Genomic DNA, 72,089 nt, shown 5'->3' on the forward strand with positions numbered 1-72,089 from the left:
AGCTTAGCACACTCAATAGATCCAAACCATACCTTACACACTTCACCCAACACTCCATAGCCAGGACACATTCACTCTCCACCCTTCTATATGCCTTCCCCATTTTCACAAATCTCAGAAAAACTGACATAAACAAATTAGAGAACTGCTACAATAAAATAGCTAGATTTATTATAAACCATCCTCACAGATCACACCACTGTTCTTCCCTACATGAATGTCAAAGGAAAAATAACTTCAAAATGATCAACACACAGCAGGTTCAGGTTAAGGCACTTTAATCTTGCAGCAAGGAGACAAAAACGTGCTAATACAGAGTTTGTCTAACTAGAATCAGGAAGTGAGACTGTCTTTATACATTTCTTACAAGGTATTGCCTACTAAGCTGACGTAATAAATCACAAGTTCTTTCGATATTGTTTCTCAGCAGCTGTTTGTCCATGATTTTCTACTGGCATATCAAGTTTACCAAAAAACGTCCTGAGAAAAACAAGGTGGCCTTGACGACCACCGGTCAGATACAACTTTTGCTATGCAATGTTACCATTCAAGGTACTATGGCTAATTCGAGCACAAAGCAAGTACAGATCACAGTTCATTTCTTCAAGCAGTCTTTTGTCTGCTGTATCTTTTCTTTTCCGCAGCTGTGCATGTTCTCATAATACGAACAGGGCTGATTGTTCATATTCAATCACATTATAGAAAACAGTATTGTTCTATTCATTCACTATTCATTCATTTTCCTGACCTAGCAGATAATCACCTGCTTCCCAGTACATTTCCAAAAGGCATAAACATGAATTTTGCTGTGCTAGCAAATACTAGGTCAGAGAGCATCTTGCAATTTCAGAAAGCATATTGCAGTTTGAAAAGCATCTTATAATCTCATACAAAATTAAGCTGTACATAAAATAGAATGAAATGTGTTAACCCTTTTAGCTTCTATTAAGCACTAAACATATACATTAATAAATATTTTTCTAACATTTCCCCCCCTGTTAATACTTTTCATTCTATTTTCAAAAGCATAAACAATTGCTTCTTCTCCTAACCTCTTTCTGTTCAGAATTTGCAGTTAAGAGAGTCATTTAGTTTAAACTTATGAAAGCGTTTCATTTTTCAGCAGTTCTTCAATTTCAGTACTTTGATATAAAGTCTCAGAAACTGACATGTCTATAAAATCTTTGATCAATCTTTTCATGCAGGGAATACCACAACAAACACACACTCCTAATAGGAGTAATCCCACACAAATGGCAATCAGGACGTTCATTAGGATGCTACCCCACCCCCCCAAACAAATTCTGGAAAAAGTCCGTCAGTGGGTTTGGGCCTGGTTTGGTCATGGTCGACACTTGCTGAATCACCTCAAGATGATCGTTTATCTCATGCTGGTTGTCAGGAATATACAAACAGCACTCCTCTTTTATTAAAGCACATGTACCACCTTTCGCCGCTAGGGTGAAGTCAAGAGCCATGCGGTTTTGAAGCACCACAGTTCTCATAGCATTCAGTTAATCAGTCATTAACCCGAGAGCAGAAAAAGTTGCATTGCTCATTACTTCAAGAAGTTTGGACAGTTTTCTCAGCTCCCAAATTGATTTCACTGCGCCATATGCAGGGGCTATACCTGCCCATGATATGATAGTGTCACTCAAGTCCATGTGTGTCAGTTTATCTTTGTTTTTTATGGAATTATGGTTTCTCCAGCCTGCTTCGATTCGTCCCACTGGATTTTCAGGCCTTCTGATTGGATTTCCGGTTTTCTTGGTGACCTCTCTGACATTTCAAATTCTTCCCTGAGGCAAAACTGCAGTGTGTCGTATGGCCGGAACCAGGTAACCCAAAAAACAACTGCCAGACCAGTTCTCAGGTAACCATTTGTATGCCTTTTTCCCACAAACAAAATAACAGTTCTCTACTTTAGTATTATTATACACTTGCCCTGCATGAAACATTTTCTTATCAATAATAGATAGTTGTTTTAAAAGAACAGGATTACGTTGTATGTCATCAATAGTCTTATGAATCGACTCAAGATATGAGTCATAGTTTGTATCACAAATATAACCTGCATTATTAGCTTTGGTATAACATTTGTAAGGAACAGTCACATTACAATTACTCCAACCTACCTGAACAGTATCATTTTTGTAAAAACATACAATTCCCTTTTGTTTAACAGGTAGGTACAATGCTATTTTGTCTTGTGATTTTACAGTTGTAGTATCAAAAAGCAAATTCTCCCAGGTCTCATTGACCCCATATGGGGGCAGCAGTCATCAATAATCCCCCGTATGCTGTCGGTATAGCTGTGCAGATCCAGCAATTCGAAACATTAAAAGTTTCAGCATACACATATTTAATTGCTTGGTAAGTGTTAAAGTTCGGATGCCAGTCTATGAATGATTCACGTTTATTCAGTTCAGCTCGTGTGGCTGGAAAAAGGAAAGGCCACAATAAAAAGATTAATGTTATCAGTATGGCCAACAGAATGATCATGCAATACTTCTGAGGTTGTTCAGCATTTCTACTTGCTCCGTATCTGGTCATTTTGTTCTTGTGTAACAGTAACAAGTTTTTTGTCCATTTCAAAGTTCTTAACTAGTTTACAGTGTGTCAGATGAATCCAGGATGCTCGCTCTGTGATCTTGACTGCAGTGGGTGTTGACAGTAACACTTGGTACGGCCCTTCCCACTTCGGTGTGGTCCAGTTTCTTTTCTTGATAACTTTCACCCAGACCCACGTGTCTGGGACTACTGCTGCTTCTGATGGTTTGGTTTGTTCTTTGTCTGAAACAGAATTCAACTGCAGAAGTTGTTTATTACTTAGAAGGCGTCTCATGTATTCTGCAAGTGAACTGTCAGCCTCCTGGTCTGCAGACATGAGAGGTTTCCACTGAGGTATATAATATGCCCTCCCAAACAGTATTTCAAAAGGAGTTAACCCCTTTGCATTTGGAACAGTTCTCATGCTCAACAGTGCCAGAGGCAGGCAGTGCACCCAGTTCTTCTGAGTCTCACTAATCAATTTTCTAAGTTTGTTTTTCAAAACCCCATTATGCCTCCCTACTAATCCTGCAGATTGGGGGTGGTATGCACAATGGTTCTTTAAGGAAATTCCAAAATATCGGCTCAGCTGTTGTATGGTTTGATTTACAAAGTGTGTGCCATTGTCACTGTAGATCTTTTCCGGTATGCCAAATCTAGGAATAATTTCTTTAACAAGGACTTTTGCAACGGTAGCTGCATCTGGATTTTTGGTTGGAAAAGCTTCTACCCATTTGGAAAACATATCTATAATGACAAGACAATATTTCTTATTTTCACATTTGTTTAGTTCTATGAAATCCATACAGATAGTATGGAATGGAGTGCAGTGGTGTTGGGAAACTCCCTTGCTTAGGCTTTAATGCCCCTTGTGCATGATGCCTGTTACAAACATGGCATGCTGCACAAAAATTTTTTGTGTAGTTTGTAAATCCATATGCAGTGAACACATGGTTCACTAACTGTACCATCCCCCCTGTTGAGACATGGCACTGCCCATGGCTCATCAAAGCTGCATATCTAAACAAGTTAGACGGCAAAATTGGTTTTCTTTCTTTGGAGATGTACAGCCCTTTCTCAAGAATTGCTCCTTGTTTTATCCATTTCTGTTTTTCTACATTTGTAGTAAGTGTCTGCATTGTTTTTAACATTTCTAAATCTAAAATCTCAGAAGGTTGTAATTCCTCACTCAAAAGAAATACTTCTGAAGCTGAAGCTGCCTGTTTTGCAGCTATATCAGCTCTCGCATTACCTTTTGAAATCCTATCCTGTTGTTTGGTATGAGCTACGCATTTACAAATAGCTACTTTCTGAGGTAACTGAATAGATTCTAACAAATCGAAAATAAATTGCACATGATTAATCGGTTTACCAGTAGATGTTATCATTCCTCTATTTTTCCACTGCTGCGCAAAAACATGTACAGTAGAAAAAGCGTACTGGCTGTCAGTAAAAATGTTCACACATTTACCCTTTGCCAAGGTACATGCCCTTGTCAAAGCAATCAATTCTGCTGCTTGTGCAGATAAGTTGCGTGGAAAAGACTTCGCTTCTAAAATCTCAGTATCAGAAACTACTGCATACCCTACTAGATTCTGTCCTGTAGGACCCCTTCTGCATGAGCCATCCATATAATATGTCACCTCGGCATCATCCAAGGGAACATCTGTTAGATCTTTTCTAGGAAGTGTCTTTTGCTCAATTTCCTGCAGGCAGCTGTGTGGTGTGCCATCCGCAGGGGTTGGGAGCAAGGTAGACGGGTTTAAAGTTGTACATCGTTCAATCGTCATATGAGGTTGGCTCAGGAGTATAGTCATACAGGAAAGATGTCTAGCAGGAGAAAGATATGCTACTTTTTCTTGCAGTAAAATAATTGCGACTGCATGAGGCACTCTCAATGTGAGAGGGTGGAACAACACTACTGAGGCCGAAGCCTGTACTGCCATTGCAGCTGCAACTACTGCTTGTACACAGTGGGGCAGGGATCGCGCCACTGGGTCCAGCTGTGATGAATAATAAGCTATGGGGCGTAGTTTATCCCCATGCTGCTGTGTTAACACTGATGTCATGTAACCTTGTTTACAATCTACAGTTTGGAAAAAACGTTTATGATAGTTCGGTAATCCTAAAACTAATGAAGATGCTATTAGTTGTTTCAATTTGCAGAAAGCTGATTCTGCTTCTGGTGTCCATTGTAATAAATCTTGTGCTGCCATAGGCTTCTTGTATATCAAGTTGGTCAGTGGAGCAGACTCCAAGGCATAGTTTGGAATCCAACTCCGACAGAAATTAGTCGTGCCCAGGAAGGACATCATTTCCTTCTTGGTAGTCGGTTTGGGCGCTTGCAAAATTGCTATTTTTCTATCTTCATCTAATGTTCTACCTTCTTTGGATATTACATATCCCAGGTATTTAACCTGCTTTCTCCAAAGCTGCAATTTGTTTTTGTTTACTTTATGTCCTTGTGTGGCTAAAAATTGTAGTAATGCTATGATATCTTCTTTACATTCTTGCTGGGTGGGGGGCCTGGGGCTGCCAGCAGGATGTCGTCTACATAAAGTAAAATTTGGCTGCCTCTTGGTGGGCTAAATCCTGCCAAGTTACTTGCCATCTCTTGTGCAAATATTGTTGGGCTTTCACAATACCCCTGTGGTAGTCGCGTTTATGTATACCTTTTCCCCTGAAATGTGAATGCAAACCAATGTTGGCTGTAAGGGTGTATCGGTATCAAGAAAAACGCATTGCTAATATCTACCACAGAAAAATACTTCTGTTGAGGCTTCAAATCATTCAATAGGGTGTGTGGATCTGGCACCATAGGTGCTCTAGCTATTACTGCATCATTTACAGCTTGTAAGTCTTGGACCATACGCCATTCCCCATTTGCATTCCTAACAGGAAATAAGGGTGTATTACATTGCGAATCGGGAGATTCTATCAGTACTCCTGCCTTAAGTAAGGCTGCTATTATAGGTTTGATTCCTACTTCTGCATCCTTTCTTTAGGGATACTGTCTCTTTTGAGGTCTAAATGCTGATTTTGGCGTAATAGTAACTGGTCCTGCTGTACGGATTAATCCTACATCTGATTTCCCTGTTGACCAGAGGGTTTCTGGTATACCTTGTAAAGCTTTTTCTTTCTCTTCTAGTAAGAGTGATAATCAGCTGTCCTCGCTAGACTGCAAGTGTACAGCTGGGTGTGTCTGCATTATCCAATTTAACTTCTGTTTTTGTATTCCCTGTTCTGATAATTCTAACTCTGTTTGTTTTTCCCACTTTGTGACTTTTTCTCCAAGATCTGCCCATTTCACATTCTTGTATTTTGTTAAACTAACATGTGGTAATCGATTAGATTTATAGAGTGCAAAGAATTCCTGGGGCAATGAACAGCTGACTACACTGTTCCCTTCTGTCTCCCAGTACAGATTACATAATAGTAATCTGTTTGCATGGTTTTTAAACAGTTCTTGCTCATATTCCTTATCAGGTCCTGGTGTGCTACAATAATACAGAGTACAGTGCAACAAATGCTGTTTATCAGTGTCAAGGGATGGGGATTTACTGATGGCTACATTCATCAGTTCTTCGGTTATTGCCCCTGGACCAGTTGTAACTAGGTCCTGGCTGTACCAATAAAATGTTTCACCCTCCGGTCGCACCAAAAACGTATCCATTTGTCGCTGTGCTTCCATACCCTGCATAGTCGGTACTACTGCTATGCCAAATATCTGCATAAGATCTCTGCCCAAAAGGTTTACTGGGCATTTTGCAGAAACGACAATTTTGCTTTTCTGGGTCATCCCTGAAACAGGGTCAGTTATTGCTATGTTGTGGGAGAGTGGCTTCAGATACAGCTGTCCATTAGCTGCTTTCACTAATATGTAATCAAGTGATTCAGAATTTTATGGTAGTTTGGAAGGATGTATCAGGGCCCGTGAAGCCCCTGAGTCACACAGGAATTTAACTTCCCTCCCCTCTACCAGAAGTGTAACTTCCGGTTTTGTGTCTGCTAAATAGAGCTCTAGGCTCAATAATGCCAAGTCTAAAATTTCACTTTCTTCACCATCAGTGATTTCTTGTACTTCCTCTATTTCTTCTATCACATCCTCTACTCCCTCTATCACATTTGCATTTTCTTTTCTTGGTTACTCCCTTCTAGTGATTCTTGACTATCATATAGTCAGTCCTCACCCTCCTTATCTTCCATGGCTACCTTCTTGTTTTGCTTGCAATCCCTTGCTAAATGTCCCTTCTTTCCGCACTTAAAACATTCACCCCTTTTCTTTCTCTCTTCAAACTCTTCTGATCGTTTATCAGATTGTTTGTTTCCCTGAGCATTTTTCTTGCCCTTTTTTCTGGACTGTACTACATAAACTTCTGCTCCATCTTCTACAGCAAATACTTGGGCTTTCTTTTTCTTTTTACTGTTAAAATGCCTTTCGGCATGCCTAGCATATTCAAGTAGTGACTGTAATCTACTTGTGCGATGGTCTACCATGTGCTTTGTAATAAAGCTGCTTATAGGCAAAATACTGCCTTTCAAAAATGCATTCTTTAATTGCTGCTCATATGGGGAATCATGTGTTTGATCTTCAGGTACCTGCATTCCACAATGGTTATTAAAACACTCTAATAATCTAGCATAATATCTGTCAACAGTTTCACCTTCCTGTTGGATGCATTGATTAATGCAAGTCCAGTCTGCCCTAGGCTTCCATTTCTCAGAGATTCGGTCTGTTAGACCTTTCACTCTGTTATCCAATTCTGCGTTGCTATGTGGGAGTGGCTTATGTTCTGTGTCACGGGGATTCCAGTTGCCACGGATCATGTGCCAATCTGGACCTACGATCTGTCTGACTACTTTTTCTACTTCTTCTCCATTCAAATGATAACTTAACCTCATGCCCTGTAAGTCTTCTAAGAATTTTCTAAAATTAACTTTCGGATGGGGAATTCCCTCTGTGGCTTTCCGGATGTCTTCCGGTGTCCAAGGTCTATATACTAGAAGAGTTGGGTCCTGTCCTGCCTATCCTGCCTGCAGATTTGGTACTTTTATGAGTGGACATATGTCTTCTTCACTCATAGCTCGTGAATTTTTATTTATTTCATATAACTCAATATCTCTTCTTAAGTTACGTGTTTGAGACCTGTCTCGATGGGCTCTCTAACATATGGTCCTGGCTTCGCGGTGACAGCCGGGTATAGCGGAGGTGGACCAGTTTGTCCACTCGCTTCATATTCTGGTGCAGGAAGTGGAGGGGGTGGAGGGGCTGATGCCATTACTAAATTATTGTCTTCTTTATCTAGAAACATAGCTTTTGAATTATTACTTTTTGTTCCCTACGGTTTGCTTCCTCAATCCACCTGTGTGCCTGAGGAACTCCCAATTGGCGTTGCTTTTTTACCTGACCTTTTGTGTCAGCTTTAAGCTGTTTGACAAGTTTAATAAGTGAGGATTTTTCTAATTTGCCCTCAAATTCATATTTATTAACCCATTTTGTATAGTATCTAATATTGTCGGCACGCTGTGATTGCATATATTTTGCATCTTCGGTTAGCGGTGGGTTTCGGGAACTTTTTGTCCACTTATTACCCATATTGTTCTGATTGTTAAAAATGTTACGTAACCCTTCTTATTCTCACATGGGACCATGATTTTTTATTTCACAGTTTATCTAGAATAACTGTCTTACCTATTCTGTTTCCCTGATCTATGACAAGACTGCAATCTTTCTGTCCCTGACTTGTGCAATACAAATCTCCTGACAGATATTTTCAATCAAGTTCCTGATCTAAAACAGAAAAAGGTAAATTTCACCTTACCTGAGCCTCCGTGATTGATCCTCTCTGGCTCGTATACCGACTCGTCCTCCAGTCGCAGATCAGAAAAGTGTCTGGCCTCTTTTGAATGACAATTCAGTCGGAGGTCTTTCAAAGTAGAAGAACTGATGTGGTCTCTTCCCCGTACGGTTTCATGCCACCTGGCCCATCTAACCTGAGGCGAAGAGAGAGAATTCCGGCTCAAAGGACCAATCTGTCAAAGGAAAAATAACTTCAAAATGATCAACACATGGCAGGTTCAGGTTAAGGCACTTTAATCTTGCAGCAAGGAGACAAAAACGTGCTAATACAGAGTTTGTCTAACTAGAATCAGGAAGTGAGACTATCTTTATACATTTCTTGCAAGGTATTGCCTACTAAGCTGACGTAATAAATCACAAGTTCTTTCAATATTGTTTCTCAGCAGCTGTTTGTCCATGATTTTCTGCTGGCCTATCAAGTTTACAAAAAAACTTCCTGAGAAAAACAAGGTGGCCTTGACGACCACCGGTCAGATACAACTTTTGCTATGCAATATTACCATTCAAGGTACTATGGCTAATTCAAGCACAAAGCAAGTACAGATCACAGTTCATTTCTTCAAGCAGTCTTTTGTCTGATGTATCTCTTCTTTTCCGCAGCTGTGCATCTTCTCATAACACAAACAGGGCTGATTGTTCATATTCAATCACATTATAGAAAACAGCATTGTTCTATTCATTCACTATTCATTCATTTTCCTGACCTAGCAGATAATCACCTGCTTCCCAGTACATTTCCAAAAGGCATAAACATGAATTTTGCTGTGCTAGCAAATACTAGGTCAGAGAGCATCTTGCAATTTCAGAAAGCATACTGCAGTTTGAAAAGCATCTTATAATCTCATACAAAATTAAGCTGTACATAAAATAGAATGAAATGTGTTAACCCTTTTAGCTTCTAGTAAGCACTAAACATATACATTAATACATATTTTTCTAACAATGAACTAAAATGGATAGAATTACCTGATCAACTATCCTTGAACCAACAAACTACTGCCCACTCCATCATTTATCAACCCGACAACTGCCCTGCACTCAAAAACTTAATTCAACCATACACTACAAACTCCAGAACTCTGAGATTTTCTGACAAATTACTACTAAAAGTCTTTAAGTCCATCAACAGCTACAGGGATTCTCTCATCTCCAATCAGATATCCAAAAAATGGAATTCAATACCTCAACACATACGAACCACCTCCAACAGCTCCAGATTCAAAATCCTTCTCAGGGTTCACCTTTCCAACAACTGGCTTTGCTCCTGTAACACTCCAGGATGACCCCTCACTACTTTCTCTTAATTACCTACAAATTTCTCTTTTAAGTCGCATTACTTTCCTTTAGCATACTAAACCTTAGCACACCAAACCTGCACTCTTCTTTCTCTTTACACTAATTCTTTCTCTTCCTTCACCAAATAGCCAACATTATTCCTTTACACAATCCTGAAAGGGTTCCTATTACATGATTGAGGATGCATTCTGTCGAATGCATCTTGATCGACCGTAAAAGAACGAAAAGGAAAAATAACGAAGCGGCTGCTTGGCTGCTTCCACTACTTTGCCATTTTCAGCACTGTAGTGCAACCTCGGAGTTGGTATAGTTAAATGGGGGGGGGGTGTGGAGGCACTGTACTGTTTTAAAGTTTTGTTATTTTTGGGTTTTTTTTGTTTTCCCTTGGAAAAAAATCGCTGTTCTGGGGTTTCAACATTGTAAGCTTTCGCTTACATGGGTTTGATTAATCATCATTCGCTTATTTAAGAGTTCGATGATGTAATATAGACCCTCCTGAAATGCTACCAAACTAACTGATGATGTGATTAGTTTCTTAGAATTGTTACCATTGTCTGCCATGGTATAACTATTTTGCTTTATTTCTTTGTATATTGTTATATATATATATGTTATTGCATATTGAATAACATGCTTTTATATTTCTTCCTCTCCATTCCTATAGACATGTTGTACTGTCTTTGTTTCCCATGCATTACTGTTTTGCTTTGTTGTTTACCTTTCTAATTGAAACCTTATATATATTGCATCATGTTATTAATACTTTTCACTGGAAACTGTTTTAGTGTAATGGAGCTTTTCTCCCTGGGCCTCCTCTGATAATGGGCTCTTGTCCCAATTGGACATTCATCGTAAACAAATGTAAAATAAATAAATAAAATAATTATGGTAGGTTAACCTATCACATTTGGTTATAAACTGGCCTTAACCATTCCGTGACTGGCAATTATTTATTATCCCAATGAGAATAACTGGGATCATATCAATAATAATTTGAGGAGACCCATGCATGGGATAAAGGATTTAGGAGTCCATTAGTCCATTAGTTTTACACGGGGCAGTTTTGGGGTAAATTTCCTGTTTCCCATCCATAGATCTAAGATGTATGTGAATATGGGCAGGGATGAATTTTGTTTGTGTGGATGGGAAGTCTGTCCCAGAGCAGTGGTATCCTCTGCAAAATCTACCTTCAAACCCTTATATTCATTATTACAGTCTTAAGTAGCATTCTTGCTCCTTTCTAACGTCACTATAAAGTACTTCCTGTCTATTTATGGTGGCTGAGGAATGTCAGGTTTCTTTGCCAACAGCCAGTAAAAAATACAATTGCTTTTCTGCAACTCAAAAATGTGCTCTGCAGCACAGTCTCATGCAGCCAGTCCCAGTGGTCTAAGGACATCAAATCCATTTAGAAAATGAGACTTTCCATCAAACAGGAAGTGTTGCAATACTTTCAGCCAACCAAGGAGGTAACATAGAGCTTTTAACAACTGAGAAATTTCATAAGTTTGTGCTCTGCGTATTGCTTGATAGGCCAGTGATCTAACTTACCCATTCCCTAACAGTACTACGGTATAAACCTGCCATTATGGATGGTCACTTTCCTACCATTTCTCTGGCCAGCCTGATTGTCTTGAGCATCCTGAGGTAATGTAGTAATCGCCTCATGTATACTGAAAAACATTTAATCCTGAAACAAATACTGTATGTGAGAGATGTAAATACACTATAAATTTGGAAACAATCCTATCACGTAACAAAAAACAAGATATCAAACAGGTTGTCAGCACACGCACTCCACCTCTCACACAAGCTCAGGACACAACATATAAACCCACATACACAGAGGTACTCACTAAATGCCTGCCAAAAGATCAGAAACCTCCCAAGCACAGATTAGCTGGACACACCTCAACATGTATAGAAAACACTGCACACAACAATGCACATATCTCACCAAACAAACCCCTAAGGTAAAACACCTCAAAGCCTAATGTCTTGGTCATAGGAGACTCCATAATGAGATATACAGATGTCTCCCTCACTAGGCTGGACCAGAAAGTTATGTTCAGCTGCCTATCAGGTGCCAAGATCTGTCAGATCATGCATGCAGTCAGGTCACTCAACAAGTACCATTATGACTCTGTAATAGTTCATGTTGGGGTGAATGACTTGAGATGTACATCCCTGGACTATATGAAGAGAGACATGACTGAACTCTCAGATTATGTGTCCCAGGCAGGTAAGACCCTAGCCTAAGCAGCATTCTACCTTCACCCAGGATAATGTCACAGTAGAAACAAAAAATGATTGACTTCAACAATTGGCTTAGCTTCTGGTGTCATTCTAGGGGGGTCCAGTTTTTGTCAGCCTGGACATGGTTGACAGGCCATGATGCTTTGCCAGAGATGATCTGCACCTGTCTCCCACTAGGCATTTGGATACTGGCTAAGATGATTGCCTCCCCCATAGTGCCTTTTTTTAGGCAATATCAAAATGACAAAATTTCTGACATAGCAAAATCCACTTGAGACATATTCAAGGTTCTGCTGCTTAATGCTAGGTGTCTAAACACAAAATTGCACTCCCTGGAAGCATTCCTCACTTTGGAAGATGCTGATGTCTGTGCAGTTACTGAAACATGGTTCAAGGCTGCAGAGAGCACGCCAGCTGTGCAAGGTTACAATGCCTTCCACACATTCAGACCTCAGAACGAGCTTGAAAGAACCAAAGGTGGAGGTGTATCCATCTTCATTAAAGTCAAGTACACCTCCAGAGTGGTCAAACAGTATGACTCCCTCAGACTACTCCATGCCCAATTTACTATAGGCAAAACACCCTACCACATCAAGGTAGGCCCAGTCACATGAAGCCAGGCAATAGTGAGTTGAGTTTATGTAATGTTGTCAACTTATCTGATCGTGTTTTTACCGCAATAGAGTTGTCCATTTTAAACAGAGGGCTAACTTTTGTTCCCTCTACTCAAGGCAATATAAATGAGGCATTGACTGAATTAAGGCTTTTTGCCCATAATGTAGATCTTAAATTGTTATTCAAAAATGTTACAGACAATGAAAGTTCTGAAGTTAAAAGATCTAGCACATTTGTACCTTTACATACACCAACGGTTAAAGCATTTTTAGAAATGTGTGAGCAAGATTTGTATGACTTGTTTTTTCATGGTAATCTGCTACCAAAGTTTTTAATTTAACTACTGAGGAAAAGGAAGCCTTACGTAATTTATGTTCATATGATGATATTATAATCAAGTCTGCAGATAAAGGTGGTAAAGTTGTGGTGCTAGAGAAGACTTTGTATAACAACCTGATGTGTGGTTTGTTATCGGATATACAAACGTTTAAAATGATGAATGTTAGAGAGGTGAATAGTATTACTTATAAAGTAAAAGAATTTTTATATAGTTTACTAATGGATGGTGATATCAGTCCTGATGAATATAATTATTTGTATGTTGCACAGCCTGTTATACCATTTATATATATATATATATATATATATATATATATATATATATATATATATATATATATATGGGCTGCCAAAAATACATAAGCATTTGACTTTTCCACCTATAAGACCTATAGTGGCCGGGAGTAAGTGGATCACTGTAGCCTTGTTGAAATATTTAGAAGGACAGCTGAAGCCTTTTTTAAAATTCAGTCCTGCGTTTATTAAGGATACAAGCAATGATTGGTTTACTGTATCTTGATTTGCTGCTCTGATTCCCAGTTTCTCATTTATACAGGATTCACTTCATAATCTCAAAATATTGAAATCTCAAATTTCAGAATCTCGAGACCATGAAGCCGAAAATCCATAAATTCGAAACCCCAGAAGCGCGAAATTTAAAATCATGACTTCTATACTAAACATACCACACACACAAACACAAGCATACACCTCCCTACACATACACAAACACCTACCCTACATACAATGTGGGGGGCGCACCCCTCCACTTAAATATACTAACTCTGAGGTTGCACTACACAGACAAACACACAAAAACACCACCACACAAACTATAATCCCCTCAGACACATCACACTAACAAAGCACACAGACACACACTAAAGCCCCTACCCAAAACCCGTACAACACAAACACTTACCTACATCTCCAACCACCCACGCACATACCACACCACCAGAATCGCTAATTCAAAATCTCCGAACTTTGGGATTTTGAATTTCACGCTTCTGGGATTTCGGTATTCTGCACTTTTGCCTTTCTGGTCTCGGGCTACTGAAATTCAGGATTTCAGTAGTTCAAGATTCTGAAGGGAACACATATATATATCATGCATTAGACTGACATCCTTCCACTCCTTTTTTGTATTCATGATTGATGATGATTGATGATCATGATTGATCTTTCCAACTTACAGATTAGCCTCTTTAGATTTGTCTTGTGGCATTTTGCTAAGGCACTTTAGGGTCATGTATCATTAAGAGATATGTTAGGCTGCCAATACTCATTAAAGTACAAATGTTTTGAGCATTTTGCAATGATTGTTGTGATGGTGAGTGTTTACAATATAGTGAGATTTAAATATTTTGTTTGTAAAACTTTAAGTCTTCTGTTATGATGCTGTGTGTTCATAGGTTCATGGGTTGATAATAAGCTATCGGCCCTAGGGCCTGTACAAGCCTAGCCATAATCATTCCCTGGCTATTTCTTCCCACAATATTTACTTCCCTGGACCCCTGTCTAGCAGGGTGACTGACGTAATCCCCGGGGTAAATTTCCTTTCTCCTATCCAGTCGTCAAGGTTCCTTTTTTAATATTTTTGTTAAAACAAAGTTTAAATGGATTAAATTAGGCTTGATGTTTCATCACAGAGTCTTTTACGGGAATCCTACAATTTGTTCTGAACTATTTTAACAACATCTGAAGTGTCACGCATCTTTAACTGAAGTGGATATTGTTTTGTTACAGGTGCTGTTTACTACTATGTTTGTTTTCAGATGACTGATAAAAGTGAAAAGATGACACTTTATTTTATTTATTATATTTTACTTTCCTCTTTTCTCAAAGTTTGTGTGGTCTCAGGGTAATTATATTTAGAGAGCCCCACGTCCATTAAAACAGTGGCTTATGAATACTGATACATGTTTTAGCAATGTGTGTTTGAATTATGGTAAAGTTCATATATTTCATTTACAGCATCTTGAATAGTGAACAAGGGAGACACAACATTTCATAACAGTACCAACAAGGGAGTACTAAAAGTAAAAAGGAAAGAGCCTTCCATGATGCTCTGTTTTACCTTGTGCAGTGCTGAACATTATAATATTGCATATGAGATATCCTGAAATGCTGCAAAAAGTTATTACTAAATATTTTTACCATGTCTCTTTTATTCATAGGGAAAAGCTATTGCTGTACTACAGTAATCTAATAGATTATAAGTGAATTGTCTGAAATAACTTTGTTACATATCTCCCTTGTGAAAAGGAGCCCTGATACTGTCACTGCTACTAAATCTCTACTGGTACACTGGCTGTGAAATCTAAAAGGTTTGTGGTGCATAAAATGCACTGCTTATGCTCAGATATTTGGAAAAAGACAAACAAGTTAAGTACTAGAACTTAGTAATTTTTTCCTGTTTAATTAGTAGTACAGCAGATAAAGCTCCATGCGCTACAAATAATTATGTTCATCTCACCAATCCATAATCCCTTATTATGTGCTCTCGACATAGATGCCAAGATTCACCTGTTGAACTTCACTGTCAAGATGAATTTCTTGCACACCTCTCAAATGTCAAGATTTTTGCAGAATGTCCAAATTTTTCCTTCATATTTTTAGTCTGTTCCTCATAAATTTCCTGTTTTCTGACAAATCTTGAGGACTGAATTCACTAAAGAATGACATACATTTGAGTTTTGGTCTTTCTATACTCCAGAAAATGCATGTTAACACATCTATTTATTTATTTATTTATTTATTTATTGAGTTATTTATTTTTTTGTCATTTGTTAACTGGGTTAGTCCAACTGAGCTAGTTGCCCATTTTCAGTGAAGACCCGAGGAGAAAAGCTCCAGACAGTTATTACAAAGTTACATAAAGAAAAACATTGAAATTGTATGCAAGAATTATAATAACGTGCTTTATATGAGAAAATCAGAAATTTACAAAAGGCCTGAGAGTGAAGTTTATATAAACATTACAATAATGTGCGTAACATGCAGTACAAAAGTTAGAATTTTTTTTATCAACAAAAAGAAGGAGATGCCAATGAGATAGGATGCTTGCAATAGGTGGGTGTTAAAAGTGTGAGAGGTGGTAAGGTGGGATTTAAGTGGGATCATTGCAATGGCAGGTGTTAACATTTAGGAGAAAAGTTTTAAGTTTTATTTAAAGAGATTTATGTTAGAAATTATTTGAATGTTAATGGAGAGTTTGTTCCATGCATGGGAAATACTATACTTGTAAAGAAGTTTACAAATGTTTTTGCTTGGCTTATAGGTGTCCAGAAGGAGCTGGTCAGAGCTGCAGAGAGTTCTGGGAGGGGTATAATGTGATATTAGTGAAGATAGAGCAAGACAGGAAATGGGTTTAAAGAGTAGAGTATGAACCATTTGCAGCTGGGAGTGAAGCATGTGCCAGGGGAAGTCAAGCCACTGGAGTTATTTTAGTGCATGACAGTGATGTGATTTATAGGGTTGGTTACTAGCAAATCTTGCAGCACTATAGTATGATTGACAGAGTTTAGCCAAAAGGGTAGATTGTAGATGTGAAAAGATGGGGAGGCATAAAGTAGACATGGAAGAAAGAAGGCCTGAGTTAGTTTCTACGTAGAGTCAGGGGCTAGGTATTTTTTATGTCTGCAAAGTAGGCAGAGTTTTTGACTTGTCTTTTTAATACAGTGCTGAATATGGGTATTGAATTTTAATTGGTCATTGATAATAACACCAAGAAGTTTAGGATGTGTGTCAGGTTGTATGATGGTATTGTCGAGAGAAGAAATGGTGAAGATTGTTTGGGGATTAGAGAGGGGTTTTGGAAGAAAGAGTAGTAACTTTGATTTTTGGGATTTAGAATTAGTTGGTTGTCAGTTAGCCATGTTTCTACAGATCAGAAGCTATGTTGAGTAGTAGAGAGGAGGGTAGAGAAACTGTCAGAACAGGTAATAAGGATAGAGTCATCCAAATATCGTATCAAGGAGGATGCTGTACAGGAAGTATGCATTTGGTTTGTGAAAATATTAAAAAGTAAAGGTCCAAGAATCAAGCCTTGAGGCACCCCAGTTTGGATTGGTAAGTAAGGGGAACAGGTATCCTGCCATCTTATGATTGTTGTCTATTAGTGAGATAGCTAGTTTACCATTTAATAGTAAAGGGAGATAAGTTGAGTTGTGATAGTTTATCGAGAAGTTTGGACTGTGATATGGTATCGAATGCTTTAGAAAGGTGAAGGAAGAGGCAAGAAACCAGTACATTTTTGTCCATGGCTTTGGCAACAGTTTGAGTAAAGGACAGTAGGGCAGTAGATGCACTATGATGGCAACTGAAGACATGTTTCATAGGGTCTAAGAGGTTATTATCTAGAAGGTACTTAATAAGTTGTCTGTGAATGGAATTTTCAAGGAGTTTAGATAGCGGAGAGAGGATAGCAATAGATCTGTAGCTGGATGGTTCATTGATGTTGCCTCCTTTGTGTAATGGAGTGATAAAGAATGATTTCCATATATCTGTGATCTTGGATTCTTAAACAGATCTATTGATCAGGATAAAGATAGGGTAGGCTATTGAGTGAGCAGCTAGTTTAAGAAAGGGGAGTTGTCAGAAGAGGGGGAACATGGCTTCAGCTTAAGCAGGAGAAATTTGATGTAAGATGTCGGGATGGGGTCGAGTGAGAAGGAGGGAGTACTGGTGAAATGTGGAGTGGAGTGTGTGTGTTTATTGTTCTGACCATTGTGGATGAGTTTGCAAATAGATTCAATGAAATATGAATTTAGAAGAGTGGCAGTTTCAAGGGGGGGGGGTTGTTGGGGCAGAGGTTGAGGGTAGAAGGTTTGCCTGGGTGTAGGATCTTATTAATAGAGTGCCAGAATTTTGGGGGGTTAGACTTATGGGTGAGTTGGGCACTGGAGTAGATTTTTTTTATCTATATTGACACTTTTTATTCTATTAACTTTCTAAGTTTGTAAGAGCAATATTTAAAACGTGTTCCTATTTTTGACCCTTGTCCCCCCATTATTTTAGGCTTTGTCTAGATTTGTAGTTTTAAGAGATTGAGAGGTATGATTTCTTAGCATTCATGTTTTGAACACATAATAAGGAGGTTATGATCGGTGAGCTGCTCATAATCCTCTAAATTGAAATCTACATCCGTGGATAACTCACCAGGATCTCAGTGAAGGTAAAGCTACCTTAGTGCTTGACTGTGCAGCAGGCTAACGGTAAAAGCAGATGTTTTTAATCACATCCTGTGCTGGTAGCCAGGTTAGCAGCTACTTATGAATCATTAGCATCTTGCTAATGATAGCAACATACAATGTGACTTTCTGGAAAGAGGCGGAGACTGTGAGCTGATCATTCTGTTTGCTGAGTGTGGTTATAGTGCACCTTCTGCCATACCCTCACACCATGCCTGTCCGTTACTGCGGTGATCACCTACCTTGCCTGTCTTTACTATTGGGTTGTAATTAAGAGCTGTCCAGTTAATGCTGTAGAGAATGACTCTGCCTGGCACTGCAAAGACTCAACGTGAATGGTTGTTATTCTTGTTACGTACAGCATCATCAGTAATGAAACCAATGCTAATACTGAGCTGGGTATGCTGGAATGAAGCCTATTAATAAAACTGAGAAATCAACACAAACTCCAATGGAAAAAGAATTCTGAAAAATTGAACTGTGTTTTCATTTTGCAATAGATTTGCTAACTGGCTTTCAGGGCTTCAAGTTTTAATAGATGACAAAACAAAATTAGAGCAGGGAATGTACAAAGCTTGGAAACTATAATGTAGATACAGATTATTGTATTTAAACAGAAGAATTTTAAATAGGAATCAATAACAGTGGAGAAAAACTCAGTTTTTAATGAAGAAATAGCATTGGAATTGCACTCTATGTTGTGGGTTGATGTCAGACTGATGTACTCTTTGGCAGTATTGGTAAAGATAATGAAGAAAAAAAGAGAGTGTAAAAAATTTATGATAAGAAAGAAATGACTTATAATGATGTTAACGTGTACACTATATAAAGGCAGAAAGACAGGCAGGTGACATTTTTATTCTTTATTTATTTATTTATTGACATTTGATTATCAGGAAAGTCTGATTGGGTAGGGGCCCATTTTCAGCAGAGACCCGGGGAGAAAAACCTTCAAAGATTTGCAAAACATTTTAAGAACAATAATTTTGCAATCTTTTAAAAATAATATGAAAAACAAATACAGTTTAAATAATTACACCAAATTAGACATAATATGAAAACATTGGTTAAGAACAGATACAAGTTATATGACATTGATTTAATAGTTAGAAATATTTTAGCCAGTATATAGAGAAATTATAAGTAAGTTAGAATAATACAAACTGGAATTGCAATAGGAGGTGATAGAAAAGCAGGCTTATGGTATATTCAGAGAGAAAGCCAGGGAAGAGAAATTGACAGAAGTTAGGAAGTGAGCGAAGAAAGGAGAGTAAGGTGATAAAAGGTATGAATAGGTATTTGCTCACATGTAGGGATATAGTTTATCCTGGTGTTGAGCAAGAACATAGCCAGCTTATTGCTAGGAAGTCTTTCAGAATGGTTTTGAAAGTTGGGAGGGAGGGTAAAGTTAAAAGAAAATAGAAAAGACAAAAAAAAATGTGTGGGGGTATACACACACATGTGCATGTATATGTGCATGTGTATGTGTGTGAGCAACAGAAAGAGACTATGGGTATCTGTAGTTTGGTGGACTTTAATCTACCCGAAGAAAGGGCAGGGTCATGCCCCCTCATCCCCACATAAGGGGATCAATCAATCAATCAGTCAAGCAAGCAAGTACTCAGTCATCAATTGTTCTATTTATTATGGTATCTACTACAATGCAAGGTTAAAAATGAATCATAAAAGTACAAATACATAAAAAAATGAACTAACGAACTTTAGGTTGTCATCTTGAAAAAATAAAACCTCTTACTGGATACTCACAAAGGCACTTATAAGCTTCATTAAAATGATTATCCTTAAGTGACCTCAAAAAGCTTCCCAAAGAAAAGTATTCATTGCAATAAATTCCAATGATTCAGAAGGCAGAATGAAAAAGGCTGATGTAGAGGCTTTTGTAAATACAGCATGGTAACTATACAGCCCCAAAAAGGCTGCTGAGCAACTATATCTAAGTGAAGCTGGAAACATTCTGCATCTGTTATTATATTTTAGCAGAAAACCAGATGATGCACTGGATGGCTTTGTAGGGAAGGTACTGTGGGGCTGGCAAGCAACTATGTGGTTCTCAAAAATGGAGTTGGAATACATTGTGTGCAGCCAGTATTCTATAGTGTCAGATATGGGCAGTGGACAGCTTTGCAGGAAGAAGTACTGTGGGGCTGGGAACAGCTGTGCATTTACATAAAATGAAGTTGTGACCATTGTTTTATTTTATTAATTTATTTTTATTTTCTTTTATTACAGTTGGACATCTAAAAACTGCGCAGAAATCAAAGTAGCTATAATAGTTGAGTATGGCAGCTCTCTGAAGATGAAAATCACTGACTGCTATTGTCAGTCGTTATTCAGAACCATAGCTCTCTGCTGTCCTTGATTTTTCAGAATATACTTGATTTTGCCTCTTTTGCTTGGTCTTTTCCTCGTGAAAGTTATTCGCGGAAAATCATTAAGGACTGCCATCACTAAATAATGAAATACATTTAAATTGCAGACTCCATGTTCTACAGAAAATGTGTGCTAATGCAAAACCCATTATTTTAGCAACTTTAAATTGTGTGTACGAGTAAATTCTAAATCCTGTCCATGAGATAGGGATTTTGCCCCATTGTTTGTTGGCTTATTCCTGAGCTAGGTGGTTGAGATTTGGGACTTTTCTTCTGCTACTTTAGCTCTGAACCTATCTCTTGAGCTAAGAGGTTATCATTAAGCTCTTGATTTATTTGTTTATGTCAATGACAAGGCTTCTAACATTCTGGGAACCACTCTACTTACTTTTGATCAAAATTCTTTTCCTTTTATTATAAAGCTTGTTGATATTTTTGTTCCACCTTGTGGGTTTGTTTCTGTGATTTGCTCTAAACTTGTTCCTACAGGGTACAACAGCATTTATGCAGCTGTTTACATGTTGGTTTAGTGTAGTGGTGTACTTCTCTGTGTATATAGTGGAGTTAATTGTGTTGGTTTGGATTTGAAAATTGCCAATGTATCAATTAAGAGAAGACAGTTTAATCTTAAAGAAATTTCTAAAAGTACCTTGGGTGGAAGGAATCTCTGGTTTCATTTTTATTTTGAAGAAAACTGCTTTATGGTCATACCTAACAAGTAATGAATATACGCAAGGGATGGTGCAAGATGCTCACATATTAGTAAGGACAAGATCCAAGATGTTATGCCCCCAAGTGGATACTCTGACTAATTGTTCCAGGGCATGTGTATTGGTAGTCCGGGAATCTCTGTGCTTGATTAGCTGGGGTGTAGGTTTCCCAGTCTATAGTTGTTTAGATCAATTAGGAAAATGGTATTGGGTTTAATACTGAGCAATTCTAGTTCCTGTAGATAGGCCTAGATATCCTGCAGATATATATGTAGTCATACATGATTAGTCTAAATAGATAATCATATAATTAGGCTTTACTACTTTAGCAGTCTGCTTACTAAATATGATAGCTCTGATGAAATCTTAATCATTGTTCAAGAGATGAAAGTGTTCAATCAGTTATTCCTTAAATGTTTGTTTTGTAGTTCAATTGCTAAAGGGTGTATTTAGTTTTATAGCATTATGGCTTTGTCTACAAATGATAGGGATATGCCATTAACACTCTACATTTGCTGATGCTGATTTTTTGTTCTCCCCATGTTTGCATGGGTTTCCTGCAGAAGCTCATGTTTCTTGCCACATCAGGATTTTTTTGTTTATTTTGCATGGCTATGCTCATTTGAACCTAGCTTTATATGTGTGCGTGTGTGTGTGTGTGTGTGTGTGTGTGTGTGTGTGTGTGTGTGTGTGTGTGTGTGTGTGTGTGTCTGTCTGCCTATCTGTGCGTGTGTCTGTGTGCATGTGCGTGTGTGTGTGTGTGTGTGTGTGTGTGTGTGTGTGTGTGTGTGTGTGTGTGTGCGCGTGTGTGTGTTTGAATTAAACTGTGGGTGCTTTGCCATATGCCTCTTATAATGATATAGTATTCCATACAGGGTACAGGGTATCTCTTGCCTTATACCAATAATTCTAAAATAAGCTGCAATTTGTCACAGTGCTGAACTCATTCAAGTGGTTATTGATAATGTATGGATGGTGGAAGTCAGAGATGTAACTTGCCAGCAGAGTTATAATGTGCTGTCCTGAAGAATAAAGGAAAGATGGACATGTTGAAAAGTCTAAGTATTTCAGGGGAATCAATAGAGTCACATGCTCATTATCTTTCCAAAACAAGAGATTCAGAAGAACAAAAAGGCATTAAGATATATGATGAATAGTTCAAGTGAAAAATGAGGAAATGTTTAGTCAATGGAAATGCGATAAATGATCAAAACTGACTTCTAGTGGAAGCAATAGGTTTATAAATATGAAAAAAATGTATGAGTGAGATATGTTTGATAATTTTTTTTTTTTTTTGTTGTTGTTGTTAACGTTAGACAATTCTTATGACTGGTCGAACTAATTCTTATTAGTGAAAGGAAGATAAGCTATGGTTAGATAGCATCTTCAGCTGATGTAAAAGGTAAGGAAATGTGTAGAGCAGAAGACTAAAGTGCCTTGTACTTGTCATCATATCCTATGTCAACCGTCCTGTGAAAAGCATAGCCTTCTAATCTACTACTTATGCAGATAATCTAAAACTATTTTGCCTCACAGAGGTTCAAAGTCAAGAAATGATGGCAATCAAAAGACCTGCGGTTCAGCATTCCTGTCTTCTTACAGGCGCGAGTCAGTTTTCAGTTATAGCTGCTGTCCTGGCACAGACCATTTCAAGAGTGACATTTAAAGTGTCTTTTCTGGAAATTCAATACATTTTCGATTTTTATCTAGAGTACATTACTTGAAACTGAAATGTTTTGCAGTATGAATTAAACTTTCGAAGTGTGGATGTACCAAGCAACAATTATGTGTTACCCCACATCAGACTGTCTTTGTATATGGGAAGAGAAGGAAGTTCATTTACATGAAACTGAAAGTCCAATTTAATAAAGGAGCACATTTTAGTGCTTAAATTATTTGTTTCTATTTCTTAGCTGCTTGAGCCTTTTTTGTGCATTAGAACTATGGGATTGTTGACAGCACAAAGCTTTGTAAGAAAAAGCTTCTCATACTGAATCACAATTTCTTACAGAAGTGGTCTCATGCTGCAGGTAGCAATTATGTTTTGTCCTTCAGAAGAACAGTAATATGCAACTGCGTTTCTTTCTTTTCATCCTCTGGTACATTATTTTGAAATTAGAATAAAGTGCACAGAAAAAAGACATGTCAATGTGAAGCCAATATCACAATGAAGTGGTCCCTTGCCAGGTGCAGTATCAATATCATCTTAATGTAACACTTAACTAGTCGTGTAAAAACAAATGAGTGCACTTTCTGAGACACTTATTGTAGAGTTAAATGTGCAATAGCAATGTTAGAGGTAATATCATTAGCACAGCTCTTAGATCAATGGCAGCTTACAAAGTAGTCACTGTGAACAAGAAGGACAGAGAGGGGTGGAAGGTGCACATGCGGCAGAGTAAAATGACAAGCTACTTCCTGGATTTAGGAAAGTACTTCTTTATGGAAAAGATTCCGGCCACATGGAATAGACTGCCTGCATGGGCAGTATCGACAAAATCCATGGAGATATTAAAGAAGACATGAGAGTCAGGACAAATAGAGAAAGACTAAAGGGGAAAGTAGGAATATCCAGGTGGTAGAAAATTAAATGCACTTAAAAGGGATAACAATACATGTATTGTCTGTTTCTGGTATTCACTTAATAAATACATGTATAACAAAGATGCTTTGGCCCTGTGTAGATCCCAAATGATCCAAATTCATTTAGCAGGCTAGGCGCTGGAAGAGCAAACAATGAAATGCAGGAGTAAGATACTAATGTCATCACACTCACCCCACAAGAAAGATGTTGGCAGTCTTTCTGCAAGAGCTCCACCTAAGCAAGATGCAGCTATCACACTAGGGACATGGGGAGTGGACAAAAATCTTCCAGGGAGTGCACGTATTAGGACAAATGCTGATAAAGTCAACCAGTGCGTATTGCAGCAGAAAAGATAATGCACAGAATATTGACTAATCAACTGAGGGAGTTGTAAGAATGACAGAACTAGTGTCGAGCAGTCAACTGTAATGTCGAATGAGACGTTTTGTACTAGAATCTTACAACTGACTGATTTTACGTAGGTGAACGTGTGTGTTTGGGGAAGTACTGTTGTGAGAAGTGTGGATGCCTGATGGGAATTACTGTGGTGTGGTTTTTAAGTGTACACTCTGGCACTGATTTTTTTTGCTAGAAAGATTTCAACAACAAACAACAAATGCTTTGGCAAAACATGTAATGCCATACGGAGGACACAAATCAAGTTCAAGATAATAGACCAGATACAAAATGACCATAGAGGGGGTCCCACAACCCTCATTTTAGAAGAATGAGAATTAATTTGGCAGATGCGCCTTAACGCATTCTTTAATCCAGGGCTAAATTAATGTTGTAATATTGCCTGTCTGCTCAAACTTAAAAGTATGAGCAGATAAATAAAGTTTATTTTTTCAGTATGAGAATAAAATGGGTAACATATACTTGATTTTTAAAGTTTTATATATTTTAAAAAACATGTATAAAATTGTGAACAACATTTTATAGTATTTACAGCTTTAATATTCTAGTAGTCATAGTAATTAATAGATAATGTCAGTAACTAATTAGTAGCTGGCACTGATTGGAAGATCTGTATCTTGAGGGAACTTTTTAAAAATGTTATTTAAACCGAACTTAATGTTTTTAAGTTTGTCTGAAGAAGTCACTGTACCACAGTGAAGAAAAGCGCTTTACAAAATAAACTGTGAACTGGTTTGAAGTGTTGGTGCACTTGTTTTCGTGTATAACAAGATTTCTCCCTTCTTTTAGTTGTTGTGACTGTGGAGTTGGTATATACTGGCACGGATATGGAGTTTCCAAAAAAATACTTCTTTGTGTCGTAACAGTCTGTAGGATTTTATAAATATTGCTAGTATTTCTGTTGTTGGTGTTTCATTTCTTTCAGCACTGTCCACAATCAGGTTATTCTTGTTTGTGCTTTTTCCTTGTTCTATGTTTATATATATATATATATATATATATATATATATATATATATATATATATATATATATATATATGTGTGTGTGTGTGTGTGTGTGTGTGTGTGTGTGTGTGTGTGTTTGTATTATATGGATCATAGGATCAAAGAAGATTACTAGGCTAGCAACCCCAGAGGTCATTTTAAGTCTAGCCATTTCATCCCAATGTACTACCATGAAAATGCTACTTAATACCCAAGATTGCATTTAGTGATGACTGCACATGTCCAGAAAAGTTGTGGGCACTAACCCCAGTACGAATTTACAGTGCCCCATCGTCTCATCCAGGAACATTTTGAACAGTGTCATGGAGATGCTCTGTTTCATGTGAATTGCTAGCCTGTTCCAAAGATGCAGCAGTCACTGGGAGATAAATCTGTCCCTCTAGCATGTCCTTTTTAAGTCACAGGCCATATTTAGGCCCCTGGAATGGATGTCCCTAGTCCCATTTAATTTATTGATATGCAGCAAGTTCATTAGGTTTGAATCTTGGATTGCTTTGCAGGCCAGGCATAAATCTCCCCTGAGAAGTCTATACAACTCGGAGTATAGTGACAGGGATGTTAGTCAGTTTGTGGAAGGCACAAGCTGGAGCCCCGTGATCTTCTTTGTTAGAAACCTTTGAGGTCTCTCCAGTTCCTGTAGGTGCTTTGTATGGTACATGCCAAACGGAATGTTATACTCAATTATGGGCCATATTAGTGCCAAGTATAGAGGGGTTATAATCTCCTTGGGTAGCAAGGCAGTCCCTTTACTAATCAAGTGTGCTACATAGAAATCCTTCCTTACTACAGTAGACACATTGGTCGAAATTAAGGATGCAGTCAACTTGTAATCCCAGGTTCCTTACCACTTTGTGGGTACTTTGACAATTTCATATAGACGTGCTATGTGTGTGTGTGTGTGTGTGTGTGTGTGTGTGTGTGTGTGTGTGTGTGTGTGTGTGTGTGTGTGTGTGTGTGTGTGTATATATATATATATATATATATATATATATATATATATATATATATATATATATATATGGGAAACTGAATTTAATCACATCCCCCTTTGGTTAACATCCATTTGACAAAATTTAGTTGACTGCACAGGTGGTCAACAGTTGTGTGAGACTGTAAAATTCTCTCAGTAGGGAAATATGCCATTTCCCTGAGACTGTGCAATCTCAGATTTAGTATATATAATAAGCAGGGGTGTGGAAGGTACTAGAGGGGCTTATTCCCCCCTGCAAAAAAAAATGATGTTTAAGACTATTTTTTTTAAAGTTTGTTTTACATGCACGGAGATTTTTGCTCGGTGCATGCATAGTAGCATGTCAACATTACAATGTCAACCTTTTGTAGTTGACCTAGTGAATGTTGATATTTGTGCCATTAGTTCTTTCAGTGGACCTATATACATATCTAGATCTATCGATCTCTCTCTCTCTCTCTCTCTATATATATATATATATATATAGATGTATATATTTATATTTATACACATATTTATATATATGTATGTGCATGTACACACACACACACACACACACATATATGTATATATATATATATATATATATATATATATATATATATATATACACACACACACACACACACACACACACACACACACACACACACACACACACACACACACACCAGGGATGTGGTTCAATGGAAATGAAAATCTCCTTGCATATTTGGCACAGCTTGTGAAACAATCATATGAAATGTAAATATTTTTTTCTATGTATTTTTTACCTCACTACTGATGATCATCAAATCTTCTCTGGCCAGTCAGATACAGTGGTCTCAGGAAGACAATCATAGAGAAGAGGTTATCATTGTGGCATCCATGAGGGTGCAACCTGTCATGAGAACAGTTGTAATGGCCAAATCCCAACCTGAGGTAGGGTGACATGCAATCTACATCAGTGCAGGCACCTGCAATGCCTTTCTATATATAACAACTTGAAGAACAGCAGCAAGAAGAAATCCACAACCAGCCACAGTACAAACACAGGTTTAATAAAGAACTCAAAACTCTAGCACTTCGGCTTACAGCCTTCCAGGAGTAATACAAACGCACATTACAGAAACTTTTTATAGCAACATTCATTAGTTAATTAATCAATTACATAATAATTGTTTCCAATTAATCTCTAAGTTTAAACCTACAGGTACCATGGTATTGAACTTTAAAATACAGACAGATTATAAAGGAGTTTGTCCTTAATGTCACATACTTCACCAGCTTTCATAAAAACTTGTTCTAAAACAGAAGCTTTTAACAAAGAATATTCAACATTATGAATTGTTTTAAAGTGCATTGCAATGTTACTTTCTACTTTACCATGCTTTATATCTCTTATATGTTCCTGTATTCTTACTTTTAATTTTCTTTTACTTTCTCCTATGTAAAACAAATTACAGGGACATATAAGAACATATATTACCCCTTCACTGTTACATGAAAAACTACCACCAGGAGAAAACTTGATACCATTTATTTTCTTAAAATTTGTAACAATACAGTAACATATAGAGCAACCACCACAAGGGTAGGTACCCCTCATGGCAGGGGTTATATATAATGTCTCATTAGGAAGGCTGTAAGCTGAGGCACTAGAGTTCTGAGTCCTTTATTAAACCTGTGTTTATACTGTGGCTGGTTGTGGATTTCTTTTTACCTACAATGCCTTTCCCCCTTGAGTGCATGCTTCCACATATCCAGGTTGAAGGCTATCACAGACAATGGTTTAGTGAGTCTTAAATAACACCAAAAGATGGACACTTGCATATCTGTCTTCCTTCAAGTAATTGTGGCAGTGCATAGCTAACGTTATCTTGTCCTTCCTCTATTGAGTACCGAAGCTACTAATCAAACTCCAGGTCACCTGAACCATAGTTAGGTCTTTATTCCTCTATGCCACTACAGCTGGGACATGCAAATATATTTGATCCATAATGTAACATTTACATGTGTGTGTGTGTGTGTGTGTGTGTGTGTGTGTGTGTGTGTGTGTGTGTGTGTGTGTGTGTGTGTGTGTGTGTGTGTGTGTGTCTGTATATATATATATATATATATATATATATATATATATATATATATAAAATATTTGTGGTTACTGAAAAAACTGCAACCACATTACACAAATGCACAAAAAAGGTACACATACTATAATATATATTTATGTTTTCTTCTTTTGGAGGGATGCCATCATATTTAATAGACAGTATGCCAGTTATGATGCACCTTTCTCGATTGTGTAAAGCAGCTGTACATGTAGCATGCATTTCTTCAATACATAAAAAAATCTACATTATTTGCTTCTATGCACTTTTAGTTTATTATAAGCACCTCCACATCATTTGTGTAATTTATATATATATATATATATATATATATATATATATATATATATATATATATTATTTATGTTCATTCTGCGTTACTTGTGCTACTCATTGAATTACTGAAGCTGAGGTAATATTTTCTGACTCACATTTGGAGAATATGGCACTTTTCCAAAAACTGCTATCCAGGAAATTGTTCTTTTCAACCAAGATGTTGTGATTTCAGAGCTCTCCTTACCATTTGTGACCTGGAGACTTTACCCATCACAGAAAAACGTTTCTGATAAAGTGCAATTTTACCTACTAATGTGTAGTGAAACTGCTCTTGGCGTATATTGATCCTTCAATCACACCATGCATGTGTTCTGGTTACTGGTCTGCAAAATTCATCTACATATAACTGCATGTATGAGTATGGACATGAAGACCTGTCATGGTAGACTATAACACGGTTGGCTAATTAACCACAGAAGGATTTTTTTTACTAAATGAATCACCATGGAGGCCCACAATTAAAAAATATATGCTAATTTTATTTACTCATAAACATGCCCAAAACATCAATTTAAAATTCTCAATGACCTCACTAGCAGCATACCTATAGAACAGGTGGTTCATAATAATTTTGGGGCATAATAATTGACCTTAAATTAAAATTCAATTTCCTTGTAAACTATTTTGCCTTGAAAACTAAGAAAAAAATGGAATGCTGTATACATTTGTGACATATCTAACAGAGCAATCAAGGACAGCTACAGCTTACATACTACTGCTCCATAGATGTCTTCATGCCTCAATAACCATGACCAATACAAGAAAACACAACTGAAAAAAATAGAATATATATATATATATATATATATATATATATATATATATATATATATATAACAAAATTTCCTAATTCAAAGCAAATCTACCAAACAGAACACATGACTGTATGGCAGAGAAAATAAATAAATATCTATCTATATATATATATATATATATATATATATATATATATATATATATATATATATATATATATATATATATATATACACACACACACATGGGTCTACTATGTTTGGTCAAAGTTTCAGTACTTCAAACTTCACTTGCATGAACCCACTTGTTCAAAGTACTGAAACTTCAAAAACTGACTACGGAGATCACAATACAGAGCGGAATGGGAATATTCCCTTTTCCTCGCTCTAGTGCAGTCTCTGAGTTGGTATATTTAAGTAGGAGGGGGTGTGGTGGGCACAGCCCCCATATGGGAGTTGCAGGTGGGCTTGCCCCCCTGAAAAAGCATGTTTTTGTTATTTTTTTTATTGGTGAGGCGATTGGGTGCCTAGAGTTCAGTGAAAGTGCAGTTTCGTTGAAGTGCACTTTCACTGAAGTGGGGTTCTACTTTTCATTTTCAGTTACGTGAAAATTTGTTCTAAAGTAGTAGCTCCATATATATATATATATATATATATATATATATATATATATATATATATATATATACATATTGGAAAGAGCTGCAAAGCAATCTCATGCACCAACATCTCACTACAATTTATAACATACTAAACAAACCGCAGTAATGTTCTTCAATTTCCAGTCTTGTCCAAGCACAAACAAATACTAAGATCATATCAGCAAAATCAATTAATCACTGAAATATCTAATAATCATTATGATAACTCCTTTTACTCTGTACATGTATTCATACTGTTATATCAAAATACAACAGCTTATTATTTTGAATTAAACTTAAAGCACACCTGAGTCCTGAATATGTTCATGCACTCCAGGATGCATGATTACCCATTCAACCATGTCTTACACATTTTTATCCACCACAATATTTTATATGGTAATGACACCCTCCAAACCTTTATTGAGTCCTTGTACTTCTGTGTCTTCTATATATAACCTCCATCTTCACTTCTATCTGTTTCATAGCTTCATAGGTAGGCACTAGGCTATCTGCTCGAAGGCATTTATAAGCCTAACCAGAATGTATTGGCTTTTGCCACCCCATTTGTTTAGTTCCCTGTGCCTCTGTCCAGCAGAGCCACTGAAGTGATCCCCAGGGTAAACTTTCTGTTTCCCATCCACTCGCCAAGGTTTCTCTTGAAGAGTTTTAGCAAGGAGCTCTACTGTAGATTGGAATCTTGTTCTAAAGCAAGGGAAGTCTCTGGGACAGGAATCTATCCCTCCAGCATGTCCTGTTTATTATTGTGGTGAGCTTTAGATCCCTAGAGCATGTGGCTTGAGGGGATAAGGTTTTCTTTAGGTGGTGCATGTCCATCAATTCTGGGTTGGACATGTCCTTGTATGTCAGGCAGAGATCACCTGTGAGTAGATGGTATGCAACCAAGTACAGCTGGAGTTTCTTCAGTCAAGCTGCATAGGGCATCTGTTTGAGGTCAGTGATCCTCTTGGTGAGGTACATCTGTGGTCTTTCCAGCTGTTGCAGGTGTCTTGTAAGGTACATCCCAAATGGGGCGTTGTACTCTAAAATAGGTCTGATGAGTGATGAGTAGAGGGGCACAATGACCTCTTTTGATCTGGATGCAAACACTTTTGTGATTAGGTGAGCCACACTGAAGGATTTTCTAACCACTTTGGCAATGTGATTATCAAAGGAGAGATTATTATCTACTTGGGTCCCCAGATCCCTTATTATGTCTTCCGTATTTAGGGGACTACCACCTATGTGGTAGTTTGTGGGTACTTTGTTTTTTCCAAAGGGGATGACTATGCACTTTTTGGCATTTAGCTTGAGGCCATGATTTTGACACCAGGTATCCGGCTCAGTGAGACCCTTTTGGAGGCTGTCTGTGTCAGCCAGAGAGTCAGTTATAGCTCCTAGTTTGCAGTCACCTGCGATCTTGGTCAGCCATAGTCCTCCTGTGCTTGCCTGTACCTCAGAGAAGTATATGCCGAACAGGAGGGGTCCTAGGACTGAGCCCTGGGGAATGCCACTTGTAACCAGTTTAGAGTCGGACCTAGCTCCTGCAACCCTCACCATGTGGGTTCTGTCTGTGAGCCAGTTGGCAACTCATCTTGTGATGTAGGGGTTTATGTGCAGGCTGGTGAGCTTGTCTATAATGCCAGAATGGGGAATGGTGTTGAAGGCCTTTGCGAGGACTAGGTAGGCAAGGTGTACCACCTTTCCCTCATCCATAGCCTTGGTAACTGTCTCAAAGAAGTCCACCAGGTTTAGGAGGTATGATCTACCCTTAACAAAGCCGAACTGGGTAGGGTCCAGTGTTTGGAGGTTCCCAATGTCTCTGTTAATGAGTTTCATGATGATGTGCTCCATAGCCTTGCAGACCAAGCCAGTCAGGCTTATAGGGCAATAATTCCCAGGGTCTGTTGTGGCTCCACCTTTGTGGAGCAGAATAACCATTGCTGTGCACCACTCTATGGGTACATAGCCTGTGGGGAGGCTGAGTTTGAACAGTGTGTTTATGTGAGGGGTTAGTTCGTCTTTGAGCTTGTGTAGGACGCAGCCTGGGACACCATCCGGTCCCACTGATGCTGTGTTTTTGGCTTTGGAGTGGGCTTTTTTAACCTGAGTGTCTGTGATTTCAGGGGCTCTACATTCTTCTGGTATGGTTATGGTCCCTTTTGGGGGTGAAAGGGGGGTGAAGTTTGTGCTGAACCTGTCTGCCAGGATGTTGTTGATATCGGTCAGTTCAGTGTATTTTGTGCCATTCTGCACTTACTCTGAGCAGATCTGAGCATTGCCACTTAGATTCTTGACATAGCTAAAGAATGCCTTGTGGTTATCTTTGGAGTCCTTGGCAATTTTTCTTTCGAAGCTCGCCTTGGATGATTTTATGAGGGATCGCAATTTTTTGCTGATACTGATCAGGGATGTCTTCCCTTCTTGGGATTTTACTCTTTTCTGTACTAGTTTCTTCCTTCTGTTGTATAGCTTCTTTATGGCAGGATTCCACCAGACTGGTTTCCTTTTCTTGGAGGAGTAAGTCTTGGTTTTGCTTGGGATTGCATGATCCATGCATTCTTGTAGGTGCCCGTAGAATGCATTAGTAAAGGATTTTGCAGCTTGGACAGCATTATCCTTTAGCATGGGGGCTTTGAAACTTTCGTCCTTGGTCTTAAGTAACGTGAAGTTTGCTTTTGAAAAGTTTTTCATGGTGGTTTCTTTGTCCAGGGGTGGGGGCGGAATATGGATATCCAAAGTGATTTGTTTATGTTCAGATCTAACCAGCGAGGGGTTGACCTCCGGTGTGGAACACCAGTCGCCCATGTTGGTGATGACCAGGTCCAATATGCTGTCACCTCTGGTGGGAGTGTTGACCAGTTGATCCAGGGCATTTGAGTTTATAAATTCTAGGAAATATTGGGCAAGGGAGTTAGTACTTGAGTAGTTTTCCCAGTTAATGTTTGGGTAATTGAAATCACCCAATATTAGGGTGTTTGGTAGGACCTTTATGTTTCCCAGTTTTTCCAGAAATGCGGAATGGGGGTGCTGGGACATGGTGGGTGATCTGTAGCAAGCTACAATTTGAATTGCAGTTTTGCCCATTGTTAGTTGCACGTGGATGATCTCTGAAGCATCGTGCTGTGCCACTAACCTGGAGGTGTGAGTATCCTTGATGAATATGGATACGCCCCTGCCTTTTGTATTTCGGTCCAAGTTCTGTGGCCGAAATGTATGGTATGAGTTGTAGCCTGATAGTGCTGGGGTGCTCTCTGGAGCCTTAAACCAGGTTTCTGTTACTGCATTTATATCGATTTTCTCCATACTGAGGAGTGCCTTGAGTGCGTGCATTTTGAGGTTTAGACTTCTGGCACTGAGTAGCATTACCCTCAGTTTTTTGATACTTGTGCTATTTACAGCAGTGGGTTTGTCTTTTGAGCCTTGCCTAAAAAAGACACTATGTGGGTGGCAAGAGCCTTGGCCGGTATTCAAAAGCATATGGGTGACAGGTAAAAGCCATCTCTAATGAAGCAGCGTGGCTTGTCGAGCATGTCATCCCAGGTGTACAGACACTGAATCCCCTTTGAATGACACCAGAAACTTAGCCAATTGTTGAAATTGATAATTTTTTTTTTATAATATGGTATCATTCTTGGTGAGGGCAGGATGATACTCAGGGTCAGGGTCATACCGGCCTGGGCTACGTGATCAGAGAGCTCTTCCATGTCTCTTTTCATGTAGTCCAGTGAGGTATGGCTCAGGTCATTCACACCAACATGGACAATGACAGAGTTGTATTTGTACTTGTTCTGGAGTGACCTGAGTGCCTGTGTTATGTGGCAGATCCTGGCACCCGACAGGCAGCTAGCAGTAACCTTCTCCTTATCCAGCCTAGTGAGTGGGACGTCAGTGTGCCTGACTATAGTCACCTATTACTAGTATGTTGGGTATGTTATTTTGCCTTAAGGGCTGTGATTGCATGGCACACTGGTTTTGTGAAGTATGTGTTTCAATGTTTGTGTTGGGGGTGGAGGTTGATTGAATGTCTGCTTTGGAGGTCTCTGCTGCTTTTGCAGGTTTTTATTTAGAGCCTCCGAGTATGTTTTTGTGAATTTATGTGTGTTTTTTGCCGGTGCTTGTTTAATGGGTCTGTGTGAGACTGGTGGTGTGACGCAAGTATTTCACTTCTCCTCTTGACTGTCTGATTCTGTCTTGGGTTGAGAGAGCTTAGCCTCCAGTTTGGCTGTATAATTGCATCTCTCACATGTATTAGTGTTTGGTGGTAAGAGTAGAGGGTTGTCTGTGACATGAGGCAGTTGGAACATTGCCTCAAAATAACCAGATTCACCAGTTGGACTGGAGAGTACACCCGAAACTACCCTTTGGACATGCCTGGATAGGTACAGTGAACTGTTTTACTGAATGGCTGGAAAGGTCGAATAGAGAGTCTTGTCCTTCTGTAAAGTATAGGAGGGTCTAGTGCTAGGGTTTATAAGTGCTTGATATGAGTTTTGAGCAAGTGCCGGGCTGAGAAATGAATGGCTTGAGTGCTTAAGTTGAAAGTTTGTCTAGTTCCAAGGGAAAAATTGAAGAGGAGACTTTGTGGATCTGGGAATAGTTTTACCCTAGCTAACCGGCGCTGCCTGGCGTGCAAAACCGGGCAAATGCGTTTTTATAGCAGGGAAATGAAAGAGATAGAAATTAGCCCAAAATGGCCAATAAACTACTAATTTCTGGGCTGAAATCACTCTTCAAGGGACAGATAGGCTGCTCAAAGATCCCCTCTCTCACAGGTGAACAGAGAGACATCCTTCTATCCAAGTAAGGTATGGGCAAACACAGAGATTTGTAACACAACCCTGAATTCAGAACTAACCTGAAAACTGGACTATACTAGCTTAGAAAGGCGGGGAACAAGTATATATATATTTTTTGTTTTGTTTTTGTTACAGAAAATAAAGCAGATACAATCAAAAAAATCACATTAAATGCACAGACAAGGATACTTAGTGTTATATATCTCAGATCAGAGTTGTAGTCAATGCCCCTAGTACTAAAGTAGGAAGAAACACAAATACAGTAAAAGCAGATGAATAAAGTGCAATTTATATATATATATATATATATATATATATATATATATATATATATATATATATATAAAACAATAGAAAATGAACAAACCGATTTAAACAAGTTACCCAATTAACCAGAAAAAAGCTCAAAACTGAGCCCTGTTCCAGCAGTCTTCTACACATTATTATCCTTTTCTCTATGAATTATTTATATCTTTTTACTAGCTCCTTCTTTGCTTTCTTTCTTTCTTTATGTATGTATGCATGCTTGTTAACCAGGTAGGTGGGCTGGTACCCGAGGCCTTTTCAGTAATGACCTTGGTGCAACATTACAACTATACAGTATTCAGAACAATGCAGCATGCATAACACACTTTTTACTGAAGAATATATCTACAGTGGTACAAATAATGAGATTAGGTGATTGTTATAATAATGGTGAATAGTTCTTAATATTCAATATGTGAACACTAAGATATATTATAAGAAATGAACAATTAGTTCTATTAACATAATTCAAGTATTAGAAGCAGTGGGAGAGAAGAAAGGCTAGAAGAAAGAGAAATAAAAAGAATGACATCATATTGTTTACGTATTACAGTATTGGGATATTTATTTTCTTAAGTCTTGGAATAGTATTATGAGGTGAGGATTACAATTTGAGTTGGGGTACCTTTAAAAACTGAGATGAGATTAGCTTCTGCTCATAACTTTTCATCTTCCCCTTCACATAATTGCATACTATGCTTTATCAACTATAACTGTTGTTTTATCATGCCAATGTTATGAATATATAAAACATGTAGATAAATCTACAGAGCATGATCTATATGTAATGCCTAGTCTGCATAACCATCCGCAACCCCTTTTTCCTATTTGTTTTCACATGGGTCAGGGTGTCACTTCAACAGTGGCAATCATCTAGAGCCCATGTTTACACCACCATGTGTCTATCTCTGCTGTGGTAGTTCTTCCACACCACGCACTCGCATGCACACCTATGGCCAATTTACAGTGTCCAGTCCACCTAGTGCATGTCTTTGGAATATGGAAGGAAACCCATGCAAACACAGGAAGGATATACAGACTCTGCACAGAAGGCATCCCAGCCAAGAATAGAACCTGGGATCCTCTTGCTGTGAGGTGACAACACTATCTGCTACGCCACTGGGCTCTCTGGTTAGTCTCTGTATATTGATATGATATTCGCTGATGTATTTACCTGTCTTTTAAATAATTAGTATGGAATGTCCAATCAACATTTACTAGTAGTACACAGTACCAGCTTTCTCAAAACCTCCAGTAATAAGGGACCGCTACATCTCTAACTATGTTCTTAAAAAGATAATGCTTATAGATATTATGTAAAAAAATAGAATAGTTTTTTGTATACTTGTATGACCATTCATGTACATATTCCTATTACTCTGTATTTTTCTGCTTTATATTTGGTTATGGTATTTGTATTTTTTGCTTTTCAGTTACTGCTTCCAGATTATTCCTAAAATTGGGTTCACTGGAGCTCAATCAACCACTTTATGGGAACAAATGGAATGAAAATAGCAAGCATTGTTTCTCCTTTTGGAGATGCAGTTTGTTCCTCAATGGCTAAGGAAACAATCTTTTCAGATTTTACCTAAATGTAATCTGATGCTTCCAGACACCTAAAAATTGCCCTTAGGTAAGGTACAGTCCTTATATACTACAGTTCTCACAGTGGAAAAGTTGGATTTAACTGCAAACAGTGTATGTAATACTACTGTAAATTTTACTGTGAAAGGATAGAAACAAAGAAAAGTACTGTCTGTGTGTTAAAAAGAACAGCAAACATGAGTCCTAATCAATTAAAAACAGCATATAGTGCTGTGTTTTTATTCATTTAGTTACTCTAGTGCTGTTCAGTGAACCTTGACACAAAATATGCTCTTTAAAAACAGTCTCAATAATACTAACACCATAGCCTTCCTTGAACTATGTGACTTCTGAGTTAGTTATATTAAGTAAAAGGGTGCAAGAAAGCCCCTTGCATGGGAATGTGGGGATTTTCTCCCACCTGAAATATGTTAGTAGTTTCATATCAATTGGATGGAATGGGCTCACAGTATCCTGGTTAACTTTTAAGTGATTTAGTCAATTCTACAAAAAAATTGTTCTGTCGTATTGCTATTACCCCAAATTCCCATGTGGCCATGGAATGTACACAGCATATCTTTGCCTGGTCAAGACCTTCAACATCATTCCTCATGTTGCCATCTTACATAGGCTAAATGCTTTAAAAATCAATCCATATGTGGTAAGACACATAGCAAACTGGCTGAAAGAATGAACCTGGTGCAATTTGCAGGTGCCTCACAAGAAAGTATCAAGGTGAGCAATGGTGTCCCTTGGGGTTCAGTGCTGGGAATTCTCCTTTATGGCATTTACTTCTCAGATCTCCAAGCATAGAAGTAAAACCTCTGGTTAACAAGGTTTGCAAATGATTGCAAACTGGGTGTTGTTATTATATCACCCACTGACTCCAAAACTCTTCCAGAATAAACTCTCCCTGATAAACTCTTGATGTACTAAAAATGGGCTTGAAATAAATACTCAAACTGCAGTATAATCACTTTTTGTAGACAGTCCTCTGCTCATCACATAATATAGACAACATACAACTACAAAACAAAAATGTAGTCAGGTACCTAAAAACATGGGTTGATAACACCCTATCTTTTGACCATCATGTGACAGTGGTTGTCAGGAAATCCTTTTATTTAGCACTGAGAAGTGCCATTGGAATATCATCAAGGTCTGAAGAGTTAACAACCCCTATACTCAGCATTGTTCAGACTAGTTATTGAGTATAATTCTTCCTTTGGAATGTATCTCATTAAACATATCAAACAACTAGAAAGACCCCAAAGGTTCCTAACCAAAAAGATCACAGGCATAACCTCATTGAGTTACCAAGACACTTTTGAGGGTAGCTCTCTGACTCACTTGCGGTGCCATTAGAGAATAGGTCGTCTTCGACTTCCTGTATCTCCATAAGTCCAGTATCTCCACCAGTACAAAAACATGGTGGAAGGACAGGTTTATAACCCATTGCCTTCCACCCCCTTGAAATAAACTTCCCTGCATGTTAAGCAGTGTAATTAACTATCATCCTTTAAATCCAGTCTAGATGACTGGATGGATATTCACAAACTTACTCTGGGATTACTGGGCATGGTCCAAATCACAAAAGGAGGAATGGGAAGCCAGCAAGACGATAAACCTCAGCAAATGCACCAAATCCAGACACAGTAATACTTGTAAGCTAAAAGATTAAATTTATTTAAGCTCAACAACGTCCATAAGCTTTTCATCAGTGTCCCACACCAACTTCATCAGAAAAAACATAGAAACACATTTTAACGTACACCTTCATAAAAAAATCATAAACCACGTGACTACTGATGAGTTTATGAGTTTTTTATTAAGGTGTACGTTGAAATGTGTTTCTATGTTTTTTCTGATGAAGTTGGTGTGGGACACTGACGAAAAGCTTATAGACGTTGTTGAGCTTAAATAAATTTCAACTTTTAGCTTACAAGTATGACTGTGTCTGGATTTGATGCATTTGCTGAGGTTTATCGTCTCACTGGCTTCCCATTTCAGTTTGGTTTGTTTAGCGTTTTTTTAGTTTTCGTACAAAAGGAGGAGTGGCAGAGTAGCATGAGGTAAAACTTGGTGGCCTTGAAATATCTATAAATTTATGAATCTATATACGTGTAACATATGCTACTGTTTCTTTAAATATTTAGTAACTCTACAACTTCCAGAGTACTGGTTTGTATTGTAATGTGCCCCAATTTCAATATGTACTACTGCCCAGTATAAACATTAAAGCCGAACAGCTGACAGTAAACTCAGCTCATGTCCACACCCTTATTCCATATCTTTTTCAATCCAGATGATAAATAGTATGAGAAATGCAACTAGTGCTGACAGCTGCGATGTAAGATAAGTTTGTTTCAGACACAGAGCAGCTAGAGTCTCCTGGAAATTTTCCCCCTACAAGGTTACTTTTCTCTTAAACACAGAACATTAGGATGCAGAATTTCAGTTTGTAGAATGCAAAAAAATTCCTGAAGAGGTCTGTTGTGCCCTCTTTCTACATATCCCAGGAAAAAAATGATTAAAGTATGTAATACATTTTTATTTTGAGAAAGAGATATATAATTTAACAGTGGTGAAAGAGACATTTTACAATTACTGTGAGCTAATAAGAAACTATTTAACAAACATTTTTGTCTTCGTGAAAGCACAAGGCATCATGGAAAGTATTGATGCTTATGTCAATGAATTTCAATGCATTAAAGGGCGGATCCAAGTATAAATTTGGTGAGTTACATGGTTTATTACTGGAAAACAAATGTGTATGTGATATTCAAAATGAATAGACAATTGACATATTGCTATGAAAATAGACATTGTAAAGTCATAAATGTACAATGAATGACTGGTCTAGTTCAGCTAGAGTAAAATAACTAACAATATTGTTGGGAGTGTGCAAAACTGCATGTGAAAGCAAAGGAAAAAATCCAGTCAAAATGTTGATAAAAAGAGCAATGAAAAGTATGTTTTTGATATATTGTGTATTAAATATGGTAATAAAAATGCCATATGCTTATTATTTATTCAGAGCTTCTGTTCTGGATCACTGGGCGAGTCTCTTATTTCATTACTTTATCTGCTTCACATTTTTCAGATGAGACATTAAACTGATGTCATATCTGCTTGAGCTGGTGGTAGCTCAGGTTAATGTAAAAGATCCCATGGCACCTATGGAAAAGAGTAGAAGTTCCCCAATGTCGTGGCCAAATGTCACTCAGTAGTACAAATACCACCTCAGGTCTTCCCACTAAAGAAGCCACTAGCCTAGTGGAACTAACCCAGTCAACAATGGATAACTAAAAATAAATAAATTGTTGTGACAGAGTAAATCATTTTGCTAAAATGTACAAAGTGGAAGAAATGACGCTATAACCAAATGAATACATGTGGTGGAACATAGCCATGAAAATTATTTATTTGTGGGAAGCAAGCATTAAAAGAATGAAGAATGTGAAAGATAAAGTGTGGAAATCAGAGGCACACTCATTGTGGCATTGCCTTTATATGCACTTAAGCAGAGAAAAACTTGATCTCTCCTCAAATATTCTAAGAATAAAGATTGAAAGAAAATAAGAAGGGAGAGAGATCTCTCTATGTTGAGCAATCTGGTCATATTCTACAGCCACTCTGTAGATTATTATTCTTATTATTATTACTACTATTATTAATTATGCATGTAGTTAAAGTACATATTTATAGTGCGGCTTGATAAAAATAATAGTAATGTTTAAATCTTAGGGTCACATGGAATAGTCTGCAAATTAAGCATTTGCAATAGAAGAAAGTAAAGGGTGGGTCAGCCATATGGTTTTTGACATGATTGATCAATTGACTTTTGAGAAAAGGAGTGTGAGACCTGGTTTAGGGATGATGGAATAGCCTATGAAGTTATTCTGCATGTGTTGAGATTACCTAATAATAAGTCAACAATGTATACAAAGCAATTGGTAGGTGGTGAAGAGGAAAGCTGTGAATTATTATGAGAACAGCCTGAAGCTGTTTTACCTATGCAACAGTGCAATCTGCTCATATCCATATGTTTTGAGTCCAATTGTCACATAGTGTGAGAAATGTAATCACTATAATCAGCTGTGATACAGGCTGAATTTATCTGTTAGAGGCACAGTGCAGCTACAGCCTCAATGAAACCAGAGATCAATTGACTGAATTGTATAGGCATGTGGTATATACTGGTCAGCAGTTACTGAGTCTTGAGGATAAATCTGAATGATAAAATTGAAAAAAAAAAACATCAAAATTAATTGGCATTCTAGAAGTAAAAGAAAGTTTGGATTGCTTGAACTTTGCAAAGGATAAAATGGTAGATTGGACTGGTTTCTCTAAAATGTTTGATAGATATTAACAAGGTATATTGCCTACCTTTAAATGCTATAGACAGACTCAAGTAGAAGACTCAGGTGAGGTTGATGTAGCTTGTGGCTTGGTATGAGAAGGACCAATTATTCTTGCAGACTTAGTTGCCAGGAAAAAAATGTTTTGTGGAGAAGAGACCAGCCTAGATTGACCATGATTTTTCCAAGACTTCTGTTCATCATCATCTTCTTTCAGCTGTTCCCATTAGGGGTCGCCACAGCGGATCATCTGTTTCCATTTCTTCCTGTCCTCTGCAACTTGCTCTGTCACACCAACCACATGCATGTCCTCTCTCACCACATCCATAAACCTTATCTTAGGCCTTCCTCTTTTCCTGTTACCTGGTAGCTTCATCCTTAGCATCTTTTTCCCAATATACTCAGCATCCCTCCTCAGCACATGTCCAAACCAATGTGATCTTGCCTCCCTGGCTTTGTCTCCAAACCTTCCAACCTGGGCTGTCCCTCTAATACACTTATTCCTAATCCTGTCCACCCTCATCACACCCAGTGCAAATCTTAGCGTCTTTAACTCTGCCACATCAAGCTCAAACTCCTGCCTTTTTGTCAGTGCCACTGTCTCCAACCCATATAACATAGCTGGTCTCACTACCCTCTTGTAGACCTTCCCTTTCACTCTTACTGGTACTCGTCTGTCACAAATCACTCCTGACACACTTCTCCACCCACTCCATCCTGCCTGTACTCTCTTCTTCACCTCTCTTCCACACTCACCATTACTCTGAACTATTGATCCCAAGTATTTAAAATCATCCACCTTCACCACCTCTACTCCTTGCATCCTGACCATTACTCTATCCTCCCTCTCATTCACACACATATATTCTGTCTTAGTCCTGCTGACCTTCATTCCTCTTCTCTCTAGAGCATATCTCCATCTCTCCAGGGTATCCTCCACCTGTTCCCTACTTTTACTACAGAGCACAATGTCATCTGCAAACATCATAGTCCACAGGGACTCCTGTCTGATCTCGTCTGTCGACCTGTCCATCACCATTGCAAATAAGAAAGGACTCAGAGCTGATCCTTGATGTAACCCCACCTCCAACTTAAATGCATCCATCACTCCCACCGCAGACCTCACCACTGTCACACTACCCTCGTACATATCCTGTACCACTCTTACATACTTCTCTGACACTCCTGACTTCCTCATACAATACCACAACTCCTCTCTAGGCACCCTGTCATATGCTTTCTCTAAGTCTACAAAAACAAAATGCAACTCCTTCTGACCTTCTCTGTACTTCTCCATCAACACTCTCAGAGCAAACATCGCATCTGTAGTGCTCTTTCCCTCCGTGAAACCATACTGCTGAACACTAATCATCACGACCCTTCTTAACCTAGCTTCCACTACTTTTTGCCATAACTTCATGCTGTGACTAATCAATTTAATCCATCTGTAGTTACTGCAGCTTTAGACATCACCCTTATTCTTAAAAGTCGATACCAAAACACTTTTTCTCCATTCCTCCAAGACTTCTGTTAGGAAAACTTATTTGTTGATATTATAAGAGAGTACCACCATAAAAATATAAAGTCTAAATTGGCTTTTCTGGCTGTAGTTAAGGTGTTTTTTTCTTGGGTAGCAGAGGTTTACAAATTTGTATTTAGCTATGAATAGTATTAAGGGTATACCACATGCACTGAATTTTGATATGGTGTACCATAGTACCCAAACTACAGTCAGGACCAGTCAGGATTAAGTCACCTTATGCAACTCAAATGTTTGCTTGTGATGGTAAGTCTTGTAAGTCTGAAAGAGTTTTTTTTTCATTTATTTGTGTGAGAATGTGTACTAGGTTGAAAAACTGACATTAACTAAGAGCGTTGATAGCTAGTTTTAGAATGTTTTGTTATTATATATGATGGACTGATGACAATCATTTGAAATTACAGGATTGTCAGCAGAACTGAAGACATAAATAGTGTATTGCCATTGTCTTTATATTAATTATTTTGTATGCTTGATTCAAATAGTAATATTTTTTATTAATGAACATCTGTACTACTAGCATTTGCTTTCATTAAAACTGAAGTACAGGGGCGTTAATGACAGGTACTGATGTAGAAATTTAGTATTTTCAGGTAACCATGGCTCACTTATGGCTTAGTTAATTCATCCTTACAAGTTGTAAGGGTTCATATCTAAGAGGAAGTTGAGTCTAGATTGCAGATTTGTTAAACCTGTAGACTGCTTTTTATGCAACCCTCATGGGAAATGAGATAGAGAGTGTGTTTAGCAATTAAGTGAGTCTGATTTGATGAATGGCACATTCTGAACTGAGTGTGGTATTTGTCAAAGGTGTATAGTGAATGTGGTATAGTAGTGTAACATTATTACATATCTGGATATAATGAGGTGTGGGTTTAAATATGGTTCCGTTAAGATATAATGGCCATGTAATAATGTTACACTACTATAGTGAATGTGGTATAGTAGTGTAACATTATTACATATCTGGAGATAATGAGGTGTGGGTTTAAATATGGTTCCGTTAAGATATAATGGCCATGTAATAATGTTACACTACTATAGTGAATGTGGTATAGTAGTGTAACATTATTACATATCTGGAGATAATGAGGTATGGGTTTAAATATGGTTCCATTAAGATATAATGGCCATGTAATAATGTTACACTACTATAGTGAATGTGGTATAGTAGTATAACATTATTACATATCTGGTGATAATGAGGTGTGGGTTTAAATATGGTTCCGTTAAGATATAATGGCCATTTTCCTGCTAGTCTAGGGTTTACAAATGTTTCTTTTTTTTACCTATGTTTTACCTGTTATATCCACTGGATACAATTACCCCTTCTTAGGGCAACTCAAGAGCATTTTCAAGTTGATTTACTCAGAGTCACACAGTAGTCAAAATAAGGTAGAAAGGATCAAACCCTATATATTGGGCACAGGAAGCAGCTCATAAACAACTTAGGGCATTCATCCTTTGTGTTAACATCCAGACAGCATGGGTAGTGCATTAGAGTTCATATAATAAGGGAAAGATAAAGGACAGTAGCACTCTTCACTGGTGGAGTCTGTATCCAAAGGCTCTCCAAGCAACTGCTTCTTGCTTATCACTTGCTTTTCACAAACCAGCTTCACTTATTTGGTATCCTCATCACAGGCTGTTACAAGGGAGCAGCTTACCTAAACAGAACTTATACAGTCAAAATTCACAGGGTAATATCTATAGAAATACAAAGTCAGTAGAATGGTTCAGGCCTTGGACTCTTAATGTTCTCACAGCATGCAGACTTTCATTCACACATAAGTAACTTTTTATCATAAATATAAAACTACTCTGTATTTGCATTACCTGGTCTTCTTTCAAAATTGTCCCCTACTTTCCAGTATATTGAGCGTATATATTTTTACAGAGAAGATTTTAATAAGACTCACACATTACATTACTATGAACTAGTAAGCTTGGGGATATAAAAATAAAGGCAAAAATAAAGACAAAGACATCAGTAGAAGATATAAATGACAATAATGATGAAGACGGTATCCTGTAACAAAAATGCCCCCCCCACCAAAATAATACCCACATTCTCTATAATTCTGATGTCTCTTTGAGAGGGAAATGAAAAACAGCACCTGCCCTAATGTCAACGGCCATAAAATGAAATAAAAAAATGCAAAATGTAGTTGTGGTGTGAGTAGTGTACATTGCTGACACCACCCATAGATATATCAGCTTTTTTGCCTGGAAAAGTAAAGGAATAACAAAAAACAGCATTGTATTTCATCTTAGAGCATTCAGAAACTCAGCTCAGTCCAGACCTGCCACCAGGCCATAACAATTTTCACTCTAGTGTGATCACTCTCAGACTGTCATTTGCTTTCTTTCACCAACTACATTCCATAGTTTAAGATCATCTATCTCCAAAATACAGAAGATAACACTACTGCTAACAATATGGAATAAAAGGCAAAATATGGAATATTTACTATCAACTTAATCTAGGAAGTTCACAACATGTCAGATGAAAATATGTGTTTCACATACTTACAAAATGTTGTTTTGATAGATTAATATTATTCAATATTGTTTACTAAGGCTATTTAAAATAAAAATCATAACAATGAACATGGGACAGATTCTTTCAGTGTTAAACACCATGGGACATGGAAGTTTTAACACTCAGACTCAAAACTGAAGACTACTGGTGTAATGAGGTACACGTAAGAGCTAATTCTGACCACACATCTCCACATAGACAGCCACTTCTGGCTACCAATTATGATAGCCAAAATTAGTAAGTAAAAAAATAGGTATGGCAATGTATTTAAGTCTCTGCTTCAGGCCTGAAGGTGTTGCTATAGGGCACCCTACACCCCCCCCACACACACACACATATACACACAGACACACCTCTAAACATCTTAGCTCAAGAATCAGGGACAAAGCCAAAAATTAATGGCAAACAAAGACCCAAAATCAGGTTTTACATATTGGTCTTTTGTACCTAGAAAGTTCCTAGTATAACAAGTATTGAGTCAGTAAGCATTTTCTGAAGGATATGAAATATGAAACTCACACATTTGTGCTATTTAGTGACTGTAGTGTGGTTTCCTCCCACATTCCAAAGACATGCAGTAGGTGGATTGGACACTCTAAATTGGCCGTAGGTGAGAATGTGCATGTGACTGAGTGGTACAAATGAACTACCATGGCAGAGCTAGCCAACCGGCTGTGTAAACCTTGGCTCAAGATGATTGTCACTTCTGAAGTGACACCCCGACCCCATATGCTATAATGAGAAAAGGGGTTGAGGATAGATGGATGGATGAATGTAGCGCTAAATACTTTACACAAAGCCACAAATTGCAAAAGGAATATGAAGGAAAAAAATCAGGCAGAGTTGTAAACTATGCCTTCTGCTCACATGGATAGATAGCTCTCAACTTCTTAGGAAAAGAAATCTGGGCAAAGTCTGACATAATGGGGGGGGGGGGAGCTCTCATATACTTAGGAAGTAGCTAGAATAACAGATTTTTTTGTGTTAGCATGCATTTTCTGAAAGATATGAAGTCTAAAACTCAAATGTGTGGCATTATTTAGTGACTTCAATCCTCAGATCACCCCAGTGTTTTGCCAGAAAAAAAACACGTTTTATGAGGACCAGACCAAAAACGTGAGGCAAAAATCTGGATGTTCTGTGAAAATCTATATCTAAACAATCCTACCTTGGTTTGTGATTTATTGATCTTTACTGTTAAAAAGAAGTACGACTGCGAGCAATAGTGAGAAGAAGCTCCTATGCACCTTTGCACATGATGTAAAGGAATTACAACTTTTGTCTGGCTTGCAGAACTTGTATTGTCAGAACAACTTTACTGTACTTACTTTGTATTTAGTTGTATATTGTTCGGGTGATTTTTTTGTCATAGAAGTGATTTAAGTTCTCTTTGAATTCTATTGTAACTGATTTTGATTATTCTTTTCTTTTACAATATTTTATTCATTTGAAGCTGAATAGGGATTCCTTAAATGAGTATGCAATTAACGATTTGCTAAAGCACAAATATCCTGTACAGTGTAATAAATGCTATACATATTTAAAGGTAACAGCTGATAACACTGGTGATTTGTGTTCCTCGTGTCAAAAGTTGGATGATTTGCTTACCATTGTTAGAAGTAAATCTAGACTTAATGATGATGATTGCACTTGTGCAACTGGCATGGCTTGGAGAACTGTTGTTTTATATATTAATAACTGGACTTGTGAAATAAATAATGTTAGACAAAGAATAAATAGAACACATTTAAGAAATGATGCATCTATTGTCTGCAAAGATCATTCAACCCCAATGAGACAAGACTATGCCCCTGACAACTTTGGAATTCTGGATGCAAGTATTCAGCGATCTGAGGATCTGGTTTGTTTAGAAAGAAACAAAAAAGAAAGAAAGGAAGAAGTTCACAACAAATAAGGAAGAAAAAGAAACTGATTAATGACTAAAGGAAAGAGAATATGTACTAAAAAGGACACTGCTTTGTTATGTAAGATGCTTATGTAAGATGCAGGTTACAGGGAATTTAATAATATTTTTTCAATCTGAAAACCTACAGTCTACAAAAGAAGACATGATTTTTCCAAAAGAGAAGGTAGAAAAAAAAGGCAAGGGGCAGGTGAAAACGAAGAAATCAAAATTGAACATGGAAAGATTGAAGAACATTAGTTTAAGAAAAAAGAAGAGAAAGACAGATGTTGACTACATGGCTCAAGCTGTGGATTTACAATACCAGCTGGATGAGAATTTAATACACAATGAAAACAGTGGGATTAATAAGACTAATGGTGATGAAGATCTGTCCTTCATAACAATTGGTAGAGCAGATATTATTGCATTAGAAGCTGAAGATTCTTCAGAGCTGACCAGCAAAGATGCTCTTGTAATTGGAGATTCAATTATTAGAGGAACTGATATATATATTTGCAGAGAAGATAATGAAGATTGAATAGTGTTATGCTTGCCAGGAGCAAAAATAGAGGGCATAAGACATGCCTTAGAACAACTTAGTGTAAGAAAGTACAGATCCATTTTTATTCATGTTGGTACAATTGATGTAATCCACAAGGATTCTCTGACTGTTAGTATGGAACCGACAGCCATCTTAGATAGTATAGCTTGTACTGGTGTTAGGACGAGCCCTTTTAGATAGTATAGCGTGTAGTGGTGTTAGGATGTATTTTTCACAAATCACCTATAGAAAGGAGAATCGGGTTACTGTGAATAAAAATATTTTTGGGGCTAATACCTACATGACAAAAATGTCCCGTTTCAAAAAATGGAAATGTATAGAACATCCGAGCCTAATTTTGTGCATACATGTGCTCAAATAGAATGGTGTGCATTTGTCAAGATGAGGGAAGAGAATTGTTGCAGCAGATATTTTTCAATATTTGGCAAACACTTGGCAGGATTTTTGCCAGGTTGAAAATTTAACAGTTCACAGACAGCAACATTTGATGCATCTCTGATGGTTGTTTATTCTAGGAGCATTAATAATAAAGATTTTTTATTGAAAAGTTTGCTATGTTCCCACAAGGTTGATGTTGTTGTTTGTGAAACATGATTAAAGAACAATGACTGGAAACCACTTATTTCAGGGCATAAATGTTTTTACTGTAACAGACATTTAAAAAAAATCAGGTGAAGGTGTTATGATAGGGATTAAAGATAGTTATGAGACCTATGATTATTACATATTCAATAACACCAATACTATAGATAGTATAACTGTGACAATAAAGACAACCCTGGAAAATATAACAATTGTTTGAGTGTATAGACCACCAAATTCAAATGCAGATGACCTAGAGGAATTCATACGTTTCTTGCATGAAACACAGGAAGAAAGAATAATATTAGCTGGGGACTTAAATTTACCAGAAACAGACTGCAATAATATTGATTCAACATGTCAGTAAGGAAATTATTCACAAAGTATATTCAGGAACAACAATTGCTTCAGATTGTAAAAAAACCTACCAGAGGACAGAACATACTAGACATTGTTTGTGTTCCTAAAGAAATTACTGTTACTTCAAGTCAAGTTTTGCCACTGCTGATGTGCAGTGATCATAGGTTACAAAGGTTAATTTGCTGCTAGATAATTATGTCAAACTGAAATCTAAACCAATGCAAAGAAGGTTAATTACAGATTATATGGAAGCAAAACAGTCATTATGTAAAACTAACTGGAGTGAGGTGCTCGATGGAAAAACTGCAGATGGAGTGTGGAAAGTTTTGAAAGAGAAATTGTTTGAGTACAAAAAAATCAAAAAGTGTTTAACATTGGGATTTAGGCATACAACATCAGGGGATATATTTCCATAAGAACAAGATATCTGATTAAGGTGAGAGACAAAAAATATAAGAAATGGAAGAGAGGTCAAACTACAACTTTGAAAACTGAAATAAACAAGCTGGACAAACAGATTAAGCATAGTGTGAGAAAATCAAGAAAAATGTGAAGAAAATTTATAAAAATATATTAAGCATAATAGGAAATCTTTTTATAAATACATAAGATGTGGAAGGAGTACTCTAGCAACTTTCCAAAATTATACAGGCAATGTTTAAAATGTGTCCCCTTGGTTTCCCATTATTGGCTTTGTCCAGGTTTTTTTTGTGCTAAGAGGTTGAGAGCTATGGTGAGAAATGAGAACTGAATTCACTAAATGATAGCCATTATGTTTTCCTATTTTAAAGGGAACTGCTGATTTGGCATAGGGGTATGTTGCTCCAACTGTAGTGCATAGGGTTGTGGGTTCAAGACTTGTCAGTGAAATGTGTGGTGGTAACACATTTTATTTTAGCAACTTTCCAAAACTATAAAAGCAATGTTTAAAATGTGTCCCTGGTTTTTGACCTTTTGCCCCCCCAAAAAAAAATTTAAATTGAAAATAAGTGCAAGAAGCTGTGCAAGAAGCCTATGGCTTACACTACTGTCATTCTATTTATAGTGCGGTGTGAAAGTAGACTTTTATGATGGAAATGTTCTGAATTGGGCAGTTTTGTCATTATTGTTTCATGCATTTTGTTTCATTGCCTACAGTACAGCCTACTGGAAAAAATGTTCAAACAATAAATTTAAAATGTGCTCTGTCTAACAAGGGTGCTGTATTATACAAGGAATATAACTTAATAAAGTCAGGAAGGTGTATCAAAGAAAACAACACATGCATGTTTTTTTTTTTTTTTTTTTTTTTTTTTTGTGCAAGGGGCCAATGATTTGAAAAGAACCCAAAGGTAATCTTTATCCACCAATGGCCAGATGCATTTTCTTTGGATGGGGTGTGGGTTTCAATGCTGCTTCAATGAATATGAGTTTCAAGGGTAGAGAAGTTTTAATGCCAAGTCTATTTTCATGGTGAGACAGTATTACTTTGTTTAGCAGATGTCTGTTAGTGTTTGTGCATTTTTGTGCTGCAAAATGTAAAAATAAAAATCCAAATAATCATTGTAGAAGTAAAGCAGTATGCACACATTAGTGTTTAAGGTAAATGGGGCAAAATAGCCAGGTAATGGGACATTGGAATGGTTGCAGGGGAACTCTGGTGCCATATTTCAGTTGTCTGTTCTTCAGTCTGGGTTTGAAAGTTGGTATTCCACAATTCCATTGGAAAGGGTGGGGTTGCATAATTGTGCATGCAAATTATATGTTAATCTGCGTACAGATTTGTACCTATTTTTCATGGGCCTTGCCAAGATTTTTGATGTTTCCAGGTTGAGAGGTACATATAGGAATGAGAAGTGTACTAACTGGTTCTCTGACAGAATAGCTGATGCAGGGAACAGACTACCAAATTACATTAAAGCAAGTACTAGTTTATATATTTTTAAGAACAGCCTGGAAACTTATTATGAAAACAAGTGTTATGGTATATTGGCAAGCTAGAAGGGCATCAATGTCGATGCTTGAAATATGTTTATGTATGTATGTATGTATGTATCTGGACAGCTGAGAGGCATACATGGACACACACACACACACACACACACACACACACACACACACACACACACACACACACACACACACAAAGTCATAACCATTGATATACACTGGTATGACTGTATACCTCATACATCTGCTTAAGGCCAAGTGAATGAATAAATTAATAAATAATAGCTCAGAAATACATCTCAAACAGCTCACTACTGTCTGGAACATACAGTGCCACCCCTTGCAATGCTCCCTGCCTTTTCAACTTCTTAGCTCAAGAATCAGAGATTTTTCTATTATATACTTTGAGAGTTTCGTGAATAACAAGCTTTGTACTAGCTAGCATTTTCTGAAGGATACAAAGTCTGAAACTCACATGCCATTCATTATTTAGTGAGTGCAATCCACCAAAAGCATGCAAAACAAAAAGGTACAGATAAAACTAGGTTCTTTGCTCAATAACTCTGGACAATGTTAAAATAATGTGGGAACATATTTTAAATAGTATTTTATCTATTATACCAGGAAAACTCATGGGGCAATATGTTCCTTTACAAGGACAACCCAGGAGTGCTGTCTGGTTAAGTGACTTGCATAAAGTCACACAGTAGCCAAATGGAAGTAAAAATATTCTGTACTTTTGATAACAGGAAGATGGTCAATAATAGCACAAAGCCTTAATTTATAGATAACTCTAATTCATTTTCAGAAGTTAACAAAACAACAGTTTCATACCTCTTATACTTATTGTTCAGAAAATCCATGTTACTTGGACATGTATTTTCTGAAGAATAAGAACTATGAAACTATAATGACTGACATTATTGACTGTAATCCTGAGTAAGTTACCAGAAAAAAGAAAAAAAACAATTAATTGAGGCAAAAATCAAAGTTTTCAAAATCAGAGAAAGACAAGAGACAGACTATTATAGTCCACATAAAAAGTTAACAGAACAACATGTTTTCCATAAACATGCATTTTCAAAACAAGAACTATGTGACTCTAACATTGGTATTATATACTGACTGAAAATACCTTAGCAATGTATCAGAAACTGAAGATATTAAACAAGGCCTAGTAGATGGGACAGATGATTAAGGCTCTAAGTTTGTAACAAGCTGCCTCTTGGAGTCAAGGGTATATAATTTCACTCTTTACTTCCTATTGTATGACTTTGAACAAATCACTGAACCAGACAGTGCTCTTGCTAAAAGGGTATTAATATACAGATTTTCTGTAAATAATCCTGGATACAAATATATGCATTTTCTGTAAATAATAATTCAGGTACCATGTATTTGTAATAAATTTGCAGGTATGAAATATCTTGTAACACACACAAACACACGAACACACATGCGCACACACACACACACACACACACACACACACACACACACACACACACACACACACACACACACACACACACTCACACACACACACAAACTCTAGCAGTCTATGCCCTGACTCTGCAGCTAGGCATGAACAATACATTTTGGTGACACTCAATGGAAATGTACTGGACATGCAGTGACGAGATATGGCAATGTGTGTCCTAAGTGGGATAATCTTCAAGTACAAATTAAAAGTCTGCTGAGACAGGATTTAGATGTAATGGTAAAATATGAGGTAGTTTAGTTTAAAGTGGAATATTCTCTCAGCCATTGTAGATTATTTGTGTAATTTGCACAAATCCCCATCCCATTCACAGGGAAGACTCAGACTTGTTCTTTGATACGTTCAAGACACACATGTATAGATTTAGGCATAATATAGAAAACAAAAATAGCATTTTACAGGTGTATACTTATTCTAGTGAACAGTGTAAAAAAACTGCATTTTACAGCTGTATACATAGTCTAGTGAATATAGACATTTTCAATATTATTTTGAAAAGTCTGAATAGTAATGAAGTTATTGCACATAGTACAGTAAAGCACATATATAGATTATTATTCTGAGCTAAAGAAGATGATGAACATAATTCAATATGCAGGCATAAATGTCAGTGTGACAGTAGCATTATTTTATATGTAGACATAAATTTCAGAGGACAATTAGTATTGTATACTTCAGTAAGCCAAGTCATAATAAAGACATAAAATAGACCCAAAATTGCAGAAAAGCAGCATCCTTTTCTGCTTTATCTTTTTTGTGCTGGTCAGCAGCTGGTGTAGTAGACTAAAGAGTGATAGAAGGAGGACTAGAAGTGATTGAAAGTTCAAAAAAGGAGATGGAAGGGGGGAGACGATTCTACAGGTGAATGCAGTAAAGATCAAGTGAATGGGACAGTGGGGAGTGCTAGTCAGTTGTGGCAAGCAGGTGAGAATATAGAGAAGAAGGATTGTGGGAAAGAGATGAGAGGAAAGTAGTTAAAGGGTGGGAAGAAGTGTGAAATTATGGTTTTGTCTTGGCATACTTATCCAGGGTTTCTGCAGGTGTGACTTTAGTTTCTGTTTAAAATGTTTGAGATGTTGTTCTATTTTGTAGAGAGAGGTATAGCGTTCCATGCTTTGGTGACATAGTTTGAGAATAGACTATCACCAGCTGTATTGTTGGATTTACTGATATGGAGGAGTAAAATTAGTATTGAGAGAAGTAGTCTATTCTGTTTGTATGGCTGGGTTAGAGTTTATAAAGATAGAGAATCTGTAGATTTATAGATAAGGGTATGAGTAGTCACAAGTTGGGAGCATGAAAGTAAGTGCAATAGTTCAAGCCATTTTAGTTCTTTGATTGCTAGGCTGTGGTGGGGGGGGGGTTGTGGTTGATTTATTGCAAACATTGCTACTTTCTGATAGCATTGCTTGGGCTCTGAGAGCTGAGAGACTTGTAAGCTGATGAAAACAGAGGCAAAGAAGAGAAGTGTTGTGAATAGTGAGATAGAGGTTAAGTGTTTTCTGGTTTTGTTCAGTAAGGAAATTTTTGAATTTTTATAGGGAACCCAGTTTCTAGTGAGTTTATGTATATTGGATGTGGTAGTTACATTTTAATATACAGTCCATGTACAGTAGATGCCAAGCAGCTTAGTATGGTGGACAATTTCAATTTTAGTCTTATCTGCTGAGAGAATATCAAAGGAGGGTTTCTGGGCTAAGTGGTGTCTTGGAGTAAAGATGATAAGTTTGCTTTTTTAGCATTAAAAATGTGAGTCGGTTAGCCAGGCTTCAATGGATAAGAAGAATTCTGAGTGATTTGTTGCAGGTTGTTAAGGTTTTGGGAGCTGTCGCTCGTTTTGTTTTACAAGTGAAGACGAACAGGTGGGGTAGGCATTGCTGACCAAAAGCTAAACACTTTTCTCTTTTAGACTCATGATTTCCACCAAAAATATGGAAGTTAACTATGATTCTAGGTGAGCATGTGCCCTCACTCTTATGCTTGTTTGCTGACTCACACTTGTACTTCACTCAAACTGTGCACACTCTGGAATTTGCTAGAAAGGTAAGAGGTTTACCAGCGACTGTTCCAGGGCTCAAATTGTTGCCATTTGTTTGGGCCTGTTTCTTTTACCCATGTGCTGCATACTATCAACATTAGCTTTAGAAGATACTGGAAGCATGCAGTTCTCATTTGTAATCTTATTTGTGTCCTTTTCTTTAATAAGCTGATATATCTGACAAATCTCAATGGCCTTATTTAAAGTTAAATCTTTCTCACAGGATCATCTTTAATACCACACACAAGTCTGTTTTTTATTATCCCTTAAATCACCAAATCTACATGTTTCAGTCTTGTTTCTAAATCAGTGATATATGCTGCAAAAGTTTTCCTCTCTTGTGTAAAATAAGTGCCTTTCCATTGTCATATTCATTTGGCGGTTACACATTTCTCTAAATTTACATTTTAAGCACTCGAGGGTATTCCCTTGACTCAGCCAGTATGACAGTTTTCCCCCTCCTGCAAATACAGCAGGTGCATATACAAATTAATGCTCTCTTTCTATGGCTTCTGAACCTGCTAAATTAACCAAAATAAATGCCTTTGTATGGCCATCTTTATCAGAAAATGTAACTCGTATAAAAATATTGTATTCTTGTTCAAACACTCTCCAATTCTCTGTAATGTTATTATCAAAGACAAGAGGACCTGGTTTTTGAAATCAGTCTGCCATGCCAACAAAGTATGCCCAAACACACTGAAAATATGGCCCTTGTAATTGTATATGAACATGCACACACAGTCAGTACTTCTAATAACATTCAAATGCACAATAAACTCTTTGAAATACTGTACTTTGTGAAATATGCTTTGAAATAGCTGCATTTTTGCAAAATAACTGTACTGTAATACTGCACAAACTTGTGAACACTTTATGCCGCGGATATCTTAAATAGCTTTAATTAATGAGAAAAAGTAGCTCATAGCAAAAAAAGGCAGTCATTCTCCTTATTTTATACATTTTATGAGATTCGGTCACTATTTCAAACATTCTCTGTAGTTATTCAAATATTTTCATCAATATGTCACAGTTTCAGACATTTCATTTAACTAGAAATTTGCTTAGAGTATTCTGAATGCTTTGTTTTATATTTTGTGAATAAGAAATCATTTAAGTAAGCTTTGATACCTGAAATTCATTTCTGACCTGTGAGTTATGCTTGCAGTAGGGATGATACACTCATTTATATTCCTCCACCATTAACTGAGTGACCAAGAGGCACTTGATTCTGGATCCCATTCTGATACCATGTTGCTTGTCTTGTTTTACAAGTGAAGACGAACAGGTGGGGTAGTTTATTTATATGCTTTATTATGTTGAAACATATCAGGATGGATAGCAGTAGTAGAAAATATAAACAAACTGATTAACTGACAGACTACAGACATGCATGTTTACATCTCAACAGCTTACTACAAAATGGCAGTCAGACTTGCACATGCTCAATATTTATACACATGTCCAAGCCCCTAGAAAATGTCTTAAAGGTATACATAAATATTGATCTGCAGGGGCTGCATATAATGGTAAATCATTGGTGTACTGAATTATTGTTGCTGACTTGGAGGTAACTGGGAGGTTATTAATAAAGATGTTGAAAAGAATAAAACCAAGACAGGACCTTGGGGGGAAAGGGGAGCAGTCCTTGTGCCATTTTATGACCTGTGATCTGTTAGCAAGATAGCTTAAACCATATGGTACAGGTTTCATCAAATCATACACTGAGAGCTTTTGTAGGAGGATGGGGTGAGAGACTGTGTCAAAAGGTTTGGAAAGGTTTAGAAAGACACTTCAACTGATGTAAAGATGACATGGAACAAGAATCAGTCGTGCAAACTACAAGGACACTAGGAAATAACATCTGCTGCTATCAAAAAAGAATATATAAGATGAACATTGCTTGCTCTTCTTTAGAGCCATCTTGATCAAGTGTGCATTGATCCTAGGCATGACACAGTTCATGAGAAGCAAATACTTTTTTTCTAGCCATGTTATAATAGAATTGAAATAACTCATACAGGTAACTGTTTGGCAATATTTTGTATTCTAAAAATAAACTACAACAGATACAGTAGTACATTGTGAGTCTGGTCACTCTGCCATTATAAATAATTTAACAGCTTTTTTTTGGGGAAATTTTTACAACCCTATTTGCCTTCATCAGTCTTACAGATCTTAACATCCAAAAATGAATTTCACTAGTATTCAAAATGTAAGCAAATATCAAAGAATTGGTAGCCTTACCTAACATTCAATAAAACCCTTTACTGTTTCCATTGTACTGGGCCAGATAATAACATTATCATCCAACTACATCATAATGCATCTGTAATATGTATCTGTCAACAAAAATTTTTGTTCCCAATAATGAAATACTGAAATAGCATACACAGGGGCTGATGCTGCCCCATGGTCACTCCTGACAACTGATAGAGATATTGACCTTCAAAATAAAAATAATTTTACAAAAGAACAGTGTCCATTAAATCAATCAATAAAAGGACATCTCTGTCTGATAAATACTGGACACTACTAACAGAACTGCCAAACCAGTCCAAACCGGCTTTGTGTGGTATACATGTGAACAAATCTACAATGTTACAATGTTCATGAAAATGTCTTCACTGTTGTATTCAGAGACTAGCAATATAGAAAAAAAGTGCTAAGAGCATTTCAAATGGACCCACCATTAAATCATCTGTTCTTCAATTTGTTGTTTATGAAAACAGCTAAAAGTTCCATTTTGGAACCTGTAGCATCCACAATAGGTGGTAATGGAGGATTCAAAATGGATTTGTGGATGTTTGGTATCCCAAAATAATGGTGTTTTTAACAAACAAAAAATCAAACTAATCTTTAGTTATGGGCTCATAAAATAATAAATCACTAAGAAAATAATCAGTTTTTGAATAGCAAATATAAATTCATTTCTAGACACTTGTTCATAAACACCACTATCCAATAATAGTTGCATCATATTTGTAGAATAATCTATATAGTCAATAACCAGCACACCCTCCTTTATCAGGTTTCATTACTCTAATATGCTTATAGCGGGATAAATCAAATAAAAAGTTGTTTTCTTAAATTGGAGAAGTTTGTGAAGTAAGAGTCCTTACATATGAAGTAGTTCTGAATGTCACATTCACAAAATCTCTCAAAACATACAATGTCCCTCTTTATGTTATAGATTAAATACACTCTTCCTTTTTGTTTAAAATTTGTATGCCCCAATAGAACTATTTTCAAACATCATACTTAAATTTAACTTCCTAGCATGCAATTTAATTAAAACAAGAGTTTCAACAATGGCAGCCCTGCAGGCAGGTACAAATGAAAAACCTTTTTTCAAACAAGTCAAAATAAATATCACCTATGTCCAGGGAAGCATAGCTGTAAATAGTAAAACTATTACAAGAATGCAGCACACCCTGAGTGGTGGAAATAACATCTAATTTCTCCACTGGTTTCTTCCTCCTGACTAATTTGCTGCTGTTTGAGGAATTCTGTAATAACTGTGCCCATTCCTGTTCTGTTGTTTGTTCCTGATTCGCTGTAAATGACATGGGACTGTGGATTTCTCTAAAAAATCAGTTAATTATCTGATGCTCCTTTTCCCCCCTGAAGTTTTGGTTTCTGATGACATGGTAGAGACATTTCCAAAACCAACATGTTTTGAAAAATGAAAATATTTGCTCAAAGAAATTGAAGAATAAGCTGTCTTACTTGTGTAAGCATTTTTGTCCCTCACTAATTTCTATTTTTTGTATGCCTTGATGACATCAATCTGACATTCAACCTTCTTAAAGATATCCTTGCATTCACGTTTATAATCAGTGAAAACTAAATCTTTTCTAATGGCTCATTCATGTTTTTGATCTCTAAAGCAAGTGTATCCATAGTTTTAATATTGAAATGAATCAGAATATCCATAATTTCAAATCCTGTCATATCAAATAAGTTTAATAATTCATTGTGTCCCCAAGAGCGTGATTCTATCCCATTAGAGAATTTTGAAAGTCTTAATCCTTTGATTATACATGTTGATTTTATGCATTCCTTGAAAATACATATTATCTGATTGTAAAACTCCATATTGCTGCAGCTTGATCTCAAAAGAACACAACTGATTGAAAAAGAACCAAAATGACTGGTACCAGAAGTGATGAAAATACTAGTAAAAAGGAAATAGGGGTATTAAATCAATTGTTAATACAAACAGAAGTAGTAGTAGTAGAATCATCCAAATGGACATTAAAATGTGTGTGTTCATCTTGTCCACTCTCACAACATTAACCATTAGGTGAACAAGAAATTTTAAAATATTTTTTTCATATTGGAATAAGTACTAACAAGGATTAGAGTTGGAATATGGGAAGCCACTTTAGAATATAAAAATTATTGTGGCAATAACATTGTGATGCCACAAAATCACCAGGTATCAATGATAGGGTGTCAGTAAAGAGTGTTTTTAAGTTAAGGGCAGCAAAACTGTGACCTCAGAGTATATAAAATTTTTGTTTTACTATTGCATTGTACTAATTTTAATGTTTAATATACTTATTTTCTAACAAGTCCTAATATACTTTTATAACTTAGTGTTTTATATAAAGTTAGATGATGTTAATGTTTTTCTTAAACTGAATCCGGTGACATATGGAATGGGTCAGCTGAATAGCCAAGTATGATCTTAAAGGTTGGCTCATGTTACTTTTATTAGTTTCTAAGGAAGTTGATAACATCAAGGATGAAAGCACTTAAACTTTTGATTAATTTGTAAACCAGAAACAATACAGTCTATGGAGACCAAAAGTAATTAAAAACAAATAAAAAATCAGCCCAGATGAGCTAAAAGATGTCAGCACCAGAAAAAAAAAATAAAATGTCAAATTTATTAACAGGTTTAGTGCTTTCATCCTCTTATTAACAAGTGAACTTTATGAGAACCTGTTGAATACACATATAAATCACTTTATATAAGTAAACGTCACTCAGTCACATGATCAAACTATCCAATGAAATTTCAAAGAAATTTAAAAATACAAATTGTCTTATACACTTAATAAATAAATATGCATTATTACATTAACAATCTTATATACAATATTCTAGAAAAATACTCTTTATAAACACTTATAAAATATTTGGTCTATACAAAATAAATAATTAATAAGTTTAAGGGAATCCTTAACCTTGGATCCTGGGAACTACTGCCCCATCAGTCCGATGAGCCTGATCTGCAAAGCCATAGAACGTATTATCATGGAACTTATAAACAAAGACATTGGCAACTTTCAAACATTGGACCCCACCCAGTTTGGGTTCGTGAAGGGTCAATCTTGTCTCCTGAACCTGACTGACTTCTTTAAATCAGTCTCCAGAGATGTGGACGAGGGTAAGGCAGTCCACACAGCCTATCTGGACCTTGCCAAGGCCTTCAACACCATGCCCCACTCTGGAATCATAGATAAACTTACTAAGCTGGGCATTAATCCCTACAAGACTCAATGGGTTACCAACTGGCTTACTGACAGAACCCACACTGTAAAAATAGCCAACTCCAAATCCAGCTCCAGAAAAGTGACAAGTGAAGTACCTCCAGGTTCAGTCCTGGGACCGCTCTTGTTTTGGCATCTACTTCTCTGAAGTATAGGCCAACACTAAGGGACTCTCACTAACAAAGTTTGCAGATGACTGCAAACTGGGAGTCATTATTGAATCCCCAAATTATGTGGATATTCTACAAAATGGCCTTACAGAAACAGATGTTTGGTGCCAGAGCCATGGGCTCAAGCTCAATGCCAAGAAATGTACAGTTATCCCCTTTGGGAAAAAACAGGTGCCCATGAATTACCACATAGGTGGCAGTACACTAAACACCAAAAGTGTGATAAGAGACTTAGGGACACAGGTGGACAGTAGTCTCTCCTTCGATAACTACATCGCCACAACAGTCAGGAAATCCTTCTATGTGGCACACCTCATCATTAAGGGCTTTTCATCCAGAAAAAAAGGAGGTCATTGTCCCACTGTACTCATCACTCATTAGACCCTTTATAGAATACAATGCCCCATCAGTATATACCTCTCAAGACATCTGCTACAACTGGAAAGGCTACAGAAATACCTCAGTAAAAGAATCATAGGCCTAAAGCAGATGCCTTATGCTGACCATCAAAAAAAAAAACTCCAGCTATACTCTGTCGCATATCATCTACTCAGAGGCGATCTCTGCTTAACATATAAGGCCATGTCAAACCCAGAGCTATTGGACATGCTACACTTAAAGAAATCCCAATCCTTCAGAGCCACATGTTCCAGGGATCTAAACCTTGTCATCACAATGAACAAAACATGCTGGAGGGATAGGTTCCTGACCCAGAGACTCCCCAGACTCTGGAATAGACTGCTCATATCTGTCAAGCAGAGCGCCTCTTTGGCCCTCTTCAAAAGGAAATTTGACGATTGGATGGCAGATAGGAAATTCACTCCGGGGATCACATCAGTCACCCTGCTAGACAGGGGTCCAGGGAAGTAAATATTGTGGGAAGAAATAGCCAGAGAATCATTATGGCTAGGCTTGTATAGGCCCTAGGGTCGATAACCTAGTACTAACCTATGAACCTATGAACCTAAGTAAATTACAATTTGGCAGCACAGAGCTTAACAATGTTAAAAATAGAATGATTGTTTAGACCAGGTGATTTAACAGCTTTCAATCTAAGCTGCCATAATAACTACTTACATTCTATAAGAGTTTCTCAAGGGCCACCTCTAGCACTAAACTTGTAGTAAATTTGATATTTTGCTTTTTTCTGGTGATGACATCATTTACCTCATTGGGGCCAATTTTGTTTTTTTATTAGTTATTTTTGGTCTCCCTGTGCTATATTGTTTCTGGTTTATAATTTTTTTCAACCTTTAGTTTTAGGTGGCTTCACAAGATTTATTCATCCAAACTAGGTTGAATGAATATATTAACAGCCATACTAGTATGCTATTTTCCTGTTCGTCATTGGTTGTTGAACTTATAAGACTTATTCAGTTGCTCAGTCAGAATTTTGTGCAGGGTTTGAGCCCTGCAAGTTCCATTATCCACACTGATGTTTCTAACAAGTGGTTTGAAGTAGTAGAAGTTTTGGCTCAGTATAAACTTGCTTCTTCTGAAACTAATGGTCCTCGTGCTAACACTTGTCTCCCCGTTTCAGGAGAAAATGAATCAATTTGCAATGATGTTTGGACTACACTTGAGTGGAGTGACTTGAACCATTTTCCTTTGGAATGAGAGTTGAATTCAACTAGCAGTGTTGTTGGGAACACCTCTGATTGAGGAGATTTGAATTGTTGTGCACTTGACAGTATGAATTTATTGAATGCCTTACCACCAGGTGAGGCCAATATTAATGTTGCCACTTTCAATTTTATGGAATTTTTGTACAAGGAGATCTCTGCCACTCATGTTAGGGATACTTTAACCTTTAGTACTTCAAGTCAGCATATTTCTTGCGGAAGAAGTTACTGAGCTTCCATAAATTATAAGTAGAGAATGGTTATTTTAAGTAATGTTTAGACAATGGACTAGTACCTAAGGGGTTCCATATGTGGAAATTGCCTAATGATGTAGTTGGTTTATCGATTTTACAAGTTGGTTGCCATGTCTGATGAATACAGTATTTGAATTGATCAGAGTGTCCATTAAGGAAAATCAGAAAAAGATGGACATTTTACTTGTGGACATTAATTAGCTGAATGCTTGTATTAGAAATGATATATTATTTGACCAATATTTAGGGTCTTATTTGAAAATATTTAAGATTATTGATCAAAAAGTTGATGTTATGAAAAAGTAGAAAAAATAAGTCATAGAGGGATGATAGAGACTATAAGAACAACATAGTATACCCTGTGTCAACATTAAGAATTAGCTACTCCATATTGGAGGATGGGGCCAATCACAATAATTATAAAAGCACTTTTAAGCACTCTTAACAATGACAGTAATACTTGCCCATGTGAAGTTGATACCAATGATTTTTTTTTTTTTCATTCAGTGACCCTTTAGAGTACTCTCCCCGCTGTAGGTCTGAGAAACTTATGGCACAGAAACAAGTAGCAAGCCAAGAATCCAAGACCCAGAAACCTCCCAGTCAATTGATGTATAGGAAAGGTTGGGGGGCATATAGTGAAAGGGAACTACCATTGATACCATGAATGATGAGCCTATTTCCATAGAGTTTGATGGTACCATTATCGCAAAGAATGGTTTCAAGATCTTTAATTACAGTGAGGTGGTTATTACCGATATGCATTTTCAGTTGTTTGAATGAGGAGTCACCTTTGTACCTAACGTTTGATATCACTGATTATTTCTTGGAGCTGAGATTTTATATGAGAAAATTGAACTTAGCTATTTTATTTGATAATTGTACTTACTAAGAACCTACTTCATTAAGACTGAAGAAAAAAAGTACCATAAACACCCCATTAAATCAACTCATTGATCTATTTGAGAATGCTTGTGAGAGAGAAATACATAAGTTTGAGTTAGGTGTGGATTAACACCATGTCTATAACTTAACTAGGGATGAAAGAGTTTTACTTAATGACCTTAGTTATGACCATTCCCACCAAAATATGAAGCCTGACAAACAGGTCAGGATGGTCCTAATGAATAATTTTGATTATTCTAGAAAGATGTTGGATTTGCTTTATGATACTAAAAAGTATGCTTCAGTATTCTTGAATGAAATCAATTTAACTTATATCAAAATCAACTTATTTTTGAACTATCTTTTACTGCAGGACCTTATAACCATGAAACTGTATATTTTTTCATATTGATCAGGGATACCTAAAGTACACAAAGATGTTACCATTCTACCTGTGAGAACAATAGTGGCAGCTCAGAGGTTGAAGTCATATCCCCTGGCAGTTTACACAGATCTCAAGATAAAACATTTATTGAGAAACAACACTATATGCTCAAAGACTGTTGGGATTTTTAGTTTGCTTTACTCCTGAATATTAGAATGAGGATTTTGTATTTTTAAGGTTAGAAGTGGTAGATCTTTTTGGATTTATCCCACACAGTGAAGGCCATTTGCTGAAGCATTACTTGTCTGTGATTGTGTGAGTTCAGATGAAATAAATATTGGTGTTCTATAACAACTTCATATTTTTGAAGGGGAATGCTATAAATGGGTGCAGCATGTTCATATGGTGGCAGTTTGTGCCTCAATTTATGCTAATCTGGTTATGTGGGCATGGGAATAACATTTTATGTTCAACTCGGACTTCATCAATAATTGGGCACCATATGTGTGATATTTAGATGACATCCGTATATTATGAGATGGGTCAATACAAAGCATGATGTCTTTTTTGGAGTATATCAAAGACACAACTTCATTTTGGACTTTTACCCATCAAGGTACTATTGACAAGATCATTTACTTGGATGTTACAATCTATAAAAATGAGGAAAATTTTGAATAATTTTTAGGAAGTCCACCTTTTCCACTTAATACCTATATTTTGAAAGCAATCACCGCCTAGGTCAGATAAAAAAGTTACTTAAAGGTCAGTTTGTTAGAATTTCTCAGATGGTGTCTAATGATGATATATTTTATCTAAAATGTGAAAAACTTGGTAATATTTTCCTTGTTAGGGGTATCCTGAGAAACTTGTGAATGGTTTCAGAAAACAGTTGAGTCTAACAAGAGTACTTGGTTTATACCTTTACTTGGACAAGGGCTTGTGAGGAATTATAATGTCCAAGTGAAAAACATTGTTAATTTTAAGAGGAGTCTTACTTTAAAATATCATCCATTTACTCAATGTGTTAAAGGTATTGTTTCTAAGAATTGTTGCATATTCAAATTTGATGAAAAATGGTTTAACATTTTAGGTGATAAACCCACCTTTACTTATAAAAGAGGGTTCAATATTAAGAATGTCATAGAATGCAACAAAGAGCTGGATAATGACTGTAGACAACAGAAGGGTACCACAAAAATGTGGCTAATGTGGTCAGTCTTCATTTATTTTTGAAGGAAGTGAAACCAATATTAAAGGATGCCATAGAGCTATTAAGCTTGTTAATGGTTGTAATTTTTTGTCTAGAGGCATTATATACAGTTTGTTTTACTTGTGGTGAATAAAACAGGCAAAACAGAAAGGTCATTGAGTAGACATATCTATGAACATAATTAAAACAATTACAATGATGCTTTATTTAAGCATTCTGAAAGTTTTTTAAACTTTAAAAAATATGTTTTTACTCTTTTAGAAAAATTTGAAAAAAAAAAATAATAGTGGTCTTTAAGGAGACTCTTATAGTATATAAGGAGTTATTTTGGCAGCTGACATGGAACGCTATTAAACCACCTTGTCTAAACTATCATGTTTCTATTTCCGGCGTCCTTAAGGCCCATGCTGTCAAATTGTGATTTATTTATTAATTATTTATTTTGTGAAGATTAAATATTTTATGAGTTTTCTAAAAAGTCTTTTTCTAGAATATCATATATATATATATATATATATATATATATATATATATATATATACACAGTATATATTTTTAATATCATAAAATGTGTACTAATTTAAGTTCCTAAGACAATGTATATTTTTAAATTTCTTCAAAATTTCATTGGCTAGTTTGACCATCTCATTAAGTGACATGTGCTTATATAAATTGATTTGTTTGTGCAGTCGGTGTTTCCTGATGAAGTCCATATTTTTTATAAGAGGCAAAAGTGCTAAACCTGTTAATAAAATTAATATTTTGTTTTTTCTGGTGTCAACATCTCTTACCTCATCAGGACCACTTTTGTGTTAGTTATTAATTGCTTTTGATTAGGTTATTTTTCTGTGGACCATTTTCCAGTGTTTCTGAAAGCACTGTCTGACCTCATGACTCAGTCATATTTCTACTCCCAAGACCTTCCAGGTCATAAATATATGGATTCTTGTCACTTGATCAGAAACAATTACAGTGAAAGCCAATTTGGCAAAGAATGCTAAACCAAGGTTTGCTGAATGTCGGAGATAATTCTTTGCAAAGACAAGCCTCCCCCATATGCCCCATGTGAATCAACACGTCCCCTCACCACAAACATAGATATACCTACTCTCATGTTGCACAACAGTGTACAAAAGGGAAAAAATCAACTGTCTCCAAAGTTTTTCAGCATAAATGTTTCATCAAAATGACATTCCTTGTATTTGCATTCAACTGGCTTCTGAATCTGTCACCATCTAGTGCTCCTAATTCTCACATACTGGTTGGTGCATGCTCATTGACCTTCAACTATCTTCATTAAAATGTTCTTGTGGAAATGTATGCCATGTTTTGGTATATATTTCCATTCTCTCCATTGATCTTATGGGATCCTCCTTCAGCTTTGAAGCAGCCAATTATATTCCAGTCAGCTATTGCATAGCAAACTGAAGAGCAAAAGCCAGATAAAAAATCAGCAGAAACTTTATTTAATTATGTGGGATAGTCTGACTGTTAACTATATTACTGAACTTTTGCTTTTTGCTTAATGAATAAATATTTTGTTTTTAGTTTTGTGTTTATGATCAAATGAGAGGAAATGTAATGGGGATCCTTATGCACCCATGCATGCAGATTTAGAGGTAGAGTTATTTGAAACTGAGTAAGTGCAGTGAAAAAATAGCAACTACCTTGCATAGAAAACATGCAGTCGGTGAGAATTTCTAACACAGGAGGAGTTGCCATCTTCCTTATTTAAGGTAAGCATTGTAGGGAAATGTTTACGATACAACATCTGTGTAATGAATGTCAAATTTTTTTGAGAGAAGCTAAGAGCACAATGAACATGTATTTAAACATAGGGTATGATGAAGGACAAGTAATATGATCTTATTTTAAGGTGGCTATTATGACAAGAGTTAAGACATTGGCTATTTATTGGATTATGAAACAAACATGAATATAATTAATTATATTAGAAATAATAAATTAAATGCATATTTTGTTATAGGCTATAAGTTCTTTGGAAAGAAGATTGTAGCATTAGTTAAATTATTTTAGACTTTCCTGAAAATGATAGAAACAATGTGTATAAATTCCATATGGTCTCTTATAAAAAGACTAATCATATAGAGGGCATTCTTGTTCACAGCCACTTTAAGTATCCTGAGGATATGTTAGCTAGTACTATTGGGTCCACCTGGGGTATTTATCTCTATGGAGTTTGTTTGAAATATTAATAGGGAAGAGTTCCAACCAAAAGAAAGATATTCCCCAGAATTCAATAAACTCTATGTAGGTTTTGCATATAGCTTACACGAAGTGTTTTTTGCATATGTCATGTTACTCGTGCTGCAGTGTGCCAGGCGTATTAATAAGGTGTGGTGAGTGTAAACAAGGTTCGGTGGCTCACACCAGTGTTGTTGGCTGAAAAACCTCTAATATGAATGTGAAACTGTGGATAGCATTTTCGTGTAAGGTTGTTGGATGCAAAAGCAGATTGTATGACAGCACAGCAATTGCTTTTCCCTTTCTTGAGTTTTCTTCTTTAAAATTTGTTTTGGGCACTGCCATAAATTGTTTTTCCTCATTTCAACTATTTCTCCATTTTTTTTTTGAGACAGTGTTTGCATGATGTGTCACTTGACACAAACGTGTTTAGCCATGCTCATCTGGTTTGAGCAAAGCACACCTAACAAACTGGATAAATGGACCACCCAGGTTACAGACAGGACCCAGACATCCGCAAACATAAACTGGATGCATTCAGTTAATACTATTGGCCATCACAGCCAACAACCACAGATAAAACCAGTAATGTAAAGAAAATGAACACTGGCTGGTGAAACTGGATACAAAGTTTAATTAGTGCTTTCGTCTGTTGTTACACTTGACTTCTTTAGATTAAAACAGGAATTTGTCATACATCACTTCCTTTTGTAGCCAGGCTAATCATATGTCATTAAGGCAAAATGCACCTAAAAATCACTGGTGTTTTTGTTGTCATTATACACAGTTGAATTTTACCGTATAAAATGCATTAAAACTATACTTCTTTATTTACATATTACATGTAATCCATCAGCCCCATCTCAAAATTAAAATAAAATTCAATCCAAAATACATTTCCACATAAATAAATCATATACTTAAAATAAGCAAATATTATTGTGTTGCCACAAGAATATACATGTGTGCCCCCCCCCACCAAAAAAAAATACAGTTCAGCTTTTGATTTTAAATAGCTGGAGAGAGAAACTACATCATTTAGTCCGGGTGGGTTGGTGGTATCCACTCTAAGTTGCCATATAAATTCTTTGAATTCTAGAAACAGTTCCTTCAGTCACTCCTACTATCAGATATTACTTGATCAATGGCTACAAATTTAAACTTGTGATCTGGGTTCAAAATAGTATGTACAGCCATACATTCTTTTCATTGCCCTTCCTGATGTCATGCATATGTTGGTAAATGCGAACTTTAAACGCTTTCTTAGTCTTCCCTATGTAAAAACGTTCACAGCCTTGACATAGGTCGACATATAGTGTACTGTTACAGTTCAACTTAAAATTTAGTTGAACTGTACCATACCTTGGAATAAACACTTTTTCTGTTTCTAATACATTAGCACATTGGTTGTAGTGTCCACATTTTAACATCTTGCCTTTCTTATAGTTTTTGTTCCCTCTTTATTTCTTTCCAACAAATCTTTGACACATGCATCTTTTTGATATATGACACATGGTCTGTCACCAAAATTTATAAGGACCTCTTTATCACTTTTGAATATAAACCAATTCTTTTTTAAAATATCTTTTATATCATAAAACTGCAAATTTTACATGAAAATAAAGGCCCTGTTAAACTCATTTGTGTTCCTTGACCCCACATCAACGTCTTTATTTTTGCTATTGCCACTTTCCTCTAAGCCCAACAATGGAAAAAAGTGTCCTTTGACTCTCTTTTCTGTAACTTCACACAAAACTGGTTCAATGAAATTATTAGGGTATCCCTTACTAAGTAACATACACCTTAACTGTTCCCTTTCTACAATGTACATTTCTAGGTCACTGACCATCCGTGCTAACCGCACACAAGTGCTGCGCAAGTGATGTATGAAAAATTCCTGTTTTAATCTGAAGAAGTCCAAGTGTAACAACAGATGAAAGCGCTAATTAAACTTTGTATCCAGTTTCACAAGCCAGTGTTCATTTTCTTTACATTACTATTGGCCATCACACAAACACCATAAGTGGCAATTCTCTTTGATTAACAGCAAGAACTTTACAATGAATACTAATACAGGCAATGTCATATAAGTAATCCTGTGGCAGCAGATGTTAAGTGTAGTTCTGGAGTGTGGGTGGTCCTGGGTTCTGGTACAGGGTGTGCAAACTTTGTTTTACTGTTGTGGCATTGCAGACTATAGCAATGAAGTGCAACATATACAGCTACTTTCTCAGCCTTCTTGTGGCAACAGCTGTAGGTGTAGGACTACCATACACATGGTCCAGGGTTTGACTATAGCATATTATATACACTTTTAATGTTGTTCCACTTCACATTACAGTCACTCTGACTTATAGCACTTGACATAGTGTAGCTGATATTAATATTTATATGTATGAGGCCTGAGACACTAATGTTGTGTCCAGTTACTTACTTATTTATCTATGTATTGTCCATTTATTATCAAAATTATGACTGTGGGTGTACTGTGTTCTATGTTCATGCAAGCATATTTCTGCTAACTGACTGCCATGGCCTCTGCATGAGACTTAGTTACACAAGTGCCTGTAGATCAAATAACCTTGAAATTGCTTTGCTTGCCACTACTGTGCATCACTTATTATCATGCAAACATGTTGGCTGGCAGTGCACACCCACGACTACCATGTTTGCTCAATGGCACTCAATGCACAAATTTTTCATATGTTGCAAAACCAAAAAGTGTGCACTCTCAGTAAGCATAGTATGTGCAATTGGTGGGAAAACATCAGGATACAAAACGCAATTGGCAGGAAATGTTCATTTTACATTGGGCTTGATCTATGGTAATCATGCCTGGTGTTTGTGATGAGGGACTGCACTTCTGAGAGCAAAGGTGAGGTGTTCAGCAGTCCAAAGTGTTTACTGGACACCTAATTAAGGAGTGTGGGCCCTGGTTGCTGCAATTGGAGTACTTGTGCTCAGAATACAAGTCTAAAGCCTGGTATCCCCTGCACTGGTGAACAATGCCAACATCATTTTGATGACCTCCGGAGGAGAAAGCAGGATACTCTCAAGCATTGACTCAGGGAATTTAGTACAGGGACACCCCATAAATCTGTAAGTATCAATTACAGTGACTAATTGCAAGCATTAAAAGCTGAATAAAGTCAAAACTGGTATTCATACTAGTACTCTGTTCTGTTTTTTCCACAGCTGCCACATGAAGAGCATCAATGTGAGACCCCATACCATGCGTCTGGCAAGGATATGAGAAGCATGTGGTATGTATACATCAGAACAGTACTGTTATTGTATCATTAAAAGTTAGACAGCTAAGTTGATATTTAATACAGCTGTATCAAATTGAGCAAGTATATCTCAACTGTAAAAGAAAGTATGCATGCCTTAGTCTGCAGCACAAAGCAAAAGTTCCATATTCTCAAATAACAGTGAGTATGCATCTCTAAACTGTAAAAGGAAAGTATGCATGCAGTAGTTTGTAGGACAAAATAACAGTACAGTATTAGAGAGCAGTCAGTGGTTGTGGGTTCAAAAACCACACTTCCCAAATATACAATACTGTTAGGTTTTCATCATTATTGCAATGTAACTTCAGACCTCTATACCAGTGGCACAAATAGCCTGCTATAAACTATAATCAGTATAACTGGAACATGCATATGTGCCATATATGCACACATCAAGGATTGCTGGCTGCAGTCTGTACTATAGTATGAATCAGTTATGAACTGGGTAGTCTTAAAAGTAATACATTTGTTAGGAGTTTGTAGTGTTAAAAGTAAAGGTAACAGAATAGAGTTAAATGATTGTATCAATGATTTGTATGTCACATATGAAGTTACTAATGTTCTCCCTTTTTTTCTCTCACCCCAACCCGTATCTTCTCTTTTTTTTTTTTTAATTTGTTGTTTTTTTTTCCCACTGCAAAGCGGGGTAGGCCTGACCCACAGGATCCTTCTGCCCCCACTCCACTGGCTACACCATCACTACCCAGCATGAATGGTGTGCTACCTAGCAGCACCCCCTCTGCTGCCCCTGCATTACCTGGCCCCTCAGGTAGTACTGCCCTGAAGAATATTCCTATGGTTCCCTCCGGGAGCAGTTATGGAGGTCATAACTTTATCACCTGAGAAGAAATGTCAGGGGTGGTTCACACGTTTGTGGACCACATGGTGGGTGCACACCTACACAAGGTGGAGCACCTACTCTCCATCCTAGTTCAAAATACCCAAAGGAGATGCAGACTTTGGGCACTGTAGCCAGTGGTGCTGTGAGGTGACTATGATGATAGTCCAGTGGGTGAGGACCCAATTTGCACTGTCACCCAGCTTAACGTGCATGGGACCTCAGTTTCCCTACTCTGTCCCCAACCATGATGTTCACCCACCTCTCGTGTCCTTCACTATCCCTCTGTCTTTTATGTCCTGTCTGTCTGTCATTGCTTCCTCATCTACCCAACTTATCTGACCCACACATATCTACGTCCCTTCCCCAGCATTCCTCTCTCTGCAAGAAAAAAAGGCAGCTGTCACAAAAAAAAAGTTATCCCATATATAGCTTTGCTCTCCATTTTACACATGTATCTTCTTGACACCCTTGGTTTGGTCCAATTGGCTATACAACATGATTGTGTCTCTGGAGGTGAGTCTAAATTCAGCTAATGTTCTGCATATATGATCATGTTTTACTGCTGAAGAAATGGAGAACTATGATTCTGTTCTACATCCCTCCTGCACATTCCTGTCCTCCTTTCACTTTGTTTCCCCCCGCTTGCTCCACATTTCACCACTTTCCTGTCTTCTCAATTTCTTTTCTTTGAAGCAATGGTGAACAGCAGTAATATCAGTAAATATATTTAAAAGTATCATACACACTTGTAAAATTACTGCTTACACCCATATTCAAACCCATTAACATCTGCCTCCAACAACAATGCATTAACATGTACTGCCACAGAGTGAGCTAAGTAGCAGATGTATTTTATATGATCAATAGTAACCATCACAGTTTAGCAATTATTTCCCTTTGTACTCCCCCATGCTTGCTCCCCATATCACCAATGTCATATCTTCCTCATTAATTTTGTATGAAGTATCATTGCGTGATCCCCAGTAATGTCTTACAAAGCATTATTGGGTGATGTGTCCCAGGCAAGTATGTCCCTAGCCTTAAGCGCCATTCTGCTGTCACCCAGAATGATGCCTCAATACAAACAGAAAATGATTGACTTTAACAATTGGCTTAGTTTCTGGTGTCATTCCAGGGGGATCCAGTACCTGACAGTCTGGGAAGATATGATCGACAGACCATGATGTTTTGCCAGAGATGGCCTGCATTTGTCTCACCTGGACTTCAGGTTTCTGGCAAAGTCTCTTGCCTCCCCCATAGTGCTTTTTTTAGGAAAAGTCCTGAGGTCAATAAAACCAACATTAAAATTTCAACAAAATGCAAATTAAAGGTCATGCTGCTAAACACTAGGAGTCTAAACATGAAACTGCACTCATTGCAAGCATTCTTAACCCTGGAAAATACTGACATCTGTACAGCCACAGAAACTTGGTTCAAAGCTGCAGAGAGCACCCCAGCCCTACTTGGTTACTCATCCTAACATACATTCAGACTCCAAACTGTGGGCAGTAAAGGTGGAGTTTCAATATACATTAAAGACATGCACACCTCCAGGCTGGTCAAACAGTGTGACGCACAAGAGACACTCCAGGTGCAGTTAACTATTGATAAGACCCCTATTCAAATCATAGCTAGCTGCAGGCTCCCAAATCTGACTCAACATGCCCAATATGCCTATTTGGACCCTTTCATATCTATCAAGATTC

This window comes from Protopterus annectens, chromosome 5.part0, assembly GCF_019279795.1.
Source record: "Protopterus annectens isolate FY-2018-M chromosome 5.part0, PAN1.0, whole genome shotgun sequence".
NCBI lineage: Eukaryota > Metazoa > Chordata > Ceratodontiformes > Protopteridae > Protopterus > Protopterus annectens.